The sequence below is a fragment of the Erithacus rubecula genome, assembly GCF_903797595.1.
Source record: "Erithacus rubecula genome assembly, chromosome: 21".
Lineage (NCBI taxonomy): Eukaryota > Metazoa > Chordata > Aves > Passeriformes > Muscicapidae > Erithacus > Erithacus rubecula.
The window spans coordinates 2,631,155-2,700,558 of record NC_136673.1 but is presented as its reverse complement, the minus strand read 5'-3'; the positions used below and the strand labels follow the sequence as shown (position 1 = coordinate 2,700,558).

The window sequence follows — 69,404 nt, the reverse complement described above, 5'->3', positions numbered from 1 at the left end:
GATTGTTTGGAGCAGATCTTGATGGCTCCAGGCCCCTCAGTGGGGAGATAACCAGGCACAGCCTCTCCACCACAGCCTGGCCCCGGTGGGAAATGTCCCTCTGCAGCTGGGCAGATGTGGGGGGACACCAAAACCCACCCCCCTCCCCACCCTCACAGCTGGAGTGACTCAGGGAAGGGGGTGCTTGGGGTCCCCCAGCAGCCACAGCTCCAGGCTGTGTCCCCACCTCAGTCCTGCCTGTTTGAGGCTATTTTGGGGGTAAGCAGGAATTAGGCAGATTTAACTCCTTTCTGATGTTGCTGCCAAAAATCATGGCTAAGCATATGTAATTAGGGACTCGTCATTCCTGGAGCTGCTGCCCCCCTGCCCGGCGCTGATTTGCAATATCCACGTCTCCAACACCACCAGCCTGGCTCTCTCCTCTGCTTCCCACCATCTCCCAGGGCTGCAGGGAGATTAGGAAACAAGAGAAGGGTTTGGGGCCTCACTGTCAGCCAGGAGATAGAGCTGGGTTTGCTCTGAGGAGGGAATTATTCTGGGTATGAATTATGTCATTTTCCTCTCCGGAAGCGGCGCATGCTCCCGGGTGTCACAGCTGGCGGGGCAGAGGGGGAGGCTCCTTCCCCAGCACGTCCCAACCTCTCTGGGTCTCCAAACCACGAGGAGAACAACGGGAGCAGCCAGAGGGGGAAGGCAAAGGAGCAGTGGCTCCTTTTCCCTGTGCCCCTCCATCCCAGCTGCCTGCCAGGAGAGAAGGATGCGCCGCAGTTGTGCTGGGTGCTGCAGGCTCAGCTGTGCACGGGGCAGGGGAGATGTGGGGTGGATCAAAGGCCCCTGAGCCCCTCTCCCAGCCCCCCAGCAGGGTCTGGGCTCTGTGGCACGTGGAGCATCCCAAGAATCACAGCAAATGGTGGGGGGCTGCATCCCCCTGTGCTTGGCTAAAGAGAGAAACGAGGAGAAAGATCTCTTGGGTTGGACGGGAACATCTATCCTGAGCACCCCACAAACCCCACTGGGGGGCTGCTGAGGAGCAAGCAGCAGCCCTCAGCCCCTCTGCTGCTGGGAGCTGTGGAGAAAGGGAGCATTTAGGGCCACGCTGGCACCCTTGGCAGGCGCCGGGGCGCACGGCCGGCCCAGCTGCTGCCGCTGGCGCCGGAGCCGGCGGCGAGGCCGGGGCAGGTGGGGGCCTGGCTCGGCAGCCTGGCTCCCCACAAAGGAGCCCCTTTCTCCCAGCACCATCGGGCCTGAATGGATCCGCCTGATTTAGCTGGCAGCGTTCCCTCAAACGGTTTTTGCTCCCCTGGTGCCGCTCCCCCTCCCGCTGCTGGCACGGCCCTGGTGCTCCCGGGGTGGCAGCAGGTGAGGGTTCCTCCAGAGCACCCTGCCTGGGGAAGGGACACCTGAGTGTTTTTGGGGTTTGCCAGCTCCCAGGGAGGATGCAAGGAGTGAATTGCTGGTGGGACTTGCTCCAGACTTGCTGATGTTTACCATTGTGAGCTCCCTGCATGCTCCCTGCACAGCAAAGCCCTGCTCCATCCCTGTGGAATTTCACCCTGCCCACCTCACACCCTGACCCCAGCAGCACCCAGGGCCCAGGGTTCTGCAGGAGAACATGAAAAGAGCCCTGTGCTTTTTCTTCCTGCTTTTATCCCAGCAATATCAATTAAAACCTGCTTATTTGAGGATGCAAATGTTGCCTGGCGTGCTGGTGCACGGGGAGTCACCCCAGCTCTGTCAGTGAGGGCCCAGATCTGCTCATTCATTTCACTATCTCAGCCCTTCAGAAATCTTAATTAAACGCTGCCTTTGATTTGGGCGTGCTCCTGCACCCCGTGCAGCTCCTGCTGGGGCGTGCAAGCCTTCCCCAGCACCCACCCACTCCTCCTGCTCAGGGGAGCACCCACAGATCACCCAAATCAGGGGGACCCTGTGCCTCCCTGAACACCCTGGCATGGCATGGTAAAACAGGACCCAGGATGGGAAAATCTTCATCAGCTGCTGAAGGCTGGGACTGGAGGCTGGTTGGAGGTGCCTTTTCCTTCCAGGGTTTTCCACTTGAGTTGACATCCACGCATGGCTGCGCGTCCGTGCTTTAAAACTTAAAAAAAAAAAAAAAAAAAAAGAGACATATCAACCCCAAGAAGACGCCAGGGCTCGGGGCTGCTGTTTGCACACCCTGGTGACAGATAAAAGGCCATCCACGCTTATCAGAGACGCCTTCCCCCAGCATCCCCCCAGAGCTGCTGACTCCTGCCGGCGCAGCCCCCTCCTCCTGCTGGGTTCACGCTGCCTGCGGGGGGGTTTCCAGCCGGAGACAGCAGCGGGCCGGGTGCCTGACAGCTCACAGATGGGGCAGAGCAGCAAAGTAGGACAGCTTGGGGAGGCAGCTCTGCCTGCCCGGCCCCCATTGTCCCCTTTTTCTTCGCGGGAGGACGCGCGGGGCTCAGCATCACGCCGGCGGGTTTCCATGGCATTTCCCTGCCAACCCCGTTCCCGGCCCCTCCGTGCCTGCTGCTGCCTGAGCCCTCGTGCTCTGCATCCCTCCTTCCCTCCATCCTTCCCTCCATCCTTCCCTCCATCCTTTCCTGCACCACGAGCAGCCCTGGGGGATGGAAGCTGCGGGCAGGAATTCCTTGACCCGGTGGCAGCTGCTCCAAGGATGTGTTTCACCTGCCTGGTGAAATCTGGGACTTTCCTACCTGGCTAACTTGGACCAAGCACAGGATCAGCTCGTTTGCTGCTAATTTGCTGTTTTGTTCCTGCTGCTATGGCAAATATTTGTGTGTGGTATGTGTGGAGAAGTTCCTGCTTTGTTCCGCAGCCTCTCCCTCTGCCAGTCCCTGCAGCAAAGGCAGTCTGGGCTGGCTGTTGATGTAAAGTGGTTTGGCAAGGAAGATCCTGTCTCTCCCCAAAATCTCCATCAGTGATGGGCTCGGGATGGCACCAGGCTCCACTTCCCACCTCTCCCCCTCTGCACAGACAGGGGAAGAGGAGCTGAGGGGGGAAGTGAAAAGTCTGTTCTGTAGGAATCCACAGCCAAGTTTGCAGAGATTTCAGGCATGCACTTCTGCAGACTCCTCTGTAGCAGAGCCAGAGGAGCTCCTGCTTCCCAAGGCATGGGAACAAGCTGTTCAAAGACTCTGTGCTGGAAGTCTTGACGACCTGAGAAACCCCCAAATCCCAGCTCAGGGCACCTGGTCTTGCTGGAATTACTGCTCTGTCCCAAGGACCAGTCCCTCCTGCAGGAGGGACCTGTCCCTTTTGCTGGAGCAAAAGATTCCCTCATGGAAAATCAGGGGCTTTTATTGAATGCTGAGCTGCCCCACAGCTCCTGGGGTCCCCCCCAGCCACAGACAGTGTCTGATGCAGTGCAGGGAGGGGTTGGAGAAATGGCAGGGATGGCTGGGAACATTTACACATCCTGGTCCACCCTGTGCTCCCCACAGAGCTCCAAAACGAGGGCAAGCACCATGCCAAATCCAGCCCTGAAGACAGAAACCGAAATTCATTTGCTTTGTTAATTACCTAATTACCCCAGAGATAAACAACAGAGAGAATCTCGGGGGCCTTTCAGTCTGCTGGATGTCAGATCCCTCCAGCCTCTGAGCCCACCCATGGAACAGCAAGTTGATTTTGGTGTGCCCTGTGCAAGGGGCACTGCTGCTGAGCTGGGCAGCAGCTCAACTCCCACCTGCCATGGCCAGGAAAGGAATTTGGCCTCCAGGGCCATGTGAATTAGGATTCCTCCTCACTGCTTCGAGGTTTTTTGTCTGTGAGCTTTGCAAACACCCACGTCCCTGGTGTGTGGTGTGGGACATGTGGGTCCAAGGAGCCCGGGATGCACCACCCCAGCTCCACAGGTGCTTCCACATCCACCTGCTGCCCCATCCCCAGACAAAGAGCTGCTGCTTCCAGCACCCTCCCGCTGCTGGGATGTGCCCAGGCAGGTCCCCCTGGCCTCGATGCAGCCACCCAAAACTGGCTCTGCTGGAGTTCAAACGTGCAGGGATGTCCTGGGGCACAAGCAGAGGGGACTGCGCCGACACGTCGCCCGCGCGTGGGGTCCTCGTGCCTCTGTGCACTACAAACCCCCTGCAGCTGGGGAGGAAGGACCCCAGCTGGGATAATCCCACCCCAGCACGGCCAGGCCTCCCCACCCTGCCAAACCCCTCTGTGGTACCCGTGAGGTGCGTGGGCAGGGGGTGTTTGGTGCCCGAGCTGGCTGAGCCCCGCTGGTTTCACGCAGCAGGCAGGATTCCAGCTGGGGCCCAGCCAAAACCAACCCATTCGTTCCAGTCCGGGTCTCAGACTGGGCTTTACTGCACTCACAGTCCCGGGGTGGAGGGGAAGATGCCCAAATCCACAGCTCCTGCCCTTCCCTGCCTGTGTCGCTCCAGAACCAGCTCCGGAGCTGCGGTGTCAGAGCCCTGGTGGGAGAACACGGGGTGGGGCTGCACTGATTTAGCCATGGGAAATCATTTCCTGCTCCAAGGCTCAGGCTGCTCCCTGGAGAGACTCGTGGTGGGGGCACTTCGGGCGTTCTGCTCCCGTGGGGATCCCCAGGAGCCAAACCTCAGCCCAGTGTGGTGGCAGGGAGAGTGCAGGAAACGCTCAGGTTGGGACTGGTGGGGATCAGGAATAGGGAAATCAACTCACACCCTCCCTCCACTGCGATCCTTTCCCTCAACACTAAATATCTTTGGCACAAACGTGCCGCTTGCTCAAGCCCTTAGGGGGCTCCGGGGGGCCGGGGGCGTGCAGGAAAGCGGCTTGAATTACCCCGGCGGCCTCTCCGGAGCCGAGACTCTGGAAAGGCTCTGCGGAGCCTGGGAAGGGTCTCTGCCAGGTGATGCTTTGTGGCGCAGAACCCTCTGCGCGTTTGCGCTCCCGCATCGCCGGCAGCCCGGCGCGGGGTGAGGATGCGGTGTGGGGAGCAGCGGCAGAAGCGGCGGCTGCGGAGGCACGAGCAGCTCCCGGCTCGCTGCCCCGGGGCTGGGATGGCTCCAGCTGGAGCGAGAGCAGCCCGGCGCCCCGGCGTGCGGGCAGGCGGCCCCGGCGAGGCAGCGCGCACGGCCCGGGGGGAGCGGGTGGCACCGCGGTGGCACCGGGGACAGGAGGTACCGCAGCCACAGGTGCCGTCCCACAGAGCGGGGCTGCTGGAACAGCTCAGCTCGCCCGCTTTTCCTTGCTGCAGTTTGGGGGTTTGAGCGTGGAAAGGCAAGCGGTCCCCAAAAGTTTGATTTTTTTTCTCCGGCTCCCCCCCTCCCCTCCTTCTCGCAGCAGCGCGAGTTGAATTTAATGTTGTTAGTCAGGCAGTGCCTGGCTGGCTGTGCCGCTCTGCAAGCTGATGGGGAAACCAATTGAGGGCAAAATTGCTGCAAACAATTGTCCTTTTGTCCCTTTCCCTGGGGTCTGTCTGCCAAGGTTAGTGGAGCTGAATAAAACTCACTTGAGCTGCAACTCACACAACATACCAAGGGCTCCTTTCGGGGCTCGGCGGGGCGAGAGGAGGGGGAGAGCAGAGCAGGGGAGGATGGGGAGCAGGAGGGAACTGAGAGGAGAGGACACTCCAGCGGGACTGGGATGCAGAGGTGGGACAGGGAGCATCCTGCAGCCCCAAGCACTCCATGGCCATCCACCAGCAGCGGCTGAGTTATTGGGATTGGGGCTGCTCTGTGACTCTGCTCACCCCTCAGCACCCCTAAACTGGCACTGCTGCCTGTCTGAGGAGCCTGGGGTGGCTCCTCTCCCATTCCCCCCTGCCCAGTGCCAACCCTAAAGCATTTTGGCTGATCCCTCCTCACGCCCTAAGGAACGGTTCCTCCGTGCCCACGGGCAAACCCCTGTAAAACACACGGAAACCGATGCCTCCTCCAAATAAATAATAGCACACTTGTTTGATTTCCTGAGCACAATAATTAAAAGCCCGGGGGCAGGAGGCATTGTCTGAGCGCCCCTGGGACCCAGCTCCCTCAGCTGACTCTTTATATTCCCCCAGTTATTCTTTGCGTTTTTTTTTTTTTTTTTAGCTTCTCCGTTGGCAATGAAAAATAAAAGCACTTTTTTTCCATCAATCTGGCTTTGTTACTGGAAGCTGATGCCTGAAAAGAACTTCTGTGGGGTTTTTTTTCATGAGTAATGAGCACTTCTGTTCTCGCTGCCCAAACATGTATGTGTTTTCCCATGGGGATGCCCCTGGCTTCCTCTCCCCCCACTCCTCCAGGTTTGTCCCAGGAGATTTATTGCATTATCTGTGTGATGTGTTAGAGTCATTTTTCCCTTTCCTTGCCATGGTGCTCATCTTTAGGTATTTCCTCCCCTGGCAGGTGGTGCAGCAAGGCCCTGGTGGGACCAGCAGGCTCAAGGTGAGGGGCTGCTGAACACATCTGTCCCAGCCCCATGCCAGGGGAAAAGTGGCATCTCAGAAGGGCAGGAGAAGCATCTCAGCCTCACCAGCACCTGACACAATTCTTGGTGCTCCACTGCTCTAATTTGGAGACCTTTCAGTCACAGGGGCTGTGAGTGATGCAGCCTCCAGCCCCTGCCAGACCGTGGTGGGAAGTTGCAAATGCAAGAAAAATAAAGCAAAATGACACCAAAGAGAGACTGGCTGCTTCCCTATTATCATTCCTGGGTTTGTTTGCAAAGCTGCACTGGGCAAAATCCAATTTCTGGGACTGTCTGGGAGCTGGTTTTCTAGGAACCAGCTGTGGGCAGGACGAGGGACAGGCGGGCTGGTGGCGGCTGTGCTGCCGTGACAGGAGCAGGTTTCAGTTCCCCCTGGGATGTCTGCTCGGAGCACAGCAGGGCTGTTCCCCACCTGTCTGTGCTGGCAGCCCCAGGAAAAGCTCATTCCCAGCCTTGGGCTGGGTCCCACGGGTTCAGGGGATGTGCAGGAGAGGGAAGAGGGGCTGTTGCAGCTGCTGGGATGAGCATTCCCGCAGGTGACACACTCCGGGTGGTTTCAGTCCCCCCTGGAGGCCCCAATTTGCCAGTGGATGAGAAATCTCTCGCCTGCCTGTGAAGAGCAGCTGGGACAGCTGCCCCCAACTCTGCTTCCAGCACAATGCATGTGGACACAGCTCTGGCCCAGCCACCCCTGGGACACCCCATTTGTACTGGAACATAAACCAGAGGAGACCAAGCCCTCGTGCCAGAACAGTGCACACCCCATTATCTCCAAAATCCTGTGGCATTCCCAGGAGAAACCTCCAAGAAGGACATCAGGAAGGGTCCCATCTCCTTGGGAATATTTTGCCTTTCTATTTTTAGTTTTGCTGATGAGGAAAACCAAGAAACACCCCCAAAGGAGCTGTGGGAAGGGGGAAATGCCTGAAAATGAATCAACCCAAGCCAGGCACCATGGTTTGCAGCCAGGGGTGCTGGGAAGAGCTCGGCATGTGCTGCACCAGAGTGGCAATTAGGTTCATCTGCCAGGAAAACATCCTGAAACACCAGCTGAGTGCTGGTTAACCAACCACTGGGTTTGGTGCTTGGTTTGGTGAGCTGGAAACCAGAGAAGCAAAGCAATATCCAACAGAGGTTTGCCAGCACTGCCCACAGAGCTGTGCTCCCACCAGCCCAGATGTGATTCTGACCCAGATTGGTTTTAGTTTACAGTTGTGAAAAGGAAAAAAAAAAAAAAAAGTCAAACCCAAACCATTCTTTTTATCCCTTTTTGGCAAGTTTTGTCCTGAAAAACCTCTGAGTGCTGTAGTATTGTTGTCTCTTCCCAACCCAGAGCCTGCCTGGTGATTTGAACCATCAATGAAAGCTGCTGCCCCGGCCACAGCAAAATGAGGAGCTTTCAGCAGCCTGAACGTGTCGTTGGGAAGTTGCCATCAAATGCTGGTTAAAAAAACACAGCAGAAAAAAAATCCCCCAAACAAAGGCAAGAGTACAAACAGACAGAGCTGGGGATCAGACTGAAGCAGGAAAAAAAAGGAGTTATGAACTATATTTACTCTGCCTGAGATCCTTCACTGCTTTCGCTTCTGTGTGTGGTTATTTATTCACCCAGGGCCAAATCGCAGGAAGCGCTCGGAGCCGGCGGCTCCTGGCAAATTGCTGGAGCTGCTGCAGCTGCCACGGCAATCCTGCCTCCCACACCCCTCTGGGACCCTCTCCCAGCAATCCTGGCTCCCACACCCCTCTGGGACCCTCTCCCAGCAATCCTGGCTCCTCCATCCCCAGGGATCCTCTCCCAGCAATCCTGGCTCCTGCATCCTCAGGGATCCTCACCCAGCAATCCTGGCTCCTGCATCCCCAGGGATCCTCTCCCAGCAATCCTGGCTCCTGAATGCTCAGGGATCCTCACCCAGCAATCCTGGCTCCTGAATGCTCAGGGATCCTCACCCAGCAATCCTGGCTCCTGCATCCTCAGGGATCCTCTCCCAGCAATCCTGGCTCCTGAATGCTCAGGGATCTTCACCCAGCAATCCTGGCTCCTGAATGCTCAGGGATCCTCACCCAGCAATCCTGCCTCCCACACCCCTCTGGGATCCTCTCCCAGCAATCCTGGCTCCTAAATGTTCAGGGATCCTCACCCAGTAATATTGCCTCCTGCATCCCTAGAGATCCTCTCCCAGCAATCCTGGCTCCTCCATCCCTAGGGATCCTCTCCCAGCAATCCTGACTCCTGCATTCCCAGGGATCCTCTCCCAGAGGTTGCAGTGGTCCCCACAGTGGTTCCCCCACTTCCAGGTGGTGGTTCACAGCTTTTCCAGGTGGTTTTTGAGGATTGCAAGCTGTCACCACCAGCAGCTTCTCAGCAGAGCAGGTTGAGTGTTGGTTCAGTGGGAGCTGCTCCAATGTGGAGCCAAATTCCACATGTTCAACCAGAGGAGCTGGGGAGGGGCTGGTTGGGCACCCAAAACTGAGTCCAGCTCGCTTGAGCTTTGTAAGGCAAGGGCAGAGGAGTTCAGACTCACCCCAGCATGGCCAGGCTGCTCAAAAGCAAAAGACTGCAAAGGCTGATGGCTGCCTCCACATCATTTTCACTTTCGCTACTTCATTTTTCCACTGAAATGCCTCCTACCGGGGCATGGGAGTTTCCTCGGGAGCCCCAGGTGAATCCCTGACCCCGCTCTCACCCCTTTCAGGGGCAGCAGGAGGGGAATGACTTGAAATGCAAAATCTCCCTTGTTTTCAGATGCTCTTAACACCTCATTCAGGCCGGCAGTGAAAGCGTGGGCAGCCCTGCCGAGAAGTTCACACGGAGTGTGCAGCGCTGTGCCATCACCACCAACCCCAGGTCAGGCTCTGGGACCAGCCAGAGGCTGCAGGAAATTTCCCCTTTGACTCTGCTGCTTTCCAGGAGCAGCAGCCCCAGCGAGGGGTTTCTGCTCCTGTGGCTGTCAGGGCTCAGCATTCCCACGTGTCTCCACGCAGGGTTATTTTTCTAACATTTCTTTTTTTTTTTTTTTTTTTTTTTTTTCACTCATCCGGTACGGTTGTTGTGACACTGCAGTCAGCAAATATCATTGAGCAGTAGGAAACGTGAGGTTTTACTGCTTCAGTGAGATTCGTCTGATTAAAAGGGGAAGAGAGAAACCTTCTCTGAGAAGGTTCATGTGCCACCCCTGCACTGCTCAGATCCCAAAATCTGGCTCTGGTCACCCACAGAAATGCCAGAGTGTCACTGCCTGCCTGGCACCCCAGCGCTGGGGTGGAAAAAGCAGGACATGAGTTGGGTGCTGCACCCAAATCCTGCACAAACCCCACGGGCTTGCTGTGGTTGGTGCTGGTGGCCATGGCCAGCACAGCTCCTTTATCTGATGGGACATTTTTTGGGAACAATGTCCCCCGCGGCAGAGCTGGGGGGAACAATGGGTGCAGGGCGGCCGGGCTGCCGGGCTGCGGGACCCCGGGCGCCCTGGCCCGCAGGAAATCCTTTTATTTTTCACTTGTGCACTGAAACAAACACAAGCTCCTGTTTATTTCCTGGTCGATTGTATTTTGGAGGATGGAGGTGGCTTCCCCACGCTGGTGGTTTAACCCCTGATGTGCCAGCTGCGGCTGTTCCCCCTCCCCAGCGGGGTCGCTCCTCCTGCAGCCGTGGCCACGAGCGGGACCCCGCTTCCCCCGCCCCCGCTAATTTCTGTTTAATTTGAAAACCTGGGGGTCATAAATAACACGTGCTGGCGTGGGAAGTCTGGGAAGCGGGAAGCCAGCCCATCCCATCCCCTGGCTGAGGCCGGGGAGTCTGGAGCTGCTGCTGGAGGAGTGATGCAACATCCACACCAGCCATGCTCCCATGGGATGTCCCACTCTGGAGCAGGAGGGAAATGGGGTGGCTCTGGCTCTGTCTGTCCTCTCTCCATGTGCCTCTCCATGCCATCCCCCAGACAGACAGACAGACAGACAGACACCATCCTCGGGGCTGGCATTGTCCTGTCCTGCGAGGCAGAGGATGAAGGTTTGCCGACCTCAGGCTTTTCTCACAGCTTCCCCATCACATCCTCCCCAGCTCCCACGTCTGCCGTTCACAGGCGCTGCTCTCTTGGCTCCCGGCCCCGGGGCCTGTGCCTGGGTGGAAACAGCATCCAGATGGAGCTATTTTTTCACATTTTTGGGGGGGAGGGGAGGAAGGTTTGGGAAAAAAAAAAAGCTGCCGGGACCAGGAAAGTAGAGGGGAAGGAGAGGATTTGAAAGGGGTCTGGTTAGCATGGCCCTGTTTCTGCAGGGAATGGAGGGCTTGGCAGGGAAACTGAGGCACAGAGCATCCCACCAGGGCAGTGTCCTGGCTAATAATGAACTCTTATTCCTGCCCCAGGAATTAAATCCCTTAACTCCAGCTCTCAATTCAATTAGGGGGCCAGCACAGTCCAGATCCCACTTCCGTCAGCAGGAGCAGCTGCCCAGACAAGGAACTTGGTGCCACAGAAGAACCCAAATTCATCTCTCACTCATCCAGAGCCCAAAGGGGGAGGAAAAGCCCCTCCACCTCTCCAGCCTTAAATCTCATCCACAGAAAACTTTTGAAACCCCACCATTGTGCGAGAGGATAAACATTTATTGAATATTTCCTGTTTGGCACAAATTCTCTGCGAGTCCTCTACAGCCTTTTTCTTCTCGGGTCTTTAAATGAGAATTATTTGAGTTGAATGTAAAGGAAAAGTATCCCCTGAGCATGGAGCTCCTGGGAGCAGGGAATGAGGGGAAGCCCACGTGTGTGCCATGCCTGCTTGCTGTTAGCTATTAATTTCTGTCTCCTGAGGTCTGACATGAGCAATGCATTATGCAAAGGTTGTGGGAATATTTCAGACTCTGCATCCCGGGAGAACTACAATTTCAGTTTTACAGGGTTTGGGTATTTTTTTTATTTTATCCCTGTTTCTTTCAAATGTGTTGTTTCACTGAGTTGGAGCAGTGGTTATGAGTTATACAGAGTAAGGAAGGACAAGCTGGGTCCTGATCAAGGGATCACTGCTTGGCCCCTTGTGTCCACAGAGCTCCCAAAATGAGCATCCATCAAATGCAGGAGCAGCAGTGTGACCCCACTTGCATATTTGGGTGCAGGAAAAATCTGTGTGGCTAAAATCAGGGCTGGAGAGAGGTTGGAAGTGGGGATGTGAGCCATGGGCAACTGATGCTGAGGCAGCAGCCAGAGTGGGATGGCAGCTCTGGGGAGCACACTGGGGTTTGGGCCAACACTTGGCATACCCTGGGCTGGGAAAAGCCTTGCAAAACGTGAATTTTTCCAGCAGATAAGTCTTGCAACAGGCAGCAGCTGCTGGGAATCTTCTGCCCAGCACCACTCCTTGAGATGTGCCACCACAGAGCCTCTGGGCTGGAGCTGGAGAAGGTGGGGACACACAGAGCCACCCTGTCCTGTGCCATGGGAGCCCAGAGGCAGAGGGGAGGCTGAAATGAAGCTGAGCAGGGCTTGGTCTGAAGGCAGTCTAATTCTGGCCCAGGCACAATCCAAAGGGGTTTATTTTTAGGCTCTGGCCTATCGCTGCTTTGGGTAATTGAATGGAAAATGTATATTTAGCTTCTTTGGTGATATGCTTAGAAAAATAAGCTCCTGTCACTGTTGTGGGTGGTGATTTGTGCCAGCCCTGCCCTTGCCAGAGCTGGGAGGCATCACCCACCTCACAGCTGGAGCCTCCAGCCCTGGATCTCTTGGACAGCACAGAGCTGGGAGATGGATCCCAGGCTTCCTTCTTTTTTGTTTCTCAGAAGGATCTCACCACCCATCCTGCTGACAGCCCTGGCTGTGCAGGTGTTGAGGGCAGCAGCAGGCACTCTCCACATCCCTGTGCCATGGGTTATCCCAGCTGGCAGCCCAGCAGGGCCCATCACTGTCCCCACAGCAGGGACAGGGTCACGTAGGTCCCACTGCTGGGACCTGCTTTGTGCTGTGGGAATCACCAGGCCCTCTCCAGTGTGGAAGCTGCACACCAACACAGGGCAGGGAGACACTGTTTCCTCCTCAAAACGCAGGTGAGAGCCAGAAGGGCAGCACTCACAGCCTCTCACACTATAAATACACCACATAGACAGGAACCCAGGGCTATTTTTGCCTGCAGGAAGCTGGGATGAGAAGGAGAGCATCCCTCCCTCCCCAGCACGTTGCTGGCAGTGGGACGTGCCCAGGGCCAGGACTGCCTTGGGCAGAGGGTGTAGGATCCCTGTTTCAGGCTGCTGCAAGTGTCCCACCTCTGGGGGGAGGGAATGGGTGGGATAGAGCCTGTGGTGGGTGACCCCAGAGCCACTGGACCCTGTCATGTTCCCCAGCCCCCTCTGGTTGGGCAGCTAATGTAATAGATGTGAGTGAAACCAGCTCCACACCCCACAGAGATGTGCCTGATGTCCTGCTCCCCTTGGTGGGGAAGCACCAGCACTGGATGAAGCCCAGCCAGGGTGGGAGGCATCACTGGGGCTGCCTCCTCCTCTGCTCAGGTCTCAGACAGCTCCCTCCATCCACACCCCTCTGTCCTGACTGCCTCCTTGCTCAGCTGTGTCTTGGCTGGCATCACTTCCCTGGAAGAAGCCAAAAGCAAAACTTGCACAGAACCAGCAATGGCAAATCCCCAGCAGCAGCATCACTAATTGCACAGATGTTATCAACCTCCCCAGCAGTGCCTGTCTGTCTCTGCATCCTCTCACCTCTAGAAAGTGGGACCCAGAAACGTTCCTTGGTGCAGAAAAACTTAAAGCAGAGTCATGTCTTTGCCAGATACTTGCTCAGTACCTGTGTGTGTGTTGCACATCTGTGCCTCTGGCTTTGATTGTGTGTGAGTAGAAAGCACATTTTGCAACAGACAAATGGGAATGAAATATTTCAAGAATGTCTCTTAAATCAAGTAATCTTGGGGAATTTGACAGCCAAGGTCACCAATGACTTTTGGTTCTTGTTTGCTCAGTGTGGAGCCAGGGCTGGGAGGGTTTCGGGTCCCCAGCACCCTGAGGGAAAAGCTCTGTGTGTCTTGAGATCTATGTCCAAGAGCAGGAATAGCTCCAGGACGTGGCTGGAACCCAGAGCTTGCACCTCAGGAGCAGAGCCCTGCCTGGGGAGTGCCTCTGCTCCGAGTCCTGGCGTGACCTGCCGGGGCACGCTCCAGCTGCAGCATTCACCAACAGAAAAGAAGCAGAAAAAAAAAAAAAAAGTCAAAAAAGTCAGCTCCTCGTGATGCAGCCCTGTAATTACCTGTTATTCTCATATCGAGGTAATTAACAATTAGGCAGCTGTCTGAATCACATGCAGAAGAACAATCATTTTGTTATTAATGGATTCTATTTAACAGGTCTGATTTTCCCAGTTGTTTGGTTTTTTTTTTCTGCTTTCCTTGTGCTCTCATGAATTATCCTCGCAATTAAACCTGCACCAGAAAGAGGGAGGAGTAGTCCTAATATTTACTGAACCTTGCAAAGCATCACATTTCTCAGCTTGTGAAGCTGTCACAAGCCATCGGGGGGCTCTGCTGGTGATGGGGAGCCCGTAACCCAACACCCTGTGCTGTCACCTGCACAGCCCCGCTGGCTCTGCCCTGCTGCTGCCGGCAGCTTATTCATTTCACTGCAGATAAAAGCCATTATTTACAGTCAGTTACATATTTCCGTTGGCAAACCTCCTCCCTCAAGAGCAGGTTTGAAAACATCCCGCTCAGCAAACCGAAGCCAGCCCGCTCTGGCAGGGGGGAACGGAGCCCCCGGGGCTGTGCTGGGTGTCACCCCAGCATGGTTGTGGTTTGGGGGGCAGGGACAGCCTGGATGGGCCCCTCACCCTCGTGTTCCCTTTGCAGGAGGCACCTTGGGTTCTTCCCAGGGTGTGCTGTAGGGTGGGATGAGCTGCCCTTTCCTGAGCAGCACACGTTGCTCCTGCATTGCTGTGCCTGTGTAGAGAAACATATAAAAGTTCTAATTTAAATAATGTTTTAATTTAAACTCCCTGAACTCTTAGCAAGTGTGACCCTTGGAGTCATCTCCTGTGGGTGCAAAGGTGGTTTTGGTCACACTGCCCAGGATTCTGCAGGGACAGGGACTTGCTGGGCTGCCTGGGGCTCAGCAGGGATGAGGTGGAGGGGAGAAGGAACATGGGGGATAATTCCTCTTCAGGGAAAACTTAATTTTGATTTTCTCACCTTTTCACTTTGTCTCGCGCCCCAAAGCAGGAGGGTCTGACTCCCTCCCAAACCCCTGGGTCTGGGATTTCTTTGGAGAGGGGATTTTTTTGAGTTGTTTCCTCACTTTCTGACTGTGAACCAGACCAGTTCCACAGTTTGTATTTTCAACAGCCAGCCAAGGCTGTGCCCTTGCATCCACCCTGCGCAGGGCCAGGCACCTGCTCTGCTCTCATTTGTTTTTTCCAGGCATGGAGTTAGGGATTTCACTGAAAAACAGGAACTTTGCAGGACAGCAGCTGCTCTGAGGCTGTGAATCAACTGGTCCCACCGACGCCCAGCAGAGCCGTGCCAGCGCCGCGCTCCCACTCCCAGTGCTGCCACACCAGGGTCCCCACGTGGCACCAGTGTCCCCAGCAGCATTCAGAGAGTCAGCCAGTGGCTGTGACCACCCAGCTGGCAGCAGTGAGGGGTCTGTGGCTGCTGCCCTGGCCCCACAGAACTCAGCACAGAAGTCAGCGGCCACGGCCAGGCGCGGACAGCTAATGCCTTTTGTCCCAGCCTGACTTTTCGCCTCCCAGCAGGATTAGGATGGGATGACCGGGCAAGGAGGCTCTTAATCCCATTAGGGATCCTGGTGCAGCCCTGGGAACAGGCCTCAGCACCGGGGAAGCAGCGGGTGAGGCAACAGCCTGCAACAAACACCCTGTGCTGCCACCATCCCGCTCAGCCCTGTCCCCACCAGTTCCCGTAAATCCACTTTACTCAGAGCACCTAGCACAGGCAACAAGAGGCACACAGGCACCCACAACCCCTGCAGCCCCCACTGGCAGGGTACAACCCCCCAGAAACATTTGGAGCAGGTGGTCCCAAGCCCTTTATGCCCATTTGGCCCATTTGGCTCATTTGGCTCAATTCTCCACGGGGTCACAGCTGAGCAGGCAGCAAAGCTTCTCCCGCCTGCAGAGAGAGTTGTTTTTCTCCCCCGCCAGTTGCGAGGAGCCGTGTTTGTCTTTCTGTCCCTTCCTGTTTACTCGCTGCCATCAGGACAGGCTTTGATGTGTTTATGCTGCTGGATGTCCGTGGGAGCATCGTCCTGCAGCTCCCTGCTCCGTGGGGCAGGGCTGTGGCTGCATCCAGCCCTTGGCAGAACCCGTGTGCCACAGGGGCACGGCTTGGCAAGGACACCAGCACCCTCTGCACTCCAAAGTCCAGGTGACAACACCAGCCCAGCCCAGCTGTGCCAGCAGCAAAGGCACAGAATCCTGCCAGGAGCAAAGGCACAGAATCCTGCCAGGAGTGGGGAGCTGCTGGTGGCATGTGGGTCCCAGCAGGCAGCATCACCTTGTCCCCATGTGTTGGCACATGGGGTCAGTCCCATCCATGCTGTGACTCCAGGTGTGTTTGGTTTTTTTTTCCCCTTTCAATCCCCGCTTCCTCCCTGCCTGGGAGTCTCCCCGCCCTGTTCGGGAGCTGCTGCATTTGAAAGGTCACCGGGCTTTGAAGTCGGTGGCTGCGGGCGGCAGAGGAGGGATCACACCTTGCTGGCATGTCGCTGTTCCCAGCCCCACACCCGCGCCGGCCCGTGCCGCCGGCGGAGGTGCTGCCGGGGGTGGGACGGCACACGGCCCGGCCCGTGCCACCAGCCCGTGCCATCACCGTGCCACCGCAGCAGTGACACTGTCCTTGTGGGTGGGGGAACAGCCAGGGAACCCCCAGACCCCATCCCGCTGAGAGGCAGCACCAAGCTGGAATAGGCTCTCCCCATTGACGGGAGACAAAAGATTCTGGCATGGCAGGGATTTGTTGTTAAATTTGCTTTTCTACCTAAAGTTAAAGAAAAAAAAAAATAGTTATTTAGGAAAGCAAATAGATTTGCATTGTGAACTTCAGCAAAGCTTTTGATACCATCTATCATAGTATTACATATAGGGTCTGGAATTGAACTCCATGATCCCGATGGGTCCCTTCCAACTCAGCATATTCCAGATTCTGTGACAACTCACAGTGATTTTCTGGGAAAGAAATCACTCACATAGAACTGCCTGTGAGCAGAGGTTGGGGAATGGACTCTGGGGCTCCTCCAAACCCTTTGGCACCACCAAAGCCCCACAGCCAGTACCATGGGATCCACTGCAGCACAAGGCAGGGGATCCCCAGTGCCCTGACATGGGGATGCACTGGGCATCACGGGGGGTTCCTGGAGTTCCTGGGTACCCCAAAAATGGTTTTCAGAGGTCCTCCCTCCCTGCCAAGCACAGAGCCTGCTGTGATGAGACACCCTGTGATAGCACAGGCCCCACAGCTGCTGCTCCCTGAGAGGAAATGGCATTTTTGGGTTGATTTCTCCTGGTTCCCATCTTCGTGTGCCTGGCTTTGATTCACAGCCGAGCCCTGTGATAATGTGGCTGCCTGGGAAGGAAGGGAGTAGAAGGAACTGGCTATTGTGTTTGGCCCCTCTCCAGGAGGTGTTTTTGCTGGGAGGCACCAAGGTCAGAGCTGGGTGGGAAGCATTCCCCTCACACATGTGCCCAGCCATGGCAGGGGGGGGACAAAGGAGCACCCCCACCACCCCAGCACGGGGCTGCCATCCTGAGTGCAGCAGCCCAGCACAGCCTGCATCACTGCAGAGACTGTGTGGTCCTCCTTGTGTGTGTTTTGGGGTTGAAAGGGCTGCTCTGCAGCCGCTCTGGAAAGTGAAACATCTCCCAGTCTTCCCGTTTCCATGCGGAAGGAAAGAGGGGGCGGCGGGTGGGAGTGCCCGTGAACGGAGCATCAGCGAAGGCTGGGGTGCAGAAAGCCCTTTTTTACTCTCTTTTGGTAATCACTTAAGAATTTCAGCTGGCTTCATCCCGGCACAGGAGTCCCTAATCCCAGAGCTATTAGAACAGAGCTGGCACTGAACTGCTCCTGAAACTCCCTGCTGGTATCAGTGGCACCCCAGGACCCTGCAGGGCAGCCCCCCGGGCCAGCAGAGCAAGGAGGGGCATGCCCAGATCTCTGCCAGTGATGTCTCCCTAAAAACCTGCCCAAAACCTGTGTGGGGCGAGTGTCCACATGGCACGGGGTTTTTCTTGAGCCTGTGCCCTGGGAGAGGCAAATGCCAACAGCACAGAGCTGGGTGAAACTGTGGGGATGGCAGCGTGACTTGGATGAGCTTGGCATTGCACCACGGTCCAGAAATCCAGTATCAGGTTCATGCCCAGGCTTGTGCACAGAGAATCATGCTTGGGTTTTCACAGCTGTGAGCGATGGTTTTCGATTATTTAATGGAGATATCAGAGGAGGTTTGATCCTGGTCCCTCCACACACTCCGCTGAGCAATTTATTTGCTGAGGTGATGAAAAGTGCCTCGGCAGGAAAAGGAGGAATGGGATAAAAAGCAAAGGCTTTGAAGGAAGATGCACATGAAATATAAAAGTGTCCCACATGTGTCCCCAGAGCTGGGACAAAGCTGGGCTGGGGTCTGCACTCCAGAGAGTCGGGGTCATCTCCTCTGAGCTGTCCCCATCCCTGAGCTGAGTGTCTGTGACACTCTGGAGAATCACCCTGTCTCAGGGTCTGCAGCACCAGGGTGCAGAGAAAGGCATGAGCAAGCATGGAGGGAACAGGGACATGCACCAAAGGACAGGGAGAGCTGCATTTCCAGCAGCCCAGGCCTGGGGACAAGCACATTGTCACTCGCAGCTCCATAAACCCCACCAGGCTCTGTTTACACAACACAGAATGTTTCAGTTGTTTTATGGAGGTGGATAGTAACAACACAGGGACCAATGAGGCCAGGGCCAGGCTGAGCAATACGTGCCCAGCACCTGCTCTGCACTCACAGCCTATAAAAGCATTTTATTTTAAACGTGACACAGATTTTATAGCGCAATTTCGCAGCAGCACCTTTCACCCAGGTACAAACCGTGCGGGCACAGCGGCTCCTCGGGACGTCTTCCCGCCTGTCACTAATCCCTGGCTGAGAGTTCCTGGCTTTGCACACTGAGAAATGATGGCCAGGAGCAACCCTGCAATTAAAACCAGTTTCAGCAGCCTGTGAGGAGGAAAACTCTGTGGGTGCCAAGTCTGGTGCTGCAGCCATGCCAGGGCAGGGACACACACGGCACCAACCTCTGCCCATGGCAGAAAACTGGTTGTCCTTTGTCCCATCCCAACTCTGGACATCCTGATGGGACCAAATCCCACTGCACTGCCAGGAGGAAAGTCATCCTCCATGGGCACGTGCTGCCAGAGCACCATGGAAAAGTGTGATTTATTCATTGGTGTGATTTAACCTGTGGCTGTCCAGGCACAATTCTCCACTCAGCTATTTAAGAAAAATAAAATTTTGAAAAAAATCAGGATTGAGACCATTCTTGCAAATCCAGTCCCTTTTTCTCTGATGCCCCAGAGAATCATGTCTTAATCCCATTATGGAGGAGTTTGGGGGTTGTTTTACCTCATAGACTCCATGACCAGTGCATTTTTATCTGCTCAGACTTTCCAGGATGCTCTACCTGCTTTGATTCACACTTAATTACTAAAAATTAGGTTTTTTACAGAGCATGAGGGAGGTTGGGGGTGCATGTACCAGCATGAGGAGGGCTAACCCTCCATGCTGCTCCAAAATCCAGGCAGCAGAGCAATGCCAAGCCAAGCACGGGTGGGGGAAAAAAAAGGAGAGATCCAGTTTGATGTCTGCCTTATCAGTCTTATTTTTATTGCACCGAAGGTATAAGAGCAAAATATTGATTGTGATGATAAAGAGATGAAAGTGTCAAGAAGGAATAGGCACACAAGTTACTCAGGCGATTGGAAGCTGCGTTGTATTTAACAGGCATTTGCCATTAAAAAAACGCCTGTTTTTATTTAAATAGCCTCGGGCAAATTTCTCACTAAACCAACTTTCCCACGCCAGCCCAGTGCTCTAACTCTGGTTTTTGGCAAATTTTTTCCTGAGCTGTCAAGGCAAAATATATATAAGAATGCTGGTCTCACTTAGGTTTTTTTCCAGCCCCTGGAGACATGAAAATAATTTACAGATGTGCATTACCTGTTTATATTTGTATTAAGTTTTGCTTAACGGACATGATTTTCTTAGCTTGCAGTAACAAAAAAATATTCCCAGAGTTTCACTCATTTAATTTTAACTTATTAAAACTTTTAAACATGTGTGGAGGTTTCATGTTTTTAAATCACTAATCACATGGACAGTTGCCAAGGTTTCTATTAAAGCCTTTTACAAACACTATTTTTAAAAGGACCTAAAATCCCATTATTTTTAACCCCTGAAGACCACTCAAAAGAAAAAAAATTTCTTTGGATTTATGTCTTATTCACCTCTTACTGCAAAAAGATTTATGCTAAGTGCTGACTTCTGCCTTCCTCCCTTTTTGACTTTTGCTGGTCAGAGTCTCTGGAGGAGGCGTCTGGGAGAAGGAAACTTGAGGAGGTTCCCCACGAGGATCTTGCAGCAGATCCCTCTGTACCAGGGGAAGGATGGAACCAGATTAAAGCTGCACACATCTCACAGCAGTGCCTGGCTGGAGGAGCCATCCTCGTGTTGAGACTTTCATGGGAAACCCAGAGCACCCTTTTAGCTCCCTCTCAGCAGAGCCTTTCCCCCAGCAGAGCCCCAGAGCTGGGGGTCACAGAGCAATAAATTGATGTATTTGACCTTCTGTGCTAGGGGGATATGGCTGCACACCCAGCTCTGCCTGTGTTTATCCACAGACACTGCACAGACCCTTCCAACCACGGAGCAAACCAGGGCCAGGGCTCACTCCTGCCTTCCCTTAGAGTCCAGCACCTCCAGGAGCAGCCTGGGACACTCCATTATCTGGTGTCTCTGCCACCCTGTGCATCCCTCACATTGCCACCTCTCCATCCCCAGATGGCACAGATGTGGCACCCCGACAGCCCCGTGTCCCCAGCATGCCCATGGTGGTCCAGAGGGACAGAGACTCTCCCAAATCTCAGGGATCAAGTCCCAGAGCACAGCTGAGCTCGGTGCACGGTGCTTTCTGCACATGGAGAACAAGCCCGGGCAAAGTTTCAGCCGGTATTTCCAGGCAGGTAGAGCTGAGATGCTGCCTGCTCCATGGGCTCTGACAGAGAAGGGGAAAGGGGAGAAAGAACACAAAGTCTCCATCTCCAAGGATGTCCAAGTGGAGAAACCTCATGCCCAGCTGTTGTCACCCAACTTGTGCCTGCAGGGAGGATAGAACAGGCAGGGCCCACATTCTGGAATTGCTCAAGGCTCAAGCTGCCAGTGACACTTGGATCCCGAGTGGCACCGTGCTCCACACAGGCACCCTGTGTGCTCCCCAGCCTGATCAGGACAGTTTTAGAGCCCAGAGTGGGGAAGGCAGGAGGAGAGGGAAGGAGGGAGCCGCGGGAGCGAGGTACCGCTGCAGGGCTCACGCCTTTGATCTGGTGAGCAGACTCTGCCCTTCGGTTTGTTTAATTGTTTCACACTTGCTCTGGAAATAGTTTACAACAGGAAGCAGTGGGATAACAGCAGGGCTGGCATGGGATGGGATGAGCCTGGGGGCTGGTGGAGACGTACCCTGAGATGAGAGACACAGATGACCACAGTGTCACCTCCTTCCCATTAACCCATTGCCGACCCTCCTTCCTCTTCCTCTTTCCCAAGGCTTCAACCAGAGGCCAGCAGCCATCCCTCCACGTCCTCATGTTTGGGATCTGTAAAAGAGCCACCCAATACCCTCCAACAGCTCTTGGGATAGACACAGGAGTCAAATGGGATTGAAGTACCCATGTCCCTGGGAGAGTTGGTACCCTGAATTCTCCACATTCTGAATTTTTCTCCCCACTTTTGCAGGCACTGTGGCCTCACTGAGCAGGGCCCCAAAAGTCCATGAGGAAGCACCATTTTTAGGCACCCTCATATGGGCTGCTCCCATCAGTGGTGCTGTGTGGGTACCCCCCTGAGCACCCCCCCTGCAGCCACGGCTCACAGGAGACACCCACAAACACCAGGTTAAGGGCATCAACCTGTCCTGGGCTCAGGGCCTGGATGGGTTTCAGATGGGGCATTCCAGCTTGGTTTTCCAGGCTTGGCTGTGGCACAGTGGCAGCAGGGGCAGGAATGGGGCTCTGGGGCTGAGGGCACAGGGACCCCCAGCACTGCTCTAACGGGAATGCTGCACACATGTGGGGTTGTGGGGCTGCCCCTGGGTTTGGCTTCCCCGCTTCTCCCAGCGTGTTTGTTTATTTGTGGATGTGGTGCACGGGGCTGGTCAGGCTCTGCCTGCAAGTTCATGAGTTCACAGTACAAAACAAACAACATCCGACCCAGCTCTGCGTGCTGCCGGCACCTGCGGGGGAGCTGGGTGGGAAATGGCTCCGAGTACCAGAACACACCTGAGTCCTGGTAGGGGGAGAAGGGGAGCCCCACACTGAGCTTCCCAGCACCCAGGGGATGGTCAGGCCATGTCCTGGTCCCCCCGGTGTCACCACCCCATTCCCGCGTGTCCTGTGGTTTGTGTGTCCTTGCACGGACACACCGTGGGTCAGGCTGGGTCTGGGGGCTGCTGTGGTCACTCAGTTCTGCAGCCCAGGGGCTGTGCAGGGACTGGGGAAGTTGTGCAGGAGCTGCACTGGGATTATCCAGGGTGTGCATGGTGGGGGGCTGCACCAATATTGGGGTGGGGGCTGAACTGGGGGTATCCGGAGCTGCACTAGGGATATGCAAGGCTGATAGCGGAGGCGTCCAGAGCTGCGCTGGGGCTCTGTAGTCACTGCACGTGAGAGCTGTGCTGGGGCTGCGCTGGGAACAGGGGGCTGCGCTGGGAACAGGGAGCTGCCCTGCGGGGTTTGGGGGACTGCAGGGGGGCAGCACGGGGAGAAGGGGCTGATCCGTGCCTGCATGCGGGGAGCCGCACCGGGGGTGTCCGGTGCCCGCACAGAGAGACTTGGCCACCCCGGGGCTGCCCGTAGGGTCCCGGAGCGGGACGGGAGGGGGGCTGCGGGGACCCTCGGTGGCGGGAAGGGGGTTCCCAGCAGCGGCCCCCCGGGCTGGGCAGGGAGGAGCGTCTCACCCGTCCCGTCCCATCCCCTCCCGTCCCGCGGCGCCCGGCCCGCCCCGCACGGTCCCGGCCCGCCCCCCGCCGCCCGGCCCGGCCCGCCGGGGCTGAGCAGCCGCGGGAGGCGCCGCGTTCGGAGTCGCTGCGCTCTGCGCGCTGTGCTTGGGGCTCCCGGCGGGGCGGCGCGGACCCGCACCGGCACCGGTTCGACTCGGCTCGGTTCGGCTCGGCTCGGCCGAGGCCCCGCGGATCTATGCGGCTGTGAGCGGCGGGAGCAGAGCGGGATGGAGCGGCTCCTGGCGCCCGGCCTCCTGGTGCTCCTGCTGCCCGCCCTGACGCGAGGTGAGCGCCGCCGCACGGGCCCCGCACCGGCCGCCCCGCTGCAAGTTTGCCGGGAGCGGGGCCGGGCGCGGCGGGCACCGGGGGGAGCCCGGCGGGGCACGGCGGGCACCGGAGCCCGGCAAACGTCGGGGGGTCCGGGCCGGAAGTTCCCGTGGGAACCGGGACCGGAGCGCGGCGCCCTCGGGAAGGGGTCCGGGCGCGGGGATCCTCGTGGGAACCGGCGAGATGCGCCGGGACCGGGCTCGGCTCTAGCAGGAGAACCGGAGCTCGTTGGCAGCGGGAGAACCGGGACGGGGACCGTGTTGGGAGAGCGGGGCTGAGCCCCGCGGGGGTGGCCGGAGCTCGGGGAGCCGGAGCGGTGCGGGGGAAGCGCGGCTGCACTCAGGGCTGAGCCCGGGGCTCGGTGCCCCCAAGGAGGCGCCCGGGGCCACCGGGAGCCGCGGCTCGGTGCGCGGGGCTGGCGCGGGGAGCGGCGCTCGCTGCCGTCGGGGGAGCGGCTCTCGGTGCCGGGGGAGCGGCGCTCGGCCCGGCCGAGGGGCGCGCAGGGCGGCCGCGCTCCTGCTGCTGTTCTGCGAGAGCTTTGGACCGTTTTGCAAATTTTTTCTCGGTTTCCTGTTTCTTGAAAGCCGGGCCCCCCCCCCGGGGCCCCCCTCCGGGGCGGGTGCGGGTGGTTGGCCGCAAAGCGCTGCGCGACCGGCGGGGACAGCGGGTCGGGGCACGGGAAAAGAGCCCCTGAAGCGGCCGGGGGTGCGGGACGGAGTGGGGGACAGATCATCCCGGGGGTCGGGACCCTGCAGTGCCCAGGGACCGAGCTGGTAGCCCCCTCCGGAGAGCCCTGAGAGGATTTTGAGGAGCGAAGACAGCAGTGCAGCTTCCACAACAGGGCTGGGAGGCGTCCGAAGGCAAAGTTTGCAGAAAGTTTTGCGCGGTCGGGAGCTCCAGCACCCCTCTGGAGCGATCCCCATCACCCCGGTTTGTGTGCCGTGGGACTCGGAGCCCAGCGGGGTGAGCCCGGGGCTCGGCACCCATCCAGGGCAGATCGGGGTTGTGGCGGTGGCGGTGAGAAGCTGCATCGCTCAATGTGAAACTGCCCCGGCTGCACACGCGTGTCGCTGAACCAGTTACCGTGAAGAGCGAGCGGGCAGAGAAGGGGAAGAGCGAGCCGGGGTGGAAATCGGAAGCGATTCTGGGTACTTTCAGCGAGTTGCTGTGGTAACTCTGCAGAACTTGGCTCTGAGGGCCAGACAATGAAACCTTTACTCATAGCAAGTTATGACGGGCGACTCATTTCGTTACCGAGCTCATGGTAACTAATGGGCCCTGGGCTGGATGTTTTTTCCCAAATGGCATTTGTCAATCAAGGGCCTGATCTGTGGTTTCTCTCTGTCAGTCCTCCTGCTGGAGGAGCAGGCACAGCCTGCCCTCAAACCCACCCTGGGTTTATTTTTAGGTGAGCCTCTCAGTGCAGGGGCCACACAGTCCCTGCCCCATCCATCACCCACGGGTGAGGGCTGCTGGGTGCTGGACCTCACCTCACCAGGCTGTGCAGAGGGTCTCAACAAGCCTGTCCCCAGCCCAGGTGACACCAGGGGATGCAGCCCCCCTGCTGCCACCAGGGCCCTGAGCTGTGGCTAACGCTGTCCCTCTGTTTGCAGGTTTACGGTGCTCACAGCTTGCTGAATCCTGCCTCAACGGGGGAAAGTGTGAAACTTTTCCCAACGGGACGGAGGTGTGCCAGTAAGTATGGAGCAGCCAAAGGATTTTCATCTCCCCCGACCAAAGTTATTGACATGCATGTTGACTTTGCTTTGAAGGCTCTGGATTTAATAGGGCAAGATGCGTTTTCTTTCCTTGAGTGGCAAGAATAACCTGCTTGTGTAGGAGTCACCGCGAGTTTGGCAGGATCGGGCTTTGTTCCTGGCTGGGTGGAAAAACATGGGCAAAGGGCCATGTTTTGCTGGTGTTAGCCTATGCAGAGTGCCCTGCTGATGGAGCAGGAGGAAGGGCCAGCCTGCGGCGCTCCTTGGACCGTCAGGCAGGGAGGGAGGCTGTCTGTCTGTCTGTCTGCTTTCCAGCTGCTCCCTCCTGGCCCCAAAGCATTGCCTTTCAGTCCCTTGCACACTTAGAGTGACCAGTACATCTTCAATAAACACTCCAGAGAGGTTCCATGGCTGCTGGAGCTGCCCCAGTGGTGTCTGTGGGCCGATGTGGCATCACCAGGGGAGCAGGGCACCTCCTCCTGCAGCCCTGCCAGTGCTGGTGCCAAGCTGTGGTCTAGCCTGGCGTTCCTGGTGGGACCTGGCACCCAGGCTGGCACTTTCTCCAAGCTGATTGTGGGGAAACGGATGTGTGAAGCGTTGGGACTCTTTGAAGGACCAACCGACCCACCGCAGCGATGGCCGATTCACTCCAGGCTCCCAGGGAACAATAACCAAGAGAAATGAATAAGACTCCAGCTCCCTTTTTAAAACTATTCCATAAAAGAAATGTGAATGGGCAAGGCTCTGTTTTCCGGCCAGATTTCCCCTCTGCCTGTTGAACATGGCCTGAGCTGCGAGCAGGCAGGGAGACGTTCCCACCCACCCCAAATTTCCAAATAGGAAGTCCTCGGCGGAGGAACCTGAAGGCATTTCCAATCCCAACCTGTTGAATGGCAGTTTCCCTTGACAATGTGTGTTGCTTTTTTGCAAATCCGCCTGGGTGCCGTTACTCTGCCCAGTAGCCGGGCACCTCCCGCCCCCTTCTCCGAGCTGAGCCCCCCAACCCTTTGGTGCAAATAAATCAGCAAATCAATCAGGCACATGAGCAATTTAATGGACAAAGGCTGGGTCCCTTTGTGAGGCACTAATGAATGCACGCCACTTTTTTTTGCACAGAAGCCCTTACCAACGCTTGACGCTCTAAATCTTGTTTTCTTTCATTCAAAGAGCGACAGCTGGGATTCGGTCGAAATTCGGCAGCTATTGTTAAGGGAGGCAGATTAATGCTGTGTGACTAATCATGTATGGCTTCCCAGAATGCCCAACCCTCCACCCCCTCCCCAACCTTACACCCCTCCTTTTCCTTGTGGTCATTCTTTCCTTTTTTTCTTAAGTCTCTGCAACTCCTGATTTACATTTCATGTGCAGATGGTGATGGAATCTAATTAGATCTGATGTGTGCGAGCTCTATTTGGAGAAGCCTCCAAAGTAGGCTCGGGGTGGGTTGGTTTTTTTTTTTTTTTTTTTAAGAGGAAAAGTTAACTTTAAAGAAGTTCTTGGTTGCTGGCTGTGAATAACCACTTCTCTCTTGGCTGCAGATGCTTTGTGAGTGTGTGTGAGTTGTTTCTGCAGGAGCACAAGGTGTGTGCATTGGGTGTGTTAAAGCTCTTGTCCTGTGCAGGGCGATGGGGGCAGATACTGGAGGTGCAGCCAGACTGAAGGAGGTGCAACTTCCCAAGTTACCTGATAGCAACTCGCAATATCCTGGTTTTTTCACTTTGTTTGAATATCTCTTGACGAGGAGCTTTGCTTCCAAGCTCCTTAAACAAAGCAGAGCCAAGAGCACAAGATACCAGACACAGAAAAGCTTGGCACTGCCCTTTGGCGCCTGCGTGAAATGCACCATTTTGGCTGCTGGCCACATCTCTGCTTGGCCTGGCACTTAACAAAGTTTGGCCATAAAGCCCCTTTGTGCTGCCCCCACAAATCCAATTAGAAAGTGGAGTGAAATAAATAGCGTAGGAGGGGGATGCTGCTGCAGAGGACGAGTGTCCCGGCGCTTGTGGCGGGACAGAGCTCGTTGGGTCACCTGGAGCCAGCTCTGATAACTCCAAGCCCAGGTTATCAGCCCTGCTACGGAAAGGGAACCGCCAGCCCGAGACCAGGAGCTTTCTCTGCCTTTTATTATTTTACAGGGATAGTTTGTAAAGCTCCAGGTGCCTTATCTTGCTTTGTCCCTTTGCCAAGCGGTGCAGGGCTTTAATTGAATGGAGGGGACCAAGGATTGGATTGGAGGGCTTGGGACAGAAGCGCCCTAATTAAGCTCCTTTGGAGCTGCTTTCCATCTTGGCTGGGTTATCCTGGTCTTTCAGAGCAGGAAGAGCAGCAGCAGTAGTTTTGTGGGTCTTGCACAGACCCCAACTGAAGGCTCTGGGTGTTTTTGTCCCAGAGATGGAGTTTTGAAAGGTCCAGGCTGGAGCTGGTGGCTGGTGAAGGGCTTGGCATGAGGTTTCGTGGTGCTGGGGAGCTGTGGCATTCCAGAAAAGGCACTTGCCTTGGACTAGGGCATTTTCCCAGACTAAATGAGAAGGTTTTTCCAAAAGGTCCTTTTTGACTTCTAGTGATAGCTCCTAATTAGACTGTTGGATAACCCTAGTTTTGACTGGCATCCCTGCAAATGAGTCGGGCTGATTTTAGCTCCCTGTGCCATGTGACTTTTATTCCCAGGACCTCCCTTGCTCTGCTAGTTAAAAGCAGATGGCATTGAAAGAGGGCTGAGCTTCCAGCCCTGCTCCACCAGCCTCTCACCATTAAAACCAGAGGAGCTGTGCCTGATTTCTCTTGCTCAGAGCAGCAAAAGAGACGGTGGAGGGAAAAAAATAAGCTAAATTAATCACTGGGCTTGTGCTGAAAAGGGGGAAAAGTCAGTTTGCTAAAGTACTTCCTCTGTTTATGAATCAGCACAGCGTTGTCGTTCAGCCAGGGCAGTGGCTCCTGAGCTGGTGCCTGTTGCCACCACCAGCTTCCACGGGCAGCAGGCCAAAAACATGGGAAGAAGCATTCTGAGGGGGACCACAGCAGCAAGAGGTGATTATTTTAGCTCAAAACTCTTTCAGGAGACAGCCAGGAAGGCAGAGGAGTGATGTGAGCCCCGCGAGTTTCTGTGCCCTTCAAGTTATTCAGCTGCTCAGTCATTGTTATCTCATTGTAAAGGGCGGAAGTTTCCTTCTGGTTTGGTTTTTCTCATGTGCTTTAAACCCAACGTTATTTCCATGAAATAATAACAAAGAAAAAATGCAGTCTCGGTGCTGGAGAGGAAGAGGGTGGAGTGTTGAACAATCAACCAGAGGAAGCTCTTAAAGAAGTAGAGGAGCAGTGATTCAGCCATGTTGAGAACTCTTGATGGCTCTTTCGAGTCTGATCTCATTCTCGGAAAGAACAAGGTGGAAATGGGTAAGAGGGGAGATTTAAAAATACCAGAGTGTCACCTGTTGTGGATTCCAGTGGAAGAGAAACCGAAGCCCAGCTGCTGAGGTCATTGGGACAGCAGTGGGGGCTTTAGCTCTTGTTTAAAGTTTGTATCTCTGCTCTCTGCATGGTTATCAGGTGTCTCAGGTGGTCCCACTCACTCCTGCTCCGTGTCCTTGGGATTTTATGGCTTGGGCTGAGGTTTTTTGCTTGGTTTTTCTCATGGTTTGGATACCTGTGGTGGCCAGAGGGTTGTCCTGTGTGATGAGCACATGGGATATGTTTGAGAGGAAATGTCTCTGGAGGTCCCTCAGCAGCACAGAGATGAGCAGGAGAGATGGGGTGATGCAGAGGGCATCAGGAGCTCACAGTGGTGTTCATCCCCTCAGCTTAGTGGGGCTGTTCCCCACCAGCTGCTCGAAGCTGTGTGCTCACAGAGTGGTTTGGGTTGAAAAGAACCTTTAAAAGTCATCTGCAATGAGCAGGGGCATCTTCAATTTCTGTGGTCTTGTGGTGTGAAGCAATGCACAGGGCTGGAGGTCACTCACTCCATGGTATGGGGTATGTTTTATTCCACCAAAATCTCTTCCATCTCAACACCTGACTCACTGTCTTCCTTTCTGCTGGCAGCTACAACAGGTCCATTTATTCCAGCTGATACCTCACACCTGGCCTCCCCTCCCAGGCTATTATGGTTTGTTGTATGTAGCATGAGGGTGACACGTATAAGTCACTGCAAGACCAGGCTATTCACCAATTAAGGGCTCGGACAACATAATCAGGAGGCAGTTAGCAAGTTTTAAAATAACATTGTTTGGAAATTAACCTGCTTTTTCCAGGCCTGGAGGTGTGGTGACCCTCGTTTTGCTCGTGTTGGTTGGTGTCCCAAGTGGTGGTGGCGTGTGTACATGAGTGGAATGTGAAATTTATAGAGCATCAGTGTGTTTAACGAGGGAGTAGCCCCAGGGTGCACTTAGGGAGAGCTGGTGAGCTCTGGATCTGGATGGAGACTTCTCTGTGGTTAACAGGTAAAGGTTTTGCACCATGTGGAAGAGTACAGAGTGGAAGAGCTTCTGGGATATAACTTAACCCCCCTGATAAAGCAAACCTGCTGTGGGGTTTTGGTTGAGTCTTGTCTTCTTCCCAGTGGCCAAAAAGGTGTTCAGGGTGCCCTGCTCCACTCAGGGCTGTGTGCAGCCATCCTTGAGGACCTGCCAGGCTCCTTCTGCTGCCTGGGATGGGGCAGCACCAAGGGGCACTTGGGCTGCTCATTCCCTAAGCTGGGCTATTCCTGCAGCTCTGCTTTGTGTTCAGGGTTAGAAAGGTCAGCAGTCTGGAGAAGTGATGGTTTGGGATGATTCCAGTTTCCTCCCAAATGGTGTTTTATTATATGGCACATGGTGCTGCATCCACCCATCACAAGCTGTGCCCAAGTCCCTGCCTTGCTGCATGGTGCTCCCACAAGCCCAGATTTGCTGCAGCCAGAGCTCTGGGATAAGGACAGAAATGCTCTGGTGTCAAGGGGGAGTGCTGGATGATTTTTGGGTATCTGAATGTGGAGACACCCAGGAGCAGAGAGGGTTCAGAGCAGAGCCCTTGTGTGTGATGCTGAGAATTCTTTGCAGCACCCTGCTGGTCCCAGTGACACCAGGCCACGGCAGCTCCCCAGGACACTTAGAGATGCTCACCTGGGAGCTCCCCAGTGTTTAACACCTGGGTCTTGCTGGTAGAGCAGCTCAGGTGTGATGTTCCTGTTCACACCTGGACACCCACATCTGGACTCTGCCTTCCTCTCGTGCACACCTGGTGGGACAGGTCCTCTCCTGTCACCTCCTCATGCTGCAGGGTCTGTGATACCATGGTCTTGGTATCTCAAGCAATTTGCTGGTGGTTAATAGGGTGATCATGGAACTGTGGAATAGTTTGGGTTGGACATCTCATTCACTCCTGCCATGGGCACAGACACCTTCCACTAGCCCAGATTGCTCCAATCCCTGCCCAACCTGGCCTTGGACACTTCCAGAGATGGGGCAGCCACAGCTTCTGTGGGTACCCAAATGATGCTGGAGGTTCCCACTGGTAAATGCAATGCTTGATGTGAGAGATGCAGGAATAAAAAACTTCTGTGAAGTGTTGGGATGGGGAAGAGATGTTTGGCTGGACTACATGGAGAGCTCTGTCCCCCAAAAGAATATTTTCAGTTGGAAGGAACCTACAATGATCATTGAGTCCAACTCATCCCTGCCACCTCACAGAATTCATGCTCTGCTTCATACCCAAAATCTGTTCTGTTGGGAATCACAGAATACCTTGATCTGGAAAGGACCCCCAAGGATCATTGAGTCCAGCTCTTGGCCCTGCACAGAACAATCCCAAGATCCCAGCATGTTCCATGGGAGCAGGATGCTGGTGAGAAGGGAGCTCAGGGTGTGCCTCCCTCACACAGCAGTAATTAATGTCTGCTTTAAGCTCTCACCCATCACGTCCTCCCCTTCCCCCATGGCAGCCTGGAGTTAATATTGGAAAAGCCAGTTAAACAGTTAATGTTTAGGCCCTGGTTATTAGGCCCTTGCACATTTCCAGCAAAGGGAGCCGAGTCGCATTTTAATGGGAAACTTTCATGCTCAGTCAAGTTGCAAAAATTTATTTGCGCCGAAGTCATTTTCTTTTAACAAGTTTTCACCCTAATTCCCTTCCCCAAAACCTGAATTTAATGGTATTTATATGGGAAATGGATTTATTAAGTTTTAATGATGCTATAACGTTGCCCTTATTTAATAGAAGGGGCACCCTGCAGGCAAGTGGCCTGGTGGTGGTGGGCTGGGTGCCACAGGGACACCCAGGGCTGGGGATCCTCCTGCTTTGGGCTTGATTTAAAATCACCATGGCTGAGAGTGGCAGTGCCAGCTTTGCCTTTGTGCATGATCTGAGTTTGGCGTCCTGCTGCCAGTTCCTCTGTGGTGTGATGTGACTGTCACACCTGTCCCCAAGAGGAGCATGGACAGGAGCTTTTTTGGCAAAGCTTTTGGCTTTGTCAGCTGCTCTGTCCCATGTCAGCGGGGTGATGGGGACCTGCTGGCTGTGGACTGAGCATTTGTGAGTGTCCTGTGATTTATTTTTAGGAATTTTCTGCTGTCAGCGAGCAGCCATGGAGGAGGAGAGCATGTCCCCATGGATCATCCCTGCTTGGGGGGAACAGGAGGAGACCCTCCCAAAAGCCCTCCTGGATGGTTAACCCATGGGATGGCTCCTCTGGGGCAGGTGGAGGAATGTGTCTGTCCTCTGGGATGTGCAGCTTTGGGGCGGGCTGGGAGAGTGACCCCACAGGGGAGCAGCCCGGGAGGAGGGGGGTCCGTCCCCGGCCCCCAGCCCCTATTAAAATGTTAGACACAGACCTCCAAGTCAAAAGGCAGGGCGACAGACGGCCCTTTCACAGGGCCTGCCGCTGCCACAAAAGGGGGGTTTCCAGGGGAGGGGGCAGGAATGCGGGCTGCGGCCGGAGGGCAGAGCCGCCACCATTGTCACACCATTGTCCCGCTCCCTCGGCGAGGGCGTCATGTTGACACAGGGATTTCTGCCGGCAAAAGGTGTCGGAGGCAGAGGTTTCCCTCCCTCCTTCCCTCCCTCCCTCTCTCGCCTTTCCCTGGTTAGAATCAGCAGCAGCAGAAATCCCGATCCCAGGAGCTGCACCCGGCTGCATCTCGGATGCTTTCCAAGTTTTTTGTTGCTAGTAACTATTTTTGAGAGTTCTGCTCGCAGATCTCCGCGAGGTTGAGGGGAGCTGGATCCATCCCTGTCTGGCACCTTTGCCCACTCCCCATCCCACTGAAACATCCCCGGGATGGAATTTCTCTGGCTTTCTGTTGGCTTTGTGCCACGGGGCACCCGTGTGCTCTGCAAAACCCCCCTCTCCTCCTTGTTTATAAATATCAGGGCTAAATTTAGCTTGTTTAAACTTTTGGTGGCTGTTCAGATCCTAATCGTCGGTTTTGAGCTCAGGATTAGATGAGTGGGATGCTGGGGTCACGAGTGGGAGTTTTCCATATTTGGCTCTGGGGCAGCACAGTGTTTAGCCAAAACTTGGTTTGAGGGGGAAAGGGGAGAAAAGAAGGAGTCCATCATCACTTAGTGAGATGGTGACACTGGGGCTGGGTGTGTGCCAGAGCTCTGAGAGCACAGCAGAGTGAATTCAACCTGCATGGGCAGCAAGTGCTGGAGGAAAACCAGCAGTTACCCCAAAAGGGGTGGGGAGGGAAGAGTGACCTCAGGCACCAGCAATGCTGGGCTGGCAGGCAGCCTGTGGAGGTAGAAATTCCTTATCTCCCCCAAATTCTGACTTTTTCTTCTGCTGGCTTAAGGAATGAACCATTTTTAGAGGGCAAGAGCAGGGAGTGTTCTCAGATGCCACAGGGGCCATCCCAGTGTCTGGTGGGTGTTTGTTGGGGACCTGCCCCAGGAAGGTGACACAGGTGGGTGATGGGACCAGGCACAGCCCTGGGGATCCTCTGCTGGAAGCACATCCTTTGTGGCCACCCCAGAGAGGGAGCAGGGGTGAGCAGAGCGAGCTGGGCTCCCACAAACAATGGAGCTGTGCAGCTTTGCACCGGCAGAGGATATAAAAAAAAACATCGACTGGGGAAAACAAATATTTCATAGCAGCCATTGTTGAGGGTGGGAATGAGGCGAGTTTTGTCTTGGGCTCTTCCTTCACATCTTTCATGTTTGTTGTGAATGAAGCTGCATTGAAAGGCAGCTCCTTCCCAGGTAGCCAGTTACCACCCGTGAATAGCCTGGCCACTCTGCTTAGTAATGGGATTATATTGTTTTTCATTACAATGGGAACTTTGATTCCCAAACTGTCCTGACTAATGTCTGCTTAAGAAACAAAGCCATTTTTTTTCCTTCATAAGAGGAACATGGCTCTAGCATGTTTTTTCCCCCACTCCTGTCCACGAGTATATCCAGCTTTGGGAATTCCTTTAGTTTCTCTCCAGATGAAAGTCTGGATCTTAAAATCTCAATTAGATGACTTGGGCTAGGTCAAAAATGAAATGGAACAAGAAAAAAAAAAAAAAAGAAAACACATCAAAGACTTGGGATTGCAGTTTGCTTTTTTAATTAAACAAGAATGGAGATCTGCTCTTGCTTTATTAACCTGATGTCACTTGGAGTAACCTGCTGCTTTGCCAACCACCTCCCTGTGTGAAACTCTGCTTTTTTCCCAGGCTGGTGTCCCAGAGTGTTTAATAAAGCAGGACCTGGATGAGACTTCTTAAAAAACCACCACTTAGGTCTTGTGCAGGGTTTTGGTACCAGGAGCTCCCTTGTGGCTGCTGGAGGTTTCTGTGGGGCTGCAGCAGTGCCAGGGCAGCTTTAGGGTGCATCACCCAGTCGGGGTGCCCCACATGGGTGAGGGCAGCTGGGCAGCTCTGCCTTCGTGCCTTGGCTCTCCTGGGAGCTGTGCTGAAGCCTTAACAGCCACACAGAGCCAGGAGCCCCTGAGCAAAGGGAGGTGTGGAGAGCCTGGCTGTGCCAGCTGCCAGAGTGGGCTCAAGCAGCCCCCCAGCCTCTGGGAACAGGGAACAGGGAGCATCCACAGCCCCATGGGCTCCAGGGAGGTCAGGGCAGCAGCCAAAAGCATTCCTCATCTCCCTGCACCCGTTTCCTTCTGTGTGCTCCTGGTGATGTTGGGTGAGGAGGAGGGGGCAGAGAGCAGGTTCTGAGCTCTGATTCCCCAGCAGGATCGTTTTCCAGACCTCCCTGCCTTCCCCTGGCTCCAGAGTGTCAGCAGGATGTTCCCAAGGCATCTGGAGACTGGAGCAGCACCTGTTGCTCCATGCATCACAGGAGGGATTCTTGGGGAGGCAGTGGAATGAGAGATGCAGTGAGAAGCAGGTTTCTTCTCTCAGGGACATGGAGACATATCCCCAAGCACTGGCCTTTTTCTCTGGTCAGATTGGAGCCAGGGGAGATCAGGATTCCCTGGGCTGGCAGTGAGCAGACGTGTCTTACGGGGAAGGGTGTAACTTCAGGAGAAAGCTGGGGTGTTGCTCCCAGGCTGTGCCAGGCAGGCAGCCACTGGCACAACTGGAAAGGTGACTCTTGTGAGTGGCTGCCTGATGGAGAGCAGGCTCCCTGCTGCCTGGGCTGCACTGCTGGGGTGCAGGGGAAGCTGTGGGGCAGGAGGCTGGGTTCCCATTGTCACCTCCAGGATGATGGTTACCCCAGGAAGTGAGGGGACAGCAGGGTAGGGCTGTGTCACTCTGCACCTGGCAGCAGCCTGCAGTGGCTCTGGGCTGTTGTGCAGCTAAGGGAGGCTCTCCTGAGGGCTGTTTCTCCTTCCCTCAGCTGTTGCCAGCAAACATGTGAAATCTGAGTGTCCTGCTCACGTTCAGCCACTTGCTTCACTCCATGGGGTCCTGAGCATGCTGGCACAGCCACCCACAGGTCACACAGCACATTTGGTGCTGCACGGGGCTCTAGGGGTGTGAGGTTCCCTTGGGGGGACCCTCTACACTGCTCAAGGTCACAGCTGTGATCCTGAACCTTCTCCTTGCTGGGAGGCTCCGAGTTGGCTGTTCTGAGCCACAGGTATCACAGAGCAGAGAATGGCATCCCCCAGCCCAGCCTGTTGGAGTGGGGGCCTCTCCCCATACTGGGAGACCCTACACCCAGCTCCAGGGAGTGTCCTGGTCCCATTAGTCTCAAAGGGCCCCCAGAATGGTGCTCTAGTAAAGACCTGAGCCTGCTCTGCTCAGCTTTCCCACGCTGCTCACACCTTGGGGAAAACAACCACGGCCGTTTGTGCTTCCAGCAGTTGAGGGTAAGGAAGAGGTTAGGTGATAGCAGAGCAGATAAGAGGCAGCCTGGATGTGAGGCCAGGATGGGGCTCCCTGTCCCCTCCTGCAGTGTGGGGCTGCCCCCTGAACCTGCCCCTCCATAGGATGGAGCTCCAGTTTACACCTGCCTTCCACTTTGCTTGTTGGGTTTTTTGTATGTTTTAAGCCCAGAGTGGGTTTCACCTCCAGCTCAGGGTCCCTTGGGAGGACCAGGCAGAGAGCAGGGGGTGAGGGGTGATGCAGGCTGAGCCCCCACATCCAGGACATCCCCCTGTGCTGGGCAGAGCTGTGCATCCCCAGTTTGAACAAAGCCCCCGTGCTGCCATGCAGCCCTGGGTGTCATCTGTGCTGGCTGTGGCAGATGGCAGCTTAGTGCAGAAAGGAAAACATTAGTCTTGGGTCAGAGGTCACAGAAACATCTGCCTCAGGATGCTTTCAGTGCCTGCATTGCTGCAGAGGGACAAAACCTGTTGCTGGTGGCTCGGAGGAAAAGCAACAGAGTGAACAAAGGGCTGGCAGCACCAGAGCCACACAGGGGAGCACCCTGGGCAGAACCCACGGGCTGGGAGCATCAGGAATGAGAAATGACAGGGGATGGGCACCCCAGCTCTGCCAGCACTGCTGGAAGCTGTGGCAGCCCAGCTAGCAGAGGTGTAGGGCAGAGCTGAGCAGCAGCTCTGATCTCCTGCAGCTCATTCCTGCTCTTGATTATCTGATCTGCTGGAATAGCTGCAGCTTTGGGCCACTGGCTGTAACTCCTGGAGGATGTGCAGCAGACACAACAAATGCACGTGCTGAGCAGATCCAGATTTGGTGCTGGGAGCAGAGTGGGAATTTGGGGCTGCTGTTGCTGTTCCCAGGCTGTCCCCAGGGACTGCTGTCTGACCTTGGACAAGGCCTTCTCCATCACCCTTCACTCTGGCCATGAATCATGCAGATTTATGGGCCAGCAGCTCAGGGCATTATTAATCTTGTCCCCTCTCACCACAGTTTGCACTCGGATGCTCATTCCAAGGGGGAAGACACATCCCAGCCTGGTGCTGTGGGAATCCTGCTCCCAGCCTCTGCCTGACCCCCAGAAACAAAAAGAGCCACTGGGATGGCCTCAGACACCCAGGGGGTGTAAATCAGTGTGTTCACCCCTGCAGGGAGCACCCACCTCCACAGAGTGATGGCTGCTGTCCCTTGTCCTGCTTGTCCCTTGGTGGAACACACCCCAGAAGTGTGGGACTGTGAGATTGTCTGCTGGAATGGTGTGGGAGAGGGAGAATTGTGTGTTGGAGCAGGGCTTGGCCATCACTGGGATGGGGATTGGGATTGGTGTGGGGTTTGGGGATTGGGGATGGGGATAAGAATGGGATTGAGATTGGGGATTGGGATGGCATCACCCTCTCCCAGTGGCTAAAATGGAGCATTTGATGCCTCCTCAGCACGTTAATGAGTCAATGGAAACAGTGAGGGAGGCACACTGGTATTTTTAGCCATTCCTGCCGGGTTTGGGAACAGGGTGCTCGTCATGCCTGGAGCTGGGACTGTGACCACACCAGCCTGAGGTTTTCACAGAGCCTCCTTCAGGACCCCAGGCAGCTTGGCCACATTTCACCACCTCAAAGCTGCTTTCTAATGGCCCTCCTGAGCTGTTTTGATCCTGCAGCACCCGCCCTGTCCTCTGCCAACACATATATCTGTAATTAAAGCCGAGCTTTAATGTCTCCTATGCTAATTTCCATGAGCTGCTTGGGGTTTGCTTTGGGTAGCCCTGGCTTGGGAAATGCCAAAGGAAAAACCACAGGGTGATCTTCACCTGGCTGAGCCTGGGGGGATGTCGCATCCTCCACGTCTGCTCACCTGGAATCCCTGACACCACCTCCTGTTTTTTACAGAAAATAAAGCTCAGCTCCTTGGGCTGAGTTTTAGGAGAGGTTTTTAGTCCCTGGAGAAAAAAAGTGGCTGTAGCATAGCTTGAAGTTGAACTTAGCTCTGTTGAATCCAGAGCTGGAGAAGTTGAAAAATAACTACAGCTTGGATTGCCTTGATTCTTCACCTGGTTTTTGATCTCTTGCTTTGCATGTGAGACTTGTCTCCAGGCTTTCCTCTGCAGCCAGAGCTCTCAGAATCTGCTGAGGTCGCTGGGCTTTGAAATTCAGCTCCAGTCTGTCTGTGGGTGAGCTCCAGGAGCTGTGAAGGAAGAGTGAAATTCATCCTGTGGCTCCATCCATAGCTGGGAATTGTGCTCTTCCCTGCTTGTCTCAGACCTGCTGTTGCAGGGAGGGCAGGAACAGCCTTGTTCTGTGCTGGAGCATCTACAGAAGATGCAGGAGTGGTGTGGAAGCCACCAGGTGTGAGGGAGGAGGATGTCCTGGGCACAAAAAAGCCAAGATGGTTTTGAAACCATGAAAAGATTTGGGAGGTTGCCTGTGCTGGGAGCAGGTGTGTGAGGTTGGGAGTCTGTGACTGCTGGGCTGGAGGGGAGCCTGGGCTGTGTTGCTTTTTTCCTGAAGATTTGCTGGGAATGCCCCTTTCTGGGAGGAGAAATACAGAGCATGAGTGTACCCTGGACTTGATGGCCCACATGTGCCCATCTCAGCTTTTCCATCTGAACTCTTCCCTGCCATCTGCTGCACTCTCCTGGCTTTCTGGAGCTGATTGTGGCCATAAATCAGCTCTTAACACAAACAAATAGAAATTAGATTTAAAATAATCTACCAATTTCAGGGGTTTTCTGGAGCACAAGCCTGGAAAGCACCTGAGCATCCCAGCCAGGTGTGAGGCAGCCCCCAACCCTGGCACTGCCAGTGATCCCAACCCACCCTGTGCCCTCAGGCAGGGGCTTCCCTGTCCCTCAGGGTTATTCCAATCACTAATTAACCTCCTGGCTAATAACCATGCCCAGATTCAGGCTGGGATTCACCTTGGTTTCCCATCCACCTGTTCAAACCTTGCCTGCACTGGAATTGATCTGAAAACTGATTGTGTGTGATGGTGTTGGGCTGTGTGCCCCTCTCCCCGGCCTCACAAGGCAGGAACCCCAATTCCAGAGAGCCCATCTGCCCTCCTGCCTTGCCTGGGATGCTGAAAATCCCCTCCTGGTCCCCCTGTCCCTGTCCCACGATGTCCCCATCATGCTCAGTGCTCAGCACTCTTTGTCCTGCATAATTTTATTATTATTCTTTCCTTTTTCCTCTTTTTTTTTTATTTTTCCCCCAACTTTTCCTGCTATTTGAGACTCCCAAACAGAGTGGCTCTCCACTATCAGGGAGAGGTGGGGGGGATTTTTTTAAGTAAAAACAAAAAAATAAAAAGGCATGTGCAAGGTGGGGTTTTTGCCAGATGACTGCACAGCCTTCACAGCATCATTTTTTTTATTATTCTTTCCTTTTTCCTCTTTTTTTCCCCCAGCTTACCTTGCTATTTGAGACTCCGTGGCTCTCCACTATTGAGGAGAGAGGGAGGTTATTTTAAGTAAAAAAAAAATAAAACGGTGTATGCAAGGCAAGGTTTTTGCTAGATGACTGCACGGTCTGCACAGCATCTTTTTTTATTATTATTTTCTCCTTTTTCCTCTTTTTTTTTTTTTTTCTCCCAACTTTCCCTGCTATTTGACACTCCCGTGGCTATTAGGGAGAGGGGTAGGGGGGGTGTTGTTTTAAGTAAAAAAAAAAAAAATAAAAGGTGTATGCAAGCAAGTTTTTTGCTAGATGACTGCACAGCCTTCAAAGCATCCTTTTTATTACTGTTCTCTCCTTTTTCCTCTTTTATTTTTCCCCCCAACTTTCCCTGCTATTTGAGACTCCAGGGACTATTAGGGAGAGGGCTTAGGGGGGTGTTGTTTTAAGTAATAAAAAAAAATAAAAGGTGTATGCAAGCAAGGTTTTTGCTAGATGACTGCACAGCCTTCACAGCATCTTTTTTATTACTGTTCTCTCCTTTTTCCTCTTTTATTTTTCCCCCCAACTTTTCCTGCTATTTGAGACTTCAGGGACTATCAGCAAGAGGGCTTAGGGGGGTGTTGTTTTAAGTAATAAAAAAAAATAAAAGGTGTATGCAAGCAAGGTTTTTGCTAGATGACTGCACAGCCTTCACAGCATCTTTTTTATTACTGTTCTTTCCTTTTTCCTCTTTTATTTTTCCCCCCCAACTTTCCCTGCTATTTGAGACTCCAGGGACTATCAGCAAGAGGGCTTAGGGGGGTGTTGTTTTAAGTAATAAAAAAAAATAAAAGGTGTATGCAAGCAAGGTTTTTGCTAGATGACTGCACAGCCTTCACAGCATCTTTTTTATTACTGTTCTTTCCTTTTTCCTCTTTTATTTTTCCCCCAACTTTTCCTGCTATTTGAGACTCCAGGGACTATCAGGGAGAGGGGTGTGGGGGTGTTGTTTAAAGCAAAAAAAAAAACCCACCACAAAAAAAAAAAAAAAAAAAAAAAAAAAAAAAAAAAAAAAAAAAAGGCGTGTGCGGGAGTTTTTCCCAGATGACTGCACAGCCTTGCGGCGCGCCTGCGGCTGCCCCTGCCCCGCACAAAGAGCCCTTCTCAGGCGGCCCCGAGCCCCGCATTCCCCCGCGCAGCCACCCAGAAGCGGCGCCGGTGGCGCTCGGAGCCGGGCACGGCCCGCGGGCGGCGGCAGCTGCGGAGCCTCATTAGGATGCGCACCTGCTCCCCGCCGCCCTTTGTGTGCCGAGCAGATGCCCCCTGATTTATTATTATACACATTTTCTTTTTCATTTGGCCTGGATAATGCCGTCTCATTAACTCAAAATGTCTCCGAATCCGGACAAATTCTCACACAATCGCCGACAATGAAAGCAGAATTGGGTTAAAAAAAAAATAAAAAAAAAATTAAAAAAAAGGGGAGGGGGGGGAAATGGGAAAAAGAAAGTAGGAGGAGAGGGGGAGTGGGGGTGAAACGTGGTCTTGCTGCCTGTAAAGTGCTGTGGCTCCAGGCTGGGGTTTGCTGGTTGTGCTCCACCAGAGGAGCCCCACGGGCTTGTTTTGTTCTCTGGGACCCCCCCTGCTCACCCCCTTGTCACAGGAGCCTTGGTGGCCGTGCAGGAGCTCGGGAATGTGATGTCCCACCAGATCTGATGGCAGCAGGTGTGAGCTCTGAGCCTGAGCTGCCACAGTCCTCCAGTGCCCAGGTGCTGCCCACCCTCACCCCCATCACCCAGGCTCCTGGCCAGGCAGGATCCCAGGTTTATTTCTGCTCTCAAGACCTCTGGTAGATGTTTTCTGGTGGTGGACCCTGTGGTGGCATTGCTATCACAGTGTGGGACAGCAGAGTGCCAGCACTGTCTCACTCCTCTGTGCCCTGCTCAGCACAGCACAGCCAAGACAGACCATCCCTCTTTGGAAGAGCTGTAATGTGAGCAGAGTTGGGACAAAACCTGTGCTGGCATCGCTTGTTGCAGACAGGATACAAGAGATGCCACTCAGAAGGGTTTGTGCCTCATCCCTGGGGTTGTTTTGTCTCAGTTTTGCTCCATCCTCATCTTCCCCTCTTGCAGGGTCCTGCCAGCCACACATCCTGCCCAGGCCCACAGGGATGGCTGGTGGGATTTGCCCTCAGGGCATATCCCTGGTGCCAGCTCCAGTCCTGCTGCAGCCCAGCTGGCCAGTGGTGACAGATGGTGAAGCTGGTGGTGGCATCAGGGGTTCTTTTCTCAGATGCAGCAGCCAGGGCCACTCACCCCCCTTGTGCAGGTGTGGCTTTGGGGAAGCTCTCAGCTGACTGTGAGGAGCAGGAACTTGTCCCACCTGTTGCCAGCCAATGCCGAGCCCCTGCTTAATTGTGCTTGAGTGATTTAGGATGGAGGGAGGATAAAAATAACCCTGGTGGAGCAGAGACTCCAGCGTGGGCAGGGAGCAGGGCTCTCCCCATGCTGCCTGGCCCTATGGATTTGGGGTATGGGGATGCTCCTCTTGCCCCTACCGTGTGTCCCTTGTGCCTTGATTTCCTCTTCAGCTGGGAGGGGAGGGAGGAGAATCTGCCTGTGACGAGACACAGGATGTCAGCGCCGGGGTTGTGGTTGTGCAAGTCAGCACAGGCCCCTGCACGGGGACGCCTTTGTTCCCAGCACCTCTTTCATCTTCCTCTTCCCAGCCTGGAGCAGCCAGGGCAGAGCTCACCAGTGCCAAACCCACCTGGGCTCACCCCCAGTGCCCTGCAGCCGCTCGGTGACACTTGTTGGAGTCAGTGAGTCAGGGGTCTCTCTGAGTTCTTCATGGAGAAATCAGAGTGCAGGGATTGAATAAGTTTTAGGGTGAGTTCTGATGCTTTTAGTAAGTGAAAGGTTTCAAATGCTACAGTAGCAGTGAGCGTTCTAATGAAGGTTGAAACATACTAATATCTTCAGCAAGAGGCTCCAGGCCCACAGTGCTTAGACATACAAGAACTATAGTAAGAGTATTGCTTACATTTCTCACATAGAACAAGATAGATTGTATGTGTAGTTCTATACATAACCTGGCATGCTAAGAAACTAGAATTCTAATAGGTTAAGGAGTGGTGGTCCGAGTTTGCATTTTACCTTGCCAGAAAAATCCTATATAAGAGTTTGTATCGGGCAGAGTTGTTACTTTTAGCCATTGTTGCTTTTAGCCATTTGCTTATTTCTCGCTGCTTTGCTATTGATTGTCTGTTGAGACTGATGTGCTTTGTAATAAATAACCTTTTTTAACTATTAGCTGCTTGCTTATTTAAGATAGCCTGATGAAGTAGGAGCCTAAGAGCTCAGAGTAGGTGTGCCTAGAGCACCTAAGGTCTAAAGAACCTCCGCATCTGGTGAGGATCGAACTCGCGACCTTCCGATCTCCTGACGCCGTTTGCGTGTCTCTCCCCGCCGCCAGGTGCAGCAGCGCCTACGTGGGCGAGCGGTGCCAGCTGCCCAACCCCTGCCTGAGCTCCCCGTGCAAGAACGCCGGCACATGCACGGCGCTGGTGCGCGGCAGCAGCGCGGATTACAGCTGCGCCTGCCGCCTGGGCTTCAGCGACGAGCTGTGCCTGACGCCCCGCGACAACGTCTGCCTCAGCAACCCCTGCCGCAACGGCGGCACCTGCGAGCTGCTGACCCTCAGCGAGTACAAGTGCCGCTGCCCGCCCGGCTGGTCAGGTCAGGGGATGCCTGGGGATGCAGCCTGCATGGGGAGGGGTGGGTTGTTGGGAGAGGGGTTTGCCCCCTGTGGGTTTTCAAGGATGTTAGGGAAAGGTTTTTTGTGGAAAAGAGGGTTAAAGTGCTGAGGGAGGTGGTGGAGTGACCGTCATTGGGTGTTTATGAAATAAAACTGGATGTGGCACTTGGTGCTGTTGTTTAGTTGAGGTGTTAGGGCGTGGGTTGGACTTGATGATCTTGAAGGTCTCTTCCAACCCAAAATTCTGTGAGTTCTGGGTGGAGAGCTGCCTGAGATTTTTGGCTTCAGAGATGTGGGCAGGGTGGCCTAAAAACCTGCCTGGGGGTGGGTGGATGGCAGCTGAGGGAGCTTCGACCTTCCTGCAGTGTGGGTTTGAGGTGGGGGTCTCCCTTACAACCAGTCCCAAATCACTGCCACCCTGTCGTAGATCACTGCTGCTTGCATCCTCACCCTCCCTCCTTGCCTTCCCCAGGCAAAACCTGCCAGCAGGCCGACCCCTGTGCCTCCAACCCGTGTGCCAACGGGGGCCAGTGCGTGCCCTTCGAGGCGCACTACGTGTGCCGCTGCAGCGCCGGCTTCCACGGCGCCAACTGCAAGCAGGACGTCAACGAGTGCAACATCTCCCCTCCCGTGTGCAAGAATGGGGGCAGCTGCACCAACGAGGTGGGCACCTACCAGTGCTCCTGCAAGCCAGCCTACACTGGGCAGAACTGTGAGCACCTCTACGTGCCCTGCAACCCCTCGCCCTGCCAGAACGGGGGCACCTGCCGCCAGATCGGGGACACCACCTACGACTGCACCTGCCTGCCAGGTAGGGAGGGGAAGGGCGTGGGGCGGCAGCTAAATGAATTGTGAATGAAGTGAGAATGGAAATGAAATGAGCAGTGCCTGAATTTCCTGCAGGTTGTGATTCTGGGAGGGGCAAAACCCTCTGGCTGTGGGCTCGTTGTGCCGTGTGCTTTAGGGAAGACGTTGGGCAGCGATGCCTGAGGAGGAGAGTTCATCTGGGGGCTTTATATACTTTGTGTTTCACCAAAATAGCTCTTCCAAAACAACTGTTTGAGCAGAGGCCCCTGTGCGGATGCTCATATTCCAGAATAAGAGTGCCTTTTTCCGCTTTAGCTTAATCCACTTCCAGAATGGAATAATTAGCCTGGAATAGCTATTTTGGAAAGTTTCCGAGTGCTAACGGAGCTGAGGAAGGAAGACCCTCTCTGTGCTCGCTGCTGCTCCCTCTGGCAAGCTCTGGAGCAGCCCAGCAGGATTGCAGCCTCTGGCGTGGAGAGCTCCTGTGGAGGGACCTGGTGGGGGCTGTCCTGAGAGCACAGCACCCTGGAAGAGATTTTGGCACCCTGGGAAGGAGTTTAGCACGCTGCAAACCCCAGAGAAGAGCAGCTGTGAAAGGTTCCCTTGACCCCAGCAAGCCCTTTCACTTCTGCCCTCAGGTCTGCAGTGCAGTAAGGACAGGGAGAGGAGGGGACTGAGCAGCTCCATGCTTCCCCCCATCCTGGGTCAGCTGGAGAAATGAAACTGGAGTTTCAGCCCAGATTCACGCTCAGACCAGGTTGTGTTTCCTGCTCCTGACCCGAGCCAGCCACACTGGCCAGCTGTGGCAGATGTGAGGGGATGCACCCACCCTGTCCCTGGGAGGGAAGCTGTGTGCAGCACTGAGGAGTCTCTTGTGGGGTTGGTCTGATCCTCTGGTCACCCACAGCCCAGCAGTGGCCAGAGCAGGATGGGGGGGTGGCTTCCCTGCTCTGCACCCTGGGCAGGGCTGGGCACTGCCATGGGGAGCTGCAGCCTCCCTCTCTGTAGCTCCTGCCCCATCTCTGCTGGGGATGTGGCATCAGGGTGGGGATGGCACAGACACCCTGCTGGGTGAGATAAGTGATCCCTGTGAGCTGTGTGGGGGATCTTGTCCTCATATCTGACACAAATTCAGAGGTTCCATCCCCTTCCCAAAGCTTTTGGCCACAGTACCTCAGCAATCTCATTAATCCAGGGCAGCATCCTGCAGGATCTGCTGCCTCACCTGCAGCACAGCTCACCCAGGCTGCAGCAAAGCTCCTGTCCTTAGGGACAGGGCGGTGTGGGGCTGACTGGGCAGCACCAGGGAGGAAACCTTTCCTTCCAGGATGAGCTGCCAGGGGCAATGCTCCCTTGGAGCAGGGATGGATCCTGCAGGGATGGGCAGGTGGAGGTGGCAGGAGGAGCCCTGCCCTGCCATTCTGCTGACGAGGCACTTTGGCTGAGCAGCCTGAGTGTGGGGCACGGCGGGGTGAGGCACAGCCCTGGGGGAGAGCCCTGCTCCAGTCTCACACCCATCTGCAGCTCCCTGGGTTGATTCCAGGAGATTTGCATCCTGCAGGAGCTGCTTCACCTCCCGTGGGGTGGCACAGCCCTGCTGCAGGGAACAGGGGGTCCCTCAGCACCTCCTCCATCCCACACCGTGCAGGAGCTGCAGCAGAGGCAGAGGGACAGGGGGCTGTTCCTCATGATAAGGGGGTGATTGATATGCTGGTATGTGGCACAGCAAACCTGGAACAATGTCCCCTTTTCATTCCCAGAGAGGCCTGGCCCTACCGGGTTTCTTCAAGTTAAACTAATCTGGGCTGTTTTATCGTGCCATCACTGCAGAATGTAACCCTGAGTTTAAAGTAATTGCCGTACTAATTACTCATTTGGATGGTTCAAAATGAGTTAATCCTGGTATCTAGGACATTGGGAGTTGTTGCTGCTCAGGCTCAGCCCCGCTTCTTAAAAATGAGGTGCAAATCAATGTTACCTGCTCTGGACTCCTACCAACCATCATAAAAAACTGTGGGTGCTCTCCATGTGATGGGGCTGGGGAGAGGAAAACGTAGAAAGTGAGGGGAAACCTCCCAGCTGGGTCTGGGGTCCCACAGAGGATGAGTGTGGTCCTTACCTGTGGAAGTGACATTTTGTGCTGCCTGGGTGGGGAGCAGCCTGGTCTAGACCTGCAGAGTGCCCTGAGGAGTTTGAGGGAGCTGCAGATGGACACTGGCACAGTGTGCTGCCATTGCCATCCCAAACCACTAGCAGTTGGGTCAAGAGCTTTGAGGGTCGTACAGTAAATGCTTTTAACAGAAATCTCAGTCAGAGGTGATGTCCTGAGAAGGGCCTGGCTGTGTGCTCCTGCTGGAGAGGCTGGGGGTGGCAGGGTTTCCATTCTATCAGCTGGAGATGATAACAAACCCAAGCAGGAGTGGGCTGGGATGAACCCAGCACTGTGTGGGATGGTGGCTCGCCCTGGCAGGGATCAGGATCCCCCTCAGGGGCAAGCACTGCTGCTGAAGCTCTTTACAAGTGAAATTAAACGCCGGTGATTCAGCACTGGGTGCCACAAGCCTTCGTGGGAGCAGCCCTGCTTCGTTCTGGCTTGTGTGGAGTCAGATCCTGCACTGCTTGGGGCAAGCATCTCCAGAGCTGGAGGCTGTGGCAGCAGGGACAGCCTGCCCTGTGCAGAGGGAGCTACTGCCTGCCAGGCCCCAGCAGAGGCGGGCTGGGGATGGAGATGAAACTGCTTCAAAGGCACCTGGCACACGCTCAGCACCTGATAATGACCCTGCTGCTGCTGGGGGTGGTGGTGACACAGCCAGTGTGGGAGTTGGCATCAGGGCAGGTGTGTCCTCTGTGCAGGGTTCACAGGGCAGAACTGTGAGGAGAACATCAACGACTGCCCGGGCAACAACTGCAAGAATGGGGGCACCTGCGTGGACGGCGTCAACACCTACAACTGCCAGTGCCCACCTGAGTGGACAGGTAGTGCCAGCAAGGAGGGTGGAAGGGCTGGGGGGACGGGTCCTGCCTGGGGGGACGGCGTGGGCAGAGCTGTCCCGCTTCACATCAGAGCAGTCAGTGCCAGCTTCATGCAGCCCCCTGTCCCCTGGCAGGCCAGTACTGCACCGAGGACGTGGACGAGTGCCAGCTGATGCCCAACGCCTGCCAGAACGGCGGCACCTGCCACAACAACCACGGCGGCTACAACTGCGTCTGCGTCAACGGCTGGACGGGCGAGGACTGCAGCGAGAACATCGACGACTGCGCCATGGCCGCCTGCTTCCACGGGGCCACCTGCCACGACCGCGTGGCCTCCTTCTACTGCGAGTGTCCCCACGGACGCACGGGTGAGGCCCTGTTGTCCCACCTTGTCCCCTGGCTCCCTGCTGCAGTTTTGGTTTGCGGTGACTCGTGTGCCCGCCGTCCTTGATGTGTCCCTGCCTTTGGTGCCCAGGTTTGCTGTGCCACCTGGATGATGCCTGCATCAGCAACCCCTGCAACGAGGGCTCCAACTGTGACACCAACCCCGTCAATGGCAAAGCCATCTGCACGTGTCCCTCGGGGTACATGGGGCCGGCCTGCAACCAGGATGTGGATGAGTGCTCTCTGGGTGAGCTCCCCTGGGTGACAGCAGCATGGCTGGGGAAGGCTCTGGCACAGCCAGGAGCAAGTCCTGAGAGCTCTGCTTGTGGTTTACAGGAGCCAACCCATGTGAGCACGCGGGGAAGTGCATCAACACCCAGGGCTCCTTCCAGTGCCAGTGTCTGCAGGGCTACTCAGGCCCTCGCTGTGAGATTGATGTCAATGAGTGTCTCTCCAACCCCTGCCAGAATGATGCCACCTGCCTGGACCAGATTGGGGAGTTCCAGTGCATCTGCATGCCCGGTGCGTGGGCAGCCCTGTGGGCTCAGCCTTAGTGCTGGGGGTGGGCAGTGGGAGGGCTTTGGGTGCCCCTGAGCTTCGGGTTGGGTCAACAGCTCCTGTGTGCCTGGGGACAGCACTGAAAAGAAAGAGCTCAGTAAAGGTTGTGTGGTGGGGGACAAGAAGTGAGTTGGGCACCATCAGCCCTACACTGAACTCCTCTTGCCAACCATGCTGGCTTGGATCAAACCAAAACCTGTTGATGTAAAGAGCAGCTTTTGCATCAAATCCCACCATGTGTGGGCTCTGCCAGCCCTGTGCCGTGGTGCTGACAGTGCTGGGTCTCTCTGCAGGGTACGAGGGGGTTTACTGTGAGATCAACACGGACGAGTGTGCCAGCAGCCCCTGCCTGCACAATGGCAACTGCCTGGACAAGATCAACGAGTTCCACTGCGAGTGCCCCACTGGTAGGGCACCCCTCCCACTGCCAGCAGCCATCCCACTGCCACTGTGGTGGAAACAAAGCCAAGAATGGGCTCCTTAAATTTCATAGCCCTCCAGAATGGGGAGTGTAGCGAGCACCTCTTGGTGCTTTGGAGGGGCTTCTCCAATCTCAATGAGGAGCTGAGCCCATGCAGGAGATGCTGCTCCCCGGCCCATGGGAGAGGGGAAGGAGGATTAAACCCCACGGCTTTGCACTTGAAAAGGCCCCTCTTTGGGAAGGAGGGCTGGGGGCTGGGGGGGGCCGCACCAGCGGCTTTGAATGCGGTGTCAAAGTCACGGGGTGGAGCAGAGAATGGGGAGACGGTTAATCTGTGAAAGGAGGTTTTGAAGTTCAGAGACTTTGCTCCTCTAGAGATGTAAATAAGATGCTCTCAATGGTGGGTCGAAGCCCCGCATTCAGGGCCCCCAGCAGCCATCCCCATGGAAACCCGCCGGGATGCGGGGGGCCGGGGTGTGGGGAGGAGCAGGGAGGGGACCTGGCGGGTCCTGCAGGGACGTGACTTCTCCCTCTTTCCAGGCTTCAACGGGCACCTGTGCCAGTTTGACATCGACGAGTGTGCCAGCACCCCCTGCAAGAACGGTGCCAAGTGCGTGGACGGCCCCAACACCTACAGCTGCGAGTGCACTGAAGGTGAGGGGATCCTGGGGGGGTTCTGCCCCGTGATGTGCCATTAAACCACATCCACAAACCATTTAGTGCCCACCTCTCCAAGCACCTGCTGTGGCAGGTGTCCCCAAACCGTCCATCAGTGGGGTCAGTCCCTGCTGGTCCTGTAGGGCAGGATGTTCTGTTCCGTGGTGTTGGCAGAACAAGTGGAGCTCTGGAGCCTGCAGGTGTCTGGAGCCTGGCGCTCCTTAGGTGTGGCCCCGCAGCCGCCGTCCCACCGGCAGCGAGGGGGACGGCAGGAAGGAAGGAATAAAGCTGCTTCTATGGGGATGCAAGGTGCAGGGCCTCGGGGGCTGGCCGGCCGAAACCCAAGGAGCAGTTGCACAAAATGATGACTTGAGCCCTGGTGGCAAACAGTGGCTCTTTTGTGGAGCAGCTCCCGCCAGAAATCTTCCAGCTGAATGGCCTCTAATTAGTGTCTTGCTAATGCCAAGCCCCGATGAAAAGCTGCTATGTGGGCTTGGCGGGGTCTAGTCAAAGCTGTACTTTGTCCTCGGCTCTCCACCCCCAAAGCCGGCGGGGAGGGAGCTGGCCAGGAGAATAGGAGCTGCTGGGGGGGGTTATTCGGGGGTGCTTGCAGCAGCCCCCCCGTGCGCTGCGGGACGAGCGCGGGGCCCCGCTCTGCACCAAGGAGGCTTTAATGCAGGGCATTGTGCACCCCGGGACAAAGCCCCCGGGCTGGGGTCTGAACAGCCCCACTGCCAGCACATCGGGGTGCTCCCTGCCTGCACCCCGCTCCTGGGGGTCCCACAGCTCATGGTGGGGCAGTAAAGGCATCCCATGCACTGCCTCGTACCTGGACAGGGTGGGAAGGAGTGTCCCCCATCCTCACCCCATATTCCCCATCCTCACCCCATATTCCCCATCCTCACCCCATATTCCCCATCCTCACCCCATATTCCCCATCACCATCTTGTGTCCCCCATCTTCACCCTGTGTCCCCCATCCCCACCCAATATGCTCCATCCCATGCCCCCATCCTCACCCTGTGTCCCCCATCCCATATCCCCCATCCTCACCCCATATCCCCCATCCCATGTCCCCCACCTCCATCTTGTATCCCCCATCCTCACCCCATATCCCCCACCCCATGTCCCCCATCCCTACCCCATGTCCCCCATCCTATGTCCCTCATCCTCACCCTGTGTCCCCCATCCCTATCCCATGTCCCCCACCTCCATCTTGTATCCCCCATCCTCACCCCATATCCCCTACCCCATGTCTCTCATCCCTACCCCCTATCCTCCACCCCATGTCCCCCATCCCTACCCCATGTCCCCCATCCTATGTCCCTCATCCTCACCCTGTGTCCCCCATCCCATGTCCCCACCCTCACCCCATGTCCCCCTTGCTGTGGCAGGTTTCACAGGTGCTCACTGCGAGGTTGACATCGATGAGTGTGACCCTGACCCGTGTCACTATGGGACCTGCAAGGACAGCATTGCCTCCTTCACCTGCCTCTGCCAGCCTGGCTACACAGGCCACCGCTGTGACATCAACATCAACGAGTGCCAGAGCCAGCCCTGCAAAAACGGGGGGACCTGCCAGGACAGGAACAATGCCTACAACTGCATCTGCCTCAAAGGGACCACGGGTGAGCAGGGGGCACCCCTGGGGCTCCTCATGGGTCAGCTGGTGCAGCATCCTGCTGCCATCCTCATCCTGGGGCAGGTTGGGATAAACAGCTGGAAAAATCCTTTAAAATTCGCACTGAATAACACAAAAATCCCCCAGAAATTGCAGGAGAACTTGACAGAAAAACTGCCAACACCTGGACTAAAACAACCAAAAATGGTCCCAAAAACCAGTGAGTTTCCAGGGATTTCTAAGTAAAAATGGCAGGTGAAATTTCTGGAGGAAATGCGACTTAAAATGGCCCAAAATCCCCCTAAAATGGCACAAAAACTCCTGTAATCTGCACAAAAACATCTAAAATCTACGAAAATTCCAAGGATTGCTGGGAAAAGCATCAGGAAAAATACAGCATTAAAACTCAGAAAAATGCCACAAAATTCACACTAAGAAATACAAAAATCCACTAGAAATTGTACAAAAAGTGGTCAGAAAAATTCCAAAAAAATCTGCACTAAAAAACAAAAGAGGGCCCCAAAATCTAGTGAGATTCCAGGGATTTCTGAGGAAAAAACAAGGAAAATGGGCAGGCAAAATATCCGGAGGAAATGCAAGTCAGTATGGCCTCAAATACTCAAAATTACCTGAAAAATGGCCAAAAAACTCCTGGAATCCTGGGCCACCAGCAGCAGCCTCCCTGGTGCTGGGGCAGCCTGAGTGAGTTCTCCTGGTTTGTGCCCAGCTCTGGCAGGGGCTGTCCCCAGCAGGAGCTGCCCACGGCAGAGGTGCTTTGTTGTGGGGTGGTGGTGGCACCAAGCAGGCTTTGTTTTATTCATTTGACAGGGCTGGGGACCTCCTAATGACTCCCCTTTCTTCTTGTACACCCCCTAACAACCCATTTTTCCTCCCCAGGTCCCAACTGTGAGATCAACCTGGACGACTGTGCCAGCAATCCCTGTGACTACGGCAAGTGCATCGACAAGATCAATGGCTACGAGTGCACCTGTGAGCCAGGCTACACAGGTGAGAGCAGGGCCTCCCTCCCCGGGGACCTGCAGCTGCTGGTGCCTCACAAAACCAGGACAAGGGTGCAGTGAGGAGGGGGGATGCTGCCATCCTGCTTGGAGGAGGTTTTACACCCTCCAGCGCTGCTGTTTGTTCAGGAGGGTGACCCCGGGCTCAGCCTGAAATCAAAGGGGTGTCTGGTGCTGTGAATTCGACTCCTGCTGCGCCCACTCCCATGGGTATCAGGTTGCTGCCTTGTCAGACTGGTTTGTTTGATGGCTGCTGGAAATGGTGGAGGGCTTTGATGGCAGCAGCCCCCACCTCTCCCCACTGGCACAGCCCCTTGTCCTCGGGCCCGCCGGGAGCTGAGATAAAGCCTGGCTTTGTCAGCCCTGGCAGGTAGGGTTACAGGCTGAAACCTCCTCCCCTTGGTGTTCCCTCCTGGACTGAGGCAGCCCAGGGCATGGCCTCTTCCCAGTCAGTCCCATTTAATGAGGGCAGGCAGAAAATGCAGGGTGTGAAGCCACCCTGCCTGCAGGGCAGCCAGCATGCTTGTGTCCTGAGAGAGATCCCAGCCTGCAGCAGGAAATCCCTGTGTCCTGAGAGAGATCCCAGCCTGCAGCAGGCATTCCCTATGTCCTGAGAGAGATCCCAGCCTGCAGCAGGCATTCCCTGAGTGCTGAGGGAGATCCCAGCCTGCAGCAGGCATTCCCTGTGTCCTGAGAGAGATCCCAGCCTGCAGCAGGCATTCTCTGTGTCCTGAGAGAGATCCCAGCCTGCAGCAGGAATTCCCTGTCCTGAGAGAGATCCCAGCTTCCAGCAGGCATTCCCTGTGTCCTGAGAGAGATCCCAGCCTGCAGCAGGCATTCCCTGTGTCCTGAGAGAGATCCCAGCCTGCAGCAGGCATTCCCTGTGTCCTGAGAGAGATCCCAGCTTCCAGCAGACATTCCCTGTGTCCTGAGAGAGATCCCAGCCTGCAGCAGGCATTCCCTGAGTGCTGAGAGAGATCCCAGCCTGCAGCAGGCATTCCCTGAGTGCTGAGAGAGATCCCAGCCTGCAGCAGGCATTCCCTGAGTGCTGAGAGAGATCCCAGCCTGCAGCAGGCATTCCCTGTTTCCTGAGAGAGATCCCAGCCTGCAGCAGGCATTCCCTGTGTCCTGAGAGAGATCCCAGCCTGCAGCAGGCATTCCCTGTGTCCTGAGAGAGATCCCAGCTTCCAGCAGGCATTCCCTGTGTCCTGAGAGAGATCCCAGCCTGCAGCAGGCATTCTCTGTGTCCTGAGAGAGATCCCAGCCTGCAGCAGGCATTCTCTGTGTCCTGAGAGAGATCCCAGCCTGCAGCAGGCATTCCCTGTGTGCTGAGAGAGATCCCAGCTTCCAGCAGGCATTCCCTGTGTGCTGAGGGAGATCCCAGCCTGCAGCAGGCATTCCCTGTGTGCTGAGAGAGATCCCAGCCTGCAGCAGGCATTCCCTGTGTGCTGAGAGAGATCCCAGCCTGCAGCAGGCATTCCCTGTGTGCTGAGAGAGATCCCAGCCTGCAGCAGGCATTCTCTGTGTCCTGAGAGAGATCCCAGCCTGCAGCAGGCATTCTCTGTGTGCTGAGAGAGATCCCAGCCTGCAGCAGGCATTCCCTGTGTCCTGAGAGGGATCCCAGCTTCCAGCAGGCATTCCCTGTGTCCTGAGAGAGATCCCAGCCTGCAGCAGGCATTCCCTGTGTGCTGAGAGAGATCCCAGCTTCCAGCAGGCATTCCCTGTGTGCTGAGGGAGATCCCAGCCTGCAGCAGGCATTCCCTGTGTGCTGAGAGAGATCCCAGCCTGCAGCAGGCATTCCCTGTGTGCTGAGAGAGATCCCAGCCTGCAGCAGGCATTCTCTGTGTCCTGAGAGAGATCCCAGCCTGCAGCAGGCATTCTCTGTGTGCTGAGAGAGATCCCAGCCTGCAGCAGGCATTCCCTGTGTCCTGAGAGGGATCCCAGCTTCCAGCAGGCATTCCCTGTGTCCTGAGAGAGATCCCAGCCTGCAGCAGACATTCCCTGTGTGCTGAGAGAGATCCCAGCCTGCAGCAGACATTCCCCGAGGGGCTGGAGGGGGAGCTGCCTGGAGGATGCACTCCCCACACCATGTTGTTCATGTTTATGGGGTAACTGTTCCTTGCTCCCCTTTTCCCAGGGCGCATGTGCAACATCAACATTGATGAGTGTGCCAGCAACCCCTGCCACAACGGGGGCACCTGCAAGGATGGCATCAATGGCTTCACCTGCCTGTGCCCCGAGGGCTTCCACGACCCCAAGTGCCTGTCTGAAGTGAATGAGTGCAACAGCAACCCCTGCATCCATGGGAAATGCCATGATGGATTGAATGGGTAGGCTGGAGGGGGCTGCTGGGGGTGCAGGGACCAAAGGGTCCCCAGCAAAGTCAGGGTTAGAGGAAGGCAAGGATCTGTACCCTGAGTTGGTGCTTGTCCATGCTCTGGGATATTTCTCTGGATAAATGATGACTGGTACAGCCTAGAGGGCCAGGATGGACCAGCTCTTTATGCCCCAATTTTTCCCCAAAGCTACAAGTGTGACTGTGACCCTGGTTGGAGTGGGACAAACTGTGACATTAACAACAACGAGTGTGAATCCAATCCCTGCATGAACGGTGGCACCTGCAAGGACATGACCAGTGGCTATATCTGCACCTGCAGGGAGGGCTTCAGTGGTAAGTGGGAGGGTAAATGTGATATTCTGAAAAATTTCTTCATGGAAATAGTGGTCAGGCACTGGAATAAACTGCTGAGGGAAGTGGTGGAGTCACCATGATTGGAAATGTTGAAAAGGGATGTGGAATATAGTGATGCTGGGTTAGTGGTTGGGCTTGATGAGCTTAGAGGGTTTCTCCAGCATTAACAAGTCTGTGATTCCATGTTCCTAAGGGTGCAGCCAGGGATGCTGCAGTGTTCCCCCCGCACTGAGGCCTGGGTGGAAGCTGTGGGTGGGTGTTCTCATGGTGCTGGGTGGGTTGGGGGCTTCATTTTGGGGGCAGTGGAGCTCCAGGTGTGGCTGGGAGCTATGGCAGTGCCACAGCCATCCTGGAGACCTTGAGCAGAGTCCAGGGCTGGAGCTGAGCACAGGCTTTCCCAGGACAGTGGGTGGGCTGTTGTCATTGTCACCATGTCCCCACTGTACCCTCAGCCCCCTGCCACCAGCACACCTCCATCACAGCCACTTCTATCTGTTTTTCTTAACACAGGCCCCAACTGCCAGACCAACATCAACGAATGTGCTTCCAACCCCTGCCTGAACCAGGGCACGTGCATTGATGATGTTGCTGGCTACACCTGCAACTGCCTCCTGCCCTACACAGGTGAGGGGAGCACCCTGAGTGCCACCACAGCTCTGTGCAGTTCCTGCTTCATGTGTGACCCCAAACTGGTCCCAGTGAGCTGGCACTGAGCATAAAGCCTCTCTCAATCTGCCCTGCCCAGGGGCTGCCCACAGCCACAGCTCCACCTCTGGAGGAAATTTGGGGAGCTGCCAGCTGCCACTTCCTCCCTCCCTCCTCTTCCTCCTGCTGCTGGAGGGCATCAGGGCGGTGGCTGGGGGGCAGCAGCACCCAGGGGCTGCCCCACTCACACCCCACCTTCCCCAGCCATGATGCCCGTGCTGGACAGGGCGACCCGAGGCCGAGGGCCGGGGGATTCTGCTGAGCCAATTCCTGTTTGCGCAGCCCAGCACAATTGCAGGAAGCCATGAGCTGTTTCCTGCCCTCACCAGTGGCCATAGAAACCCCTGGGGGGGACGGGGACTGGGCAGGCAGGGAGGGGAAGGCTCTGGAAAATAGCAAAGGCCAGTTCAGGAGATATTGGCTGACAAGGAAGATAAGGGTTCGGAGGGAACGTGTCCCTCGGCTGGATGTAAACAGGAAAAGCAGCAGAGAGGGAAGGGGGGAGGGAGTGCAAGGGGGAAAAGACACCCCGAGCAGCACTTCCCTGCCAAAGGAAGTATGCAGTGCTGTCATGCAGCCCAGATAGCCAGGGCTTAAAAGTTTGTGGGGGTTCAGGGTCATGGATGACCTGGAATGGAGGAGGCAGCCCCAGCTGGGCTGCCCTGGGGTGCTGGGGAAGTTCAGAGCCTTCCCCACACTGGCAGCAGCTCAGGGCAGGGGACAGGGATGGCAGAGTCTTGGGCCACCTGTCATTTTGGAGGGTGTCCCTGAGTGCTTGTGCCTGTGCAGGAGCCACCTGTGAGGACGTGCTGGCCCCCTGTGCTGGCAGCCCCTGCAAGAACGGTGGCGAGTGCCAGGAGTCAGAGGACTACAAGAGCTTCTCCTGCAGTTGCCCCCCTGGCTGGCAAGGTATGGACATGGCCCTTTTGGAGCCATGGGAAGGAAAGGCTCAGGGGAGGGAGCCAGGCCTTGGGGAGGGTCCTGATCTGCCCCATGGCTCAGCTGGGTGGATGGGACACAACCACTGCCTGCATCCCTTGGCTGCCGCCCTGGTGTGAGCAGCGCCCAGGATGTCATTGTCACCCTGGAGAGCTTTCACCAGCACCCCCAGCCCACACAGTGCCTGTCCTGCTCTGTGCCCAGGTCAGACCTGTGAGATTGACATCAATGAATGTGTGAAGAGCCCCTGCAGGAACGGGGCCACGTGCCAGAACACCAACGGGAGCTACCGCTGCGCCTGCCGGACCGGCTTCTCCGGCCGCAACTGCGACACCGACATCGACGACTGCAAGCCCAGTAAGAGCAGGGGCTGCACCCAGCCTGCCTGAGCCTCGGGGCCCTTCCTGGGCTGGGAGTCTCCTTTCTATGCATGGACCAGCCCTGGGTTGTGCTGTGAGCCCTGCTTGGCTTTTGGGCCACCTCACGCATGTCCCTGTTGTACTGTGTCGGTCCAAGGCCAGATGGGAGCAGGAGGAAGGAGGCTGGGGGACAGTGTGTGCCAGGGGTTCTCCTTGTGCCCAGTCTCCTGGTGGGGTTTTTCTGGTTTCTGCTCAGTCCCATTCCTCCATGTGGCCGGGGGATGTGTGTGGGGACAGTGCTGTGGGGCAGCTGCACCCCAGCTGGACCCATCACATTGTCACATGCGTGTCCCTCCTCTCCAGACCCGTGCCACAACGGTGGCTCCTGCTCCGATGGCATTGGCACGTTCTTCTGCGAGTGCCTGGCTGGTTTCCGTGGGCCCAAGTGTGAGGAGGACATCAATGAGTGTGCCAGCAACCCCTGCAAGAACGGGGCCAACTGCACTGACTGTGTCAACAGCTACACCTGCACCTGCCCCTCCGGCTTCAGCGGCATCCACTGCGAGAACAACACCCCAGACTGCACAGAGAGGTACAGAGCTGCCAGCTGGGGCAGGCTGTGCTGCCCCACAGCCCTGGGTTGGTGTGTGGAGCCTTTGGTGTGGGGCACGACCAGCAGTGACTCACTGGGGTGTGATGTCTGTGTCCCCAGCTCCTGCTTCAACGGTGGGACGTGCGTGGATGGCATCAACACCTTCACCTGTGTGTGCCTGCCTGGCTTCACGGGCAGCTACTGCGAGCACAACATCAATGAGTGTGACTCCAAGCCGTGCCTGAACGGGGGCACGTGCCAGGACAGCTACGGCACCTACAAGTGCACCTGTCCCCAGGGGTACACCGGGCTCAACTGCCAGGTACACAGAGCTTGGCTGGATGTGGGGGTTACTGTGGGGTCTGGGGCTCACTGCAGTCTCCACTCCTCACTCCTCACCCTCATCTCTTGCTCTGCTCCCCCAGAACCTGGTGCGTTGGTGTGACTCCTCGCCCTGCAAAAATGGAGGCAAGTGCTGGCAGACCAGCAACCTGTACCACTGTGAGTGCAACAGTGGCTGGACAGGGCTCTACTGCGATGTCCCCAGCGTGTCCTGCGAGGTGGCTGCTAAGCAGCAAGGTGTGTGTACAGGGGGGGGTCCCCAGGTGTCCCCTGTGCTGGGCAGGGATGTGGCCAGTTCTCCTGGTGGGGATTTTTGGTACAGGATTGCTGTAGCAATTCACCCCCTGTGGATGGGGTGGTTCCCTGTGGGATGTGTGGTGGCCCTGTGGTGAGTGGGTGTCACCAAGGTCCCTGCATCTCTCTCTGCTCCCCCTGGCAGGTATCGACGTAGCACATCTCTGCAGGAACTCGGGGCTCTGTGTTGACACTGGCAACACTCATTTCTGCCGCTGCCAAGCCGGCTACACCGGCAGCTACTGCGAGGAGCAGGTGGATGAGTGCTCCCCCAACCCCTGCCAGAACGGAGCCACCTGCACAGACTACCTGGGAGGCTACTCTTGTGAGGTGAGCAGGAATTCCAGGGAAAAACCTCAGTTAGTGCCTTTCTGCTGCCCAAGGTGCTGCACTTTGCATGGTTACCAAGTTGGAGACTTGGGTGCTGGCTAGAGCCTTGTGGGAATGGGAGGAACCTCTGTGATAATTCCCCTCTTTCCTCCTTGCAGTGTGTGGCTGGTTATCATGGAGTTAACTGCTCAGAGGAGATCAATGAATGCTTGTCCCACCCATGCCAGAATGGAGGAACCTGCATCGATCTCATCAATACCTACAAATGCTCCTGCCCCAGAGGAACTCAAGGTAAATTAATTCCCCAGGCTGGGGCATTAGTGGGCTGAGTGCAGATATCCTTGGATTCTGCTCATTAGCTGCTCGGGCTGGCAGCAGCAAACGCAGCGGGTGAGGTTTGTGTTTCCTTGTGGGCTTAGCCATCAAGGCCATGCAGCCTTGGGCACGTGGTGCCACGTCCCTGCTGCCCAAGAGGTGGCTCAGGCTGCCACTGACGTGGTCAGGCTCAGCCCCTTGGCAGGGCAGGCGCACGCAAGGGAGCAGCAGGCCCCCCGATACTGTTTGATGAGCTGTGTGGGTTGTTCCCCCCTCTCTCTAGGGGTGCACTGTGAGATCAATGTGGATGACTGCAGCCCTTTCTTTGATCCTGTCACCCTGGGGCCCAAGTGCTTTAACAATGGCAAGTGCAAGGATCGGGTAGGTGGCTACAGCTGCATCTGCCCCCCTGGCTTTGTAGGGGAGCGCTGCGAGGGAGATGTCAACGAGTGCCTGTCCAACCCCTGCGACGCCCGCGGCACCCAGAACTGCGTGCAGCGGGTCAACGACTACAAATGCGAGTGCAGACCTGGCTATGCAGGTGAGCACTGCAGCCTCTCTGCTCCAGGGCCCAGCCTGCAGCCCCCAGCCCCCCCAGGCATCCCTGCACACCTTCATCCACTCCTCACACGCTCCTCTCCCTCGCAGGCCGGCGCTGTGACACCGTGGTGGATGGCTGCAAAGGCAAACCCTGCAGGAATGGGGGAACCTGTGCTGTTGCCAGCAACACTGGCCGTGGCTTCATCTGCAAGTGCCCCCCGGTAGGTGCCCACCCTGCCAGCTGTGAGCAGGGAATGCTGTGTGGGCAGGAAGGGTGGTCAAGAGGCCAGTTTAGCCCCTGGGGCTTCCCCAGCTGGGATAGACATGGATGGGAGGATGCTTTGCTGTGGGCGCATCTGTAAATGTGCACCCTCCATGCTTGCAAGGATGCTGGAATAGAGTTAAGGAGAAAGTGGCTCAGGACTGAAGGTAGAACAGGCTGAGTGATATTTGCACCACACCAAGTGGGACAGGCAGCTGTGGAGAGGAGATCTCCTCACTTTGAGGGGATGCTCTAACAAGCTTTGCATTCAAGATTATTCTTGCCCATCACCATGTTTAGAGGGTGAGGTTTAGTTTGCCAGAACACGTGTATTGCTGCTGGTAGCCCAGCATCAGTGGCTCTGACTCCCTGCTTGCCGTGCCTTCCCCAGGGATTCGTGGGTGCCACCTGCGAGAATGACTCCCGCACCTGTGGGAACCTGCACTGCCTGAACGGAGGCACCTGCATCTCCATCCACAAGAGCTCCAAGTGCATGTGCACGCCGGCCTTCACGGGCCCCGAGTGCCAGTACCCGGCCAGCAGCCCCTGCACCTCCAGCCCCTGCTACAACGGCGGCACCTGCGAGTTCTTCAGCGACGCCTCCCCCTACTACCGCTGCAACTGCCCCGCCAACTTCAACGGCCTCAACTGCCACATCCTGGACTTTGACTTCCAGGGCGGCGTGGGGCAGGACATCATCCCCCCCAAAATCGAGGAGAAGTGCGAGATCGCCGTGTGCGCCGGGTTCGCCGGCAACAAGATCTGCGACGGCAAATGCAACAACCACGCCTGCGGCTGGGACGGCGGCGACTGCTCCCTCAACTTCAACGACCCCTGGAAGAACTGCTCCCAGTCCCTGCAGTGCTGGAAGTATTTCAATGATGGCAAGTGTGACTCTCAGTGCAACAACGCTGGCTGCCTCTACGATGGGTTTGACTGCCAGAAGTACGAGGGGCAGTGCAAGTAAGTGGCTTCTTTAAGACCTTGTTTGAAAGCCCATCTCTGGTGACAATCTTCTGGTTGTTTCTGGTATAACTCCTAGACTCAGGCCTGCTGTTCACTCCCAGCATTTTTTTTCTGCTGCCTGTGGGGTTGCAGCTCAAGCATTCACATCTCCCTGTAGTCCTCCTAAGCTGACATCCACTTGGAAGCTCTCTGAGTTTGACTCATTGGAGATGGCTTCCCTGTCCCTGCTTGTATCGTTCCACAGAAGTGAATTCTCCCACTCACAGCAGTAACACAGTCAGTCTCAAGGCAGGGAGACCCCAGATGGAAGAGCAGCCAGCAAACACGATGATGTTAACATCCAAGCATTTCCCAAACATTGTCTTTGGCAGCAGCAGGAACTTAGTCCCAGATTCCTGGACCAACTGTGGTCTTAGTAACTATTCTGTGTCCCCATGCCTTCTCTGAGTCACAGTAATTTCTCCCTTTTTCTTTTATAATTTAACAGCTACTCTCTCTCACCTGCAGCGGTGAATGCTTCACAGTGCTGCATGAAACAGCTGCTTTCTGTGTAAACTGGTTTACAGGGTGAAGAATATTTATACCAAAGAGCAGATAGGTGTTATTTGCAGTGCTTGGTCTAATTCTTTCTTCTGCCTTGCTTCTTCCTCCACCCAGCCCTCTGTATGACCAGTACTGCAAAGATCACTTCTCGGATGGTCACTGCGACCAGGGCTGCAACAATTTTGAGTGCGAGTGGGATGGTCTGGACTGTGCCAACAACATGCCAGAGAAGTTGGCAGATGGCACCCTGGTGGTGGTGGTCCTCATCACCCCCGAGAACCTGAAGAACAACTCCTTCAACTTCCTACGGGAGCTGAGCCGTGTGCTGCACACCAACGTGGTCTTCAAGAAGAACGCCAAGGGGGAGTACATGATCTTCCCATACTATGGCAATGAGGAGGAGCTGAAAAAACATTACATCAAGAGGTCCACAGAGGACTGGTCTGATATGCCCAGTGCTGTCATCAACAAAGTGAAGAGCAGCCTCTACTCCAGGGCTGGCAGGAGGCAGAAGAGGGAGCTCGACCAGATGGACATCAGAGGGTAAGAGGGCTCCATTTTCTCTGAGCAGCACTCAGAGTGTGCTTTCTGTGCTGATAATAGTAACACACTAGGAAGGGAAGGATGTAGGCCAGATAATTGTATTTAGATGTTGCTTTCTGTGTGAACATAAACCGGATTTTGCTCTCATGTGGGAAAATGGAGTGATCATTCAGGAATCCCTGTACAATGCTGCACTGACTCTCACGATTGAAGGAGTCCTGTGCATTGTTGGGAGCCAGGGCTGGGCTGGGTGGGACCTGGAAGCAGAGGTTGGCCTGACCGACTGTCTGACTTCAGGAAGTCATTAAGTTAAGCCTCATTTTCTCCCTGGGAAATGCTTTCTAGAGCTTTGTTGTAAAACTCAATTACTGCAATCTGTGTTTGGAGATCTTTGGTGTAAACATACACATCTAACCTGCTCCCTCTCCATGGACTCAATCAAAAACCCCTTGAAAGCAAAGGAGTTAGAGCAGTGAAACTGATGTGAGAAGATCTGAAGGCTCCCAAACAGCATAATTTAAGATACTGTAGTGTCTGGGTAATATTAAAACATTGTGAAGCAGATTCCCTTCCATTCCTGTAGATAAAGAGATGGATTTTACAGCATTCACCAAGGCAAATCCAATAGACCATGATGTGAGCTGCAGGCTTTGGGAAGCAAGGAGATGGGTTCCCACCTTCTAATTCCCACTGATGGGGGTTAAAGAGGGAAGGGAGATGGGGCTCACCCGTGTCCTCAATGTGGTCATTGCTCCCTGTTCCTTATTGACTCCTCTCTCTCACAGATCCATCGTCTACTTGGAAATTGATAACCGCCAGTGCATCCAGTCATCCTCCCAGTGCTTCCAGAGTGCCACTGATGTGGCAGCATTCCTGGGAGCCTTGGCTTCCCTTGGCAACCTGAACATACCCTACAAAATAGAAGCTGTCAAAAGTAAGTACAGCTGCTCAGCCAGGGAGGAGAAACAGCCAAAACTTTTCAGCCTTCCCCAATTTTAGTTACCTGTCAGTTGGCTGCATTTGAACACAGTCTGGTTATTAAAACTGCAATTTTTTTTTTTCCTTTTAAGTCTTTGCTTTAAAAAAATTGCAAGCCCACTTTATTATTTTTGCTTATTCCAGGTTTTATTTCAAAATCATTATCACTCTAAAAGTTATTAAAAAAAAGAAAAGAAAAAGAAAACCCAAGCAGCTCCAATCAATCAGTGACATGCAAGGAGTTGAAGTTTGTATCTTGAAAATCCCCCCTAAATCCTTTTGTCTTAACAGCTCAATGCAAGCGCAATGATTTGAAGTTTGCTAATCCTTTTCCTTAAAGGAGAAAAAAGTGAAGCTGTCTCCTGGTGCAGGCTGCCTTGTGCAGCCGAGAATTTGCCGATAGTTTGCAATTCTGATTAATAGCGTATAAAATGACCTTATTTTGGGGAGGGGGGTGGGGGGGTGTGATTTAGATCAGACTTAGGTACCTCTATTAACAAATTTTCCTTCATTTCCACTCTCTCCCTGGTTTGCTATGCAGCTTAATGTCTCAGCATCTCTTTGTGCCCCACTGTTTTGTAGGTGAAACAGCCGAGCCCACGAAGAACTCGCAGCTGTATCCTATGTACGTGGTGGGGGCTGCGCTGGTCTTGCTCGCCTTCATCGGGCTGGGGGTGCTGGTGTCCCGCAAGCGCCGCAGGGAGCATGGGCAGCTTTGGTTCCCTGAAGGCTTCAAAGTGACAGAGTCGAGCAAGAAGAAGCGGCGGGAGCCCCTCGGGGAGGATTCTGTGGGACTCAAGTGAGTATTTGCTTGCTCTCAGCCTTCTTCTTCTCTCTCAGTAGAGCCCATGGGAGTTTTGTTCTCTAGTGTGTTATTGTGGTGTGGCAGGGAGGGGAATCTGGGGTCTTAAAGTTCTGCATGGGGGAAAAAAGCAGTGTTCCATCTAATTCCTGCTCTGTCATCTTTTTGCACTTGGTTAAAAAATGAAATGCAGCCTGAGGGGAACCTCCTGGAAATTGGTTCTTTGAATTTGTGCCTGTGCACGGGCAAACATCACAAATTGTTCCAGCAGAGGAGATAACTTTTTTGTGTGGTTTTATTTTTCAAGACCCCTCAAAAAGGCTTCGGACGGCACGCTGATGGATGACAACCAGAACGAGTGGGGTGATGAGGAGACCTTGGACACCAAGAAGTTCAGGGTAAGCCCTCTGCCACACTCCCTGTGCTGCAGGCAGTGGCTCCTGGTTTGTCACAGAAGGAGCAGAGAGATTCTCGGCTCCTTGGTGACAAACACACACCTTGGAGCCTCGCAGAGTTTCCCAGGCTGGAGCTCAGCCCAGGGTGCTTTTCTGGGAGCTGATTCCCTGCTGTTGCCCTCAGTTTGAGGAGCAGGCGATGCTGCCGGACACGGATGATCAGACGGATCACAGGCAGTGGACACAGCAGCACCTGGACGCCGCTGACCTGCGCATTTCCTCCATGGCCCCGACCCCTCCACAGGGGGAAATCGATGCTGACTGCATGGATGTCAACGTCAGAGGGCCAGGTAAGGACCCCTTGAGCTTCTGCACTCATGTCAAACCCTCCCTCAGCCCCTGTACAGGAGCAGCCCCACAGCCCTCCCCATCCCTTGCTGGTACAGAGTCACTGCTGCAAACTCTGCACCACAGGGTTGCTGTTGTGTGTGATTTAGAGAGAGACCCTGTCATGTTTTGCTTTCCATGAGAGCTCTTTTGTTCAGTGGCTGAGATGGAAATTACAGAAGTACCTATTAAATCACCCAGGTTATCTCTCTGCTGCTCCTATATTCCTCACCTCCCACCCAACTGTACATTTCATAGTCTTCCTTTAAGGTTTTTAACAATGGTAAATAGCTTTTTAAATTCTTACAAACATTTGGCCTTCCCCATGTCTGTGAAACTGTCCTCTGAAATAAATAAGAGTGTGGCAAATACCTTCATTGCTTTGAGCAGCCTTCTGTACAAACTGCATCTTACGTGGAGCAGATGAAACAGGGAAAGCAGCGAGTAGTGAGATACCACTGAGGAATTTCAGATCCATATCAGAGGAAGGATATTCATGTTTGATGTTCAGAACTAGTCAGGAACTCAGCCTCGGCGCACCCAGGAGAATAAGCATCTATCGCAGGCAGAGCGTTTGGCTGAGCCTCCTGCATTACAGAGTGTAAAAAGCCTTTTTTTTTTTAATTTTTTTTTCCCCCCCCTTGTCCTTTTCCAGACGGCTTCACCCCCCTCATGATCGCCTCGTGCAGCGGCGGAGGGCTGGAGACCGGCAACAGCGAGGAGGAGGACGACGCTCCGGCCGTCATCTCGGACTTCATCTACCAGGGCGCCAGCCTGCACAACCAGACGGACCGCACGGGCGAGACGGCGCTGCACCTGGCCGCCAGGTACTCGCGCTCGGACGCGGCCAAGCGCCTGCTGGAGGCCAGCGCCGACGCCAACATCCAGGACAACATGGGCCGCACGCCCCTCCACGCTGCTGTCTCGGCCGATGCCCAGGGGGTTTTCCAGGTAATCTGGGATTTGGTGTGGAGTTTTTGGGGTTTTTGTTTTGAGGGGGTGCTGTGGGAGGAGGTTTGTGCTGGTTGCTGTTGGTAAGGTGTGGGAATGAAGTAGGTCTGGAGATGTGAAGCTTTGGGAAGGGCGTTGCAGGTTCTGAGAGATGGGTGCCGGCTGTGCGTTGCTGTCTGCCCCTCCTAATGTGTGTGTTCCCTCTGTTCTTGTGGCAGATCCTGATTAGGAACAGGGCAACAGACCTGGATGCCCGAATGCACGATGGGACCACTCCCCTGATCCTGGCTGCTCGTTTGGCTGTGGAGGGGATGCTGGATGACCTCATCAACTGCCACGCTGACGTCAACGCCGTGGATGATTTAGGTACTGAGGCAGCTACAACACCAGCTCACCCAGGCATGGGACGAAGGGGCTGCTTGCTGTCCATCTCAGCACTCCCTAATGTGTGTTGTGTTTCGTGGTTTTCCTCTCCAGGCAAGTCAGCCCTGCACTGGGCAGCTGCTGTGAATAATGTGGAAGCTGCAATGGTCCTCCTGAAGAATGGTGCCAATAAGGACATGCAGAATAATAAGGTAAGATCTCCTAGGCTGATATATGCAAGGGAAGAACCATTTGGGGAGTCTGTTAAAGAGTAATTTCTGGCCAAAATACAAATGTCTGGCACTGACACTCTGATTTGATTGTTCTGCTGTGAATTAAGTTGTTGGATTAGCTCAAAGGAGCACTGTGGAATTTGTTTGTAGGGGTGATGTTGAGGAGCTGTGCAGTGTCTTTGTGGCCACCTCCAGCACGTTCTGGGTCACTCATTGGGTTCCTGATTTGATATGAGTACAAAGACATGCCTCACTTATAGCGTTCCTGGTTTGATGTGAATACAAGGACATGCCTCACTCGTAGGGATCCTGGTTTGATATCAGTACAAGGCTCAGCAGGGTGGGAAAAAGAAGGAGCAAACCCGCACCAGGGATAATGGCAGAGCATCTCTGCCTCCCAACAACATGGGTGTGGAGCTCAGGGCAGCGCTAGCCAGGAGAATCTGAGAACTCAACCCCTAACCAAACCTTGCTGGCTTTCCAGGAGGAGACCCCACTGTTCCTGGCAGCCAGAGAAGGGAGCTACGAAACCGCCAAGGTCCTGCTGGACCATTTTGCCAACCGGGACATCACGGACCACATGGACCGTCTGCCGCGGGACATCGCGCAGGAGCGCATGCACCACGACATCGTGCGGCTGCTGGACGAGTACAACCTGGTGCGCAGCCCCACGCTGCACAACGGGCCCCTGGGGGCCCCCACCCTGTCCCCCCCGCTCTGCTCCCCCAGCAGCTACATCGGCAACCTCAAGCCCGCCGTGCAGGGCAAGAAGGCCAGGAAGCCGAGCACCAAGGGGCTGAGCTGCAATGGCAAGGATGCCAAAGATCTGAAAGCCCGCAGGAAAAAGTCGCAGGATGGGAAAGGGTGTCTGCTGGACAGCTCCGGGGTGCTGTCGCCAGTGGATTCCCTGGAGTCGCCGCACGGGTACCTCTCGGACGTGGCCTCGCCCCCTCTGATGACCTCTCCGTTCCAGCAGTCCCCTTCCATGCCTCTGAACCACCTGCCGGGCATGCCCGACGCCCACCTGAGCATCAACCACCTCAACATGGCGGGCAAGCAGGATATGGCCATGGGCAGCTCCAGCAGGATGGGCTTCGACTCGGTGCCACCACGCCTGTCCCACCTGCCGGTGTCCAGCCCCAGCACGGCCATGAGCAGCGCCCCCATGAGCTTCTCGGTGGGCAGCGGGGCCGGGCTGAACGGGCAGTGTGACTGGCTCAGCCGGCTGCAGAACGGCATGGTGCAGGGCCAGTACAACCCCCTGAGAGGCAACCTGCAGCCCGGGGCACACCAGCAGCCCCAAAACCTGCAGCACAGCATGATGGGCTCTCTGCACAACGGGCTGCCCAGCACCAGCCTGTCGCAGATGATGAGCTACCAAGCCATGCCCAACACGCGGCTGGCGTCGCAGCCCCACCTGATGCAGAGCCAGCAGCTCCAGCAGATGCAGCAGCAACAGCAGCAGCAGCAGCAAAACCTGCAGCAACCCAACCTGCAGCCCCCACCGCAGCAGCAGCCACCGCAGCCCCCGCAGCAGCCACAGCAGCACCACAACCCCGGCTCCAACGGGCTGGGCCAGAATTTCCTCGGTCCGGAGCTGAGCCAGCCCGAGCTGCCGCCGGTGAGCGGCGGCGCCATGGCCGTGCACACCATCCTGCCGCAGGATTCCCAGCTGCTGCCCACCTCCCTGCCCTCCTCCCTCGCCCAGCCCATGACCAGCACGCAGTTCCTGACCCCACCTTCCCAGCACAGTTATTCCTCCCCCTTGGACAACACCCCCAGCCACCAGCTGCAGGTGCCCGACCACCCTTTCCTGACGCCGTCGCCGGAGTCGCCGGATCAGTGGTCCAGCTCCTCTCCTCACTCCAACGTGTCCGACTGGTCCGAGGGCATCTCCAGCCCTCCCACGAGTATGCAGTCACAGATGGGACACATCCCCGAGGCCTTCAAGTGAAAAAAAAAAACAAAAAACAAAAAAATTTAAAAAGTTGTTGTAGAGACTCTCGCTGAGAGCCGGATGCTTGAGGGAGATTTTTTTTTTTTTTTAAAAAAAAGGACGTCGGATGCTTTTATTAAAGGATCCTTTTTTAAATATGTTTTTATAAAAAAGGAAAAAAAAAAGAAAAGAAAAAGACTAATTAATTCTTTTTTTTTTTTTAGTATTTATTTATGTACTTTTATTTTACATGAGAACACTGCCTTTTTATTTATATGTTCTATTGTTAAGAACTCAATGTGGGACACCAGTTGTGTTTCGAGAAATCAACAAATTAGGTTTTTATAGGACGTTCTCTTTTGTTTGGGGGGGTTCATTGTATTTGATTTGAGAGGAAATGTTTATGTAAAGCTATAAGCAACGATTTGTGATTCTGAAATGCCATTAATTTATTTTTTTTCGCTTTCGACTCAGAAAGAGAGGTGAGAAAGAAGAGGGGAAGGAAAAATTGACTAAAAGTACCACTCCTTAAGGGGAAAAAATTAAGTATGGACAAATTTTTTAAATGTACTTTAAAATGTTTCCTTTGCAATTATATGAGAGGACATTTTATGGTACCAGTCATGAATCTTTGTTTAAATTTCAGTATTATATAGTTGTACATTTGCCTTGATAATAGAAATTTTTGTTCTCTCTTGTTTTTATATATATATATATAAAAATATATATATTTAAATGATTTTTATGATCTAAAAAAAAAAGAAAAATAAAAAAAATCAGGATTATAGACCTGTAAGAACAGTTTCTAAGCTAAAAAATACCCTACAAAACATGAATACTGTCCCCCATCAAAAAGAAATGTATTTGCCAAATTTCCAAGAGAGCAAGCCCATAACTATGGAGTATATACACAAAAGAGACTTAATTTTACTTTGAATATCCTTACTGATTTCTTTTTTTCTTTTGTTTTCGTGTTTGCCTTTGAGTAACTGTTTTAAGAAATAAATGCCAATATAAACTTTGTAAACCACATCCTTATTTTAAGGATGGGCCTGCCTATTTTTTTTTTTTTTTAAAGAAGGTGTGTCTGGCAGTGCAGACACCCTGAGTGAGATTACAAAGCATTATCACACTGCCACCCCCCCCGTGCTCACCTGGCCCCAGCTCCTCTGGCAGAGCCTCACTGGGTGCCCAGTGGGATATTCTGCTGGTTTTAGTGGGAGGCTGGACTGGCCAAACTGGAGGGCAAGGGGCCAGCACAGCTGTGCTGTGAAACGTTGACATTTTGTTCTGTGATGTTAGCCTGGAGTGATGCATCTTTTTTTTAATATTGATGTGCACTCTTTCTGTGTATCATGTAAAATATAGTATAAGCCTGTGGCAGATTTAATGTTTGTAAATATGGGGTTGGTTTTTTTTTTTTGGTTTGTTTGTTGGTTTTTTTTTTATCAAGAAAAGGTGGATTTTGTTTCAAAAATCTAAATGAGCAAGTCTTAAATATATCATAAATATATCACCTTATAGAGGTGTTGGAATATCACTCACTCGGGTGCAAAAGCAAGCAGACACCCTAAGACTAGATAACATGTATGGGACAGGCAGATAGAGAGCAGTTAATCAAGAAAAACCTAAGAAAAGGGTTCCTTTTCCTCATTCCTTCCTATTAGAACACCAAATAAAAATGGATATTTCTCAAGGCACAGTGCCTTGCTGAGCACTCATCTTAGTTAACATTTCAGACCATTGTTATTGTGACACGCCTAATATGAGTGAGAAAAACATCACGTGGTGTTGAATCTTCCTATGTTTTATAAACTAGAGTGTAGTTTAAGAAAAGATATCTTCTGTAATAAAGTTATCTACATGCAAAGTTGTAGTTTGCAAAAATGATGTATTTTTTTTGGTTAACTGATTTGCAATAAATGATGCTTCTGGGCATCTAGATTTTACTAAAACTGGAAGTTGGTGTTTTTGTTATGGGGCAGTTGAATTTTGGATTTGACACCTGCTGTCTTTCCTTGCACAGAGGGGCTGGAGCTTCCTCAACATCTTGTTCTCTGTGTGAAATCTCAGATAATGAAAATTTCTCTTTAATTTCTGTTTAACTCTCACTGACTTGAGACACCTGAGCAAGGCAGGAGGGGCTCTGCTCAGGTAGCTCTTTACCTGCTGTGGGTAAACAGGTCATCAGATCAAGATCTAAATGGGGAAACATGGAAAAATTGTTTTAAAGAATGTCCCTCATGCATCTCCAAAAAAAAACCAGGAACAGCACCAGAGGGACAGTTTGATTTGTGCCACTGTGAGCACAAACACCACCCAGAAATGTTTGCTGTCCTCAAGATTTTTAAGGTAATTTAATTTAATATAATTTAATTCTTCCTCTACCCCACAGGGACTCTGCAGTGCAAATGCAGCTACAAAGTCCCCAAATAACTGGATATAAATAGCAGAGTCATTGACCTCCTCCCAAATCACATAAGCCTGGAATGCTGGTATTTTCCACTCGGTGGCTGGGGAGGGAAAGGGTTTGTGTGTGCACAGGGTTGGTATCCAGGGCCAGAAAACACCTGCTGTACACCTGGTCAGCAGCTGGTGCTGTGACAGTGGCATTTTCTGTGCCACCCACAGCAGTGCCATGCTCCTCCAGAGGTCAGGGAGGTGACATTCCAGCACAGGGAACATCAAACTCCGTGCAAAGGAGTGTTTTAACAGAGAACAAACCCAAAATGAGGAGGCATCACAAGGATCCTCCCCTGCCTGGTCTAGTGTAAAAAGGCACTCATGGGCAAGGCAGAATTTGGCCTGAAATGAGTGAAAAAAAGGGGTTTGGGGACATGGAAAACAATATGACATTGCAAGAGGCAACACATGTGGCTTGTTTAATAAGAGGGGCTGCACAGTGTGGGATTTTCCATGGGGAATGGTCAGAGGGACAGGATGAGGAAAGAGGGGGCTAAATACCATGGAAAGAAGCAAGTGGATAGCTACTAATTAACTGTCCACAAGGTAATTCAAACTAGAAGTCACTTAAGTTTTTTAAGTAGTAGAGGAGTAAGGGTTTTAAGTGTAAAATTGAGGTTTTAAGTGTTTGGCCCCAAATGACTTAGATTTATGAAGGCATCTGGTGACCAAGCACTTGTGGTACATGAGATGATTGTGGTGTCACAGATCCAGCTGGGATCAAGGTAAATTTAAATGAGAAATAAGAGAAATGGCCCCAGTTTCAAAATCTCCTTCACACTTAAAGCTTCTTCCCACACCAACCCACAACTCCTCTTTACCACCTCGTGTGGATGAAGATTTTTGGGAGCTGAATTTCAAGCTCCCCCAGCACCAGAAGATGCTGAGGAGTGACTGGATCATGGCAAGCACAGTCTATTGCAGTATGATATATACTGAATTAAGTAAAACAATAGTTT

The 69,404-nt window shown here is 54.6% G+C and overlaps 1 protein-coding gene across 2 annotated transcripts; it reads left to right on the top strand.

Annotated features, from left to right (window-relative positions):
• Window positions 1-22,691: 22,691 nt before the first annotated feature.
• Window positions 22,692-67,937, top strand: NOTCH1 (notch receptor 1). 2 transcript variants are annotated; one of them, XM_079324211.1, is made up of 34 exons: window positions 22,692-22,942; window positions 24,598-24,679; window positions 41,795-42,057; window positions 42,549-42,887; window positions 45,737-45,859; window positions 45,991-46,224; window positions 46,332-46,487; window positions 46,577-46,762; window positions 47,092-47,205; window positions 47,760-47,873; window positions 49,270-49,503; window positions 50,394-50,504; window positions 52,653-52,845; window positions 53,041-53,186; window positions 53,718-53,831; window positions 54,702-54,821; window positions 55,056-55,208; window positions 55,574-55,802; window positions 55,923-56,124; window positions 56,228-56,381; window positions 56,584-56,768; window positions 56,927-57,059; window positions 57,505-57,624; window positions 57,732-57,844; window positions 58,277-58,848; window positions 59,509-59,937; window positions 60,723-60,871; window positions 61,498-61,714; window positions 62,025-62,115; window positions 62,297-62,462; window positions 63,155-63,450; window positions 63,669-63,816; window positions 63,928-64,025; window positions 64,531-67,937. In XM_079324211.1, exons 1-34 carry the CDS (start codon window positions 22,885-22,887, stop codon window positions 65,998-66,000), a joined length of 7,512 nt encoding a protein of 2,503 aa, XP_079180337.1. In that variant the 5' UTR covers window positions 22,692-22,884; the 3' UTR covers window positions 66,001-67,937. The 2 variants fall into 2 exon arrangements, with proteins under 2 accessions (XP_079180337.1, XP_079180336.1); XM_079324210.1 differs by having other exon boundaries at window positions 57,367-57,624.
• The last annotated feature ends 1,467 nt before the right edge of the window (window positions 67,938-69,404 follow it).

Coding starts and splice junctions, on each gene's coding strand:
- NOTCH1 (XM_079324210.1), top strand. CDS start 22,885: ATGGAGCGGCTCCTGGCGCCCGGCCTCCTGGTGCTCCTGCTGCCCGCC. Junction 56,769..56,926: donor TGGGAGGCTACTCTTGTGAG/GTGAGCAGGAAT, acceptor TCCTCCTTGCAG/TGTGTGGCTGGTTATCATGG. Junction 61,715..62,024: donor GAGGATTCTGTGGGACTCAA/GTGAGTATTTGC, acceptor TTATTTTTCAAG/ACCCCTCAAAAAGGCTTCGG.